Source organism: Condylostylus longicornis, unplaced genomic scaffold (genome assembly GCF_029603195.1).
Source record: "Condylostylus longicornis isolate FDR11 unplaced genomic scaffold, ASM2960319v2 ptg000027l, whole genome shotgun sequence".
Classification (NCBI taxonomy): Eukaryota; Metazoa; Arthropoda; class Insecta; order Diptera; family Dolichopodidae; genus Condylostylus; species Condylostylus longicornis.
Genome location: NW_026577996.1, coordinates 4,560,675 through 4,632,763, shown reverse-complemented (window position 1 = coordinate 4,632,763; position 72,089 = coordinate 4,560,675). Strand labels below are relative to the sequence as shown.

Here is a 72,089-nt window from a genome sequence, read left to right as displayed (position 1 = left end):
TATATGCGTAGCGTCATCTTATTTATTCATCCTCAACCTAATATAAAGTAAGAATTTCAAAAATTTCGAATTATATAAAAATTTACTGCTGAAAACAATAATATTGTAAGTGCGTTTCATTTTTTTTTCGAATAAATTTTATTAGATTTCGCATTTTTTTTGTTTTTTTAATAATAATAATAATACTATATTATAGTTTTTTTTTGTATTTATAAGACACGAATTCTGATTATTTTCCATTAATTACAAAGAAATGCATAATAAAAAAAAAAAATCAAATTTTATTATTTAAAAAAAAGAAACTTATTTAAAATTTAAATTCTCGTATTGTACGTAACTAAGTATAACGTAATAGCAATGAAATATTAAAAAATTAAAAAAGAAAAAACAATAAAAAAACATCAATAATAACCCCAGAGATTTAGATTTATGGTAATTTATACGTATATGTACATAGAAAATCTACTGCATACACATATACTTAGTGATTGAACTGAAAAATTGGAGTTTTTTTTTCTTAAATGAAACTGAGAGATAATGTCACGACTCCTTAATTAATCTTTCGAGTATTTTGGCAGAAAAATTAACCAATTCTTGTTTTCTATGGCAAAATTTCTGTTTTTTATTTTCTTGATTATTTTTTTTTAAGCTAAAATAGACAAAACAGTGAAAAAGTACAGTCTTTAATAAGAAATAATAAAGGTTTCACGATTTAAATCGTGATAAAACTGAAAAAAAAATAATGGAAAAAAATGACAAAAATCAAAACTTTTTTTTTTAATTTTCCTTACTTTGTTTATTACATTATTGTTATTATTCTTTTACTTTTTTTATTTTTATAATGAAAATTTGAATTTTCATTTGGTTCTCTTGTATACAATTGCAAAAAACCATGTAATGGCTATAATATTTAAATTTTTCTTCTTCAAACGAAAAAAAAAAACGAAAATCATATTATTTTTTTTATAATTGATATACAAATTTGAGGTTATATAAATTAAAATAATTAGATTTATATATGTATACAAAAATTATACTTAAGTATTATCGCTAGTGCTATGTAAATTATAAGTACACTTCTTTATATTATGTCATAATTACATTTATGTATTTATTTTTATGTATAATTTTGACAACTACATTAATGATAACGTAGATGTCTATAAACATTTACAAAACCCATTTCTTTATAAAATTTTATATGCATACATGCATATACAAATATTTTAAGTTTTTAAGATCATAAGTCAAAATTCTCTTTTCAAATTGAACACTTTGACATTATTTTTTTTATCGGCATAAAGTTTTGGTCCTCTTGATCGTTATATAAAAAAGACAAAATTGATCTAAGAAGTTTTCACAAATTTTTAAAATCCAACAATAACTATTTACCATTTGCTTTGCTTCTTTAAAAAAAACTTAATTGTCACGGGAATAATTGACCTTTAGTATGTTAATTGACACAAAATATTCATGTACTAGTTGAATAAAATTGATTGAACATTTCAATTAATTGAATCGCTTAAGTAATTTTATTATTTTACTTTTCGGTTTTTGAGTAGTAAGAGTTTCTAAAGTAAAATGAAGCACTTTCGTTTCTTATCAAAAATATTTTAAACCTATTATATATTTTTTTTTGTTTGTTGTCAAATATTCAAAATGTCAAATTCAATAAAATATTTGATTCAATAAATCAAAATTTAAAAATAAGAGTCAAAATAAACTTAATGAATTTTAAATGAATTGAATTTGAAGCTCAAAATTCATTTAGCTATTTAAATTTCGTAAACGTAAACGATTTTTTCTCTTACTTTAAAATATTAATAACGTATGATTGTATTCTTTTAAAATATGTATAGTGTTTCACCTAAATTAGCGTAGAAATTTCCATTTATCAAGATGAGAATCACTTTTTTTTCATATTTTTTTTTTTGTTATTTGGTTTTTGTGTTAAATTTTTAAATTAAAATTCATAATTAAAATGTGGAATTTTTTTCGTTAAACTAAATTTATAGTATTCACAAAAAAAAGTTCAAATTTAAAACAAAACACTATTAAAAAATATTTGGAGCACTACTACTTTACGGCGCACAAAATTTCCAACACTACCATGACTTTTAATTATTGTTATTAAAAATTGTGGTTTGATGTAGTAATTTTTTTTTTATTTTTTTGCAACTTTTTATTAGTTTACACCTATCTCAATATTTGTTACATTGAAAGTTCTTTAAAGTTAATGAAGAAAACAAAAATTCATACTTACCAATGAGTAAGTATGAATATTTACATGAATGTAAAAAAAGAAAAGTGAAATTCATTAGCAATCAAGTTATTGTTATCCGACCGAAAAGAAAATTGTAAGATTCCCTTTTCGATCGGAAAATCGAATACATACCTTTATGGTCATACTATGTTTTTCCTGTATTAGTCATGTATGTTTGCTTTAATTGCTATCGAAAATTTTGAATTTGAAAATTTCCGGTTTGATAATCATGTATGACACACATTCTGTGCACAACATTCTCCTAAATTATATTATAAAAGTCAAAAGTATACTACTCTTTTAAAATACTGTACTCATTTATAATTATAAAAAATTTTTTTTTGGAGAAATCAAGATCCACAAATAAAACGTTTTTTTTTCTTTGGTACTATTTACATATAGGGCCAAATCTAAGGTACTGTTTACATGTTATACGTCAAAATCTAAAATTAAATCTACGATAAGGTCTGACGATTGTTTACACATTAGATTGAATTTATGAACAGACATATGTCAAAATTTGACAATTAGATACGAAAATTATAATCAAAATAGAAATCAGTTGATCACTGCTCATTTTACTTTTAAGATAAGTATATGTAGGTAATTCTTGCGAGAATACAATAGTTTCCAATTTTTGCCGTCAGACAAGACGACGGCATTAAAAGAGAATCACTGTTTTAGTCTTATTTTTTTGAATAATTGGTAAGTTCTACTTAAGTTTTAAATTTAAAAAGTTCCTTAATGTTTTTAAAAGTAGCATTGTACATTATTAAGATATTAGTTACCTGCATTCGCATGTGACTGTGAAATCCATTAAATTTTAAAATCAATTTCAGGAGGATGGATTAAATTAAAATTTTCATGTTAATTTTGTTTTCTTGCTTTTTTCCAATTTGTAACAAATGCTCCTACATACACATTAATAATAATGTATGTACATATGTATAAATCTATATATTCATAGGTTGAATGATAACAGTTCTATTATATTTTGTTCATTCACTGAATTAAATTTATACTCTCAAAACATGTACTTCGTGTTAATTAAATTACAGTCATACACAATATATAGGTTACCGCATAATTATATTATGTAGATTGACGGAGGTATTAATTTAAAAAAAAATGAAACCGGAACAAAAATTTAACCGGAAATCTTTTCAAATTATGCATTTATTTCGGATGTATGTATGTATGTTAATGTTCAAATGTATTTTCAAATGGGTAAGATGAGTAAGGGTGTCTATACAAAATAAAATGGTGTACTCAAGTTGTACGACTCAAAATGGCAAGTAATGCTGCATCCATGAATTACCCATGATTCCCTTTTAAATTTCTTTTATTTATGTAAGAGATTCTATAATAAAAATTGGCTCAAATTTAAATTTCTTTAGTATCTTTGAGTCGCATTAGAACGACATCTACACTAAAAGTTGTTAAATTAATACGCTCAGATATATGTTATATTTTGAGTATATAAGCATACGTACATATGTAAGTATATTTCATGTGTATGAGTACGTATTTTATTATTAATATGTGCTAAAAGCTTTACATTAAAATTAAAGAATGAATTAATAAAATATGAACAAAATTTTAAAGTTATCAAGATTACAAGTTTTACTCCACATATACCAATATATATTGTGTACATGTCCATACAAACATAAATTAAAATATAATATGAACATCGTATAGTACGTGATATTTAATGATGTAAAGGAGTTACCCATATCATAGAGAGGAGTTAATCAGATAAATTGGTAAATTAATAAGTTTTTTTATGTATTATATTTTAGTTATACACTCTTAAAACATTAAAATATCATCATGATCAATGTGAAATTTTAATTGAAAGTAATGAAAAAGTATCGATTTTTAATAGTACACGTACATTATATGTACAATATTTACAAAAATAGTAGAAAAAAGTAACACGTATATTAATTATTTTTTGAATTCTATAAAAAAAAGTATGCAGAAAATATGTGGTGAATAAATTTGATTTGGTACATGTGTTTTAGTATTTAATTTTTTCTTTTTGAAAAAAATATCGAAAAAAGTTTAATTGATATAACAAATTGCATTTTTTTTTTCTCCTTGTTTTAGATCTCTTCAGATAGATCATGGACTCTCAAAATAAGATTAAAATGAAATGATCGTTGTAAATTAATAATATGATATGTATATGTACGTCTATTGGTGATTTTTTATACAATCTTGATGTTTTGATATTCATCTTTGTTCATTAAGTATATTGATTCAGAAAATATTGGAAATGAATCGAAATATCGATATTATTGAACGTCAAAATTTTAAATTGTGGAACGATTTTTCTGTAATAAACAAAATAAATTAACCTGCTCACAATTGTATTACAGTCAGACAGTCTTAAGTGAAAAACAAGTTCATCCCGAAAAATAAATATAAGTATATTCCGATAGATGACTCTAATATTTTAATAATGAAATTAAATATCAAGTCCTTCAACTTAATAGGGTAATTTTTGCTTCTGTATATGTAATAAGTTCAGTTAACAACCACATTATTGGTGTTCGATTTACAAAATAATAAGTTAAATTTGTAACATAATATATAGACTTGACAAAGTAGGAAAGTTCATGAACTTAATGCCTATAACTTGAATATTAAACTGGCGGCATACTTTTAATATTCAATATTGAATTCAATATTAATAATTTTTAAACATTTCTCGTTAATGAGACATGCTAAACTTATGGTCTAAATTATATAAAACCTATTCAATAAATCAGAATACAAATTCGAATCGAAATATAGGAACTCGTTACATTTTTACATTCCACTAACAAAATGTACCTACAACATAATTGAAGTCTAATAGATATAAACTAAAATCTCAATTAGCATATTCACATATTTAATCGACATTTTTGCTGACAAAAAAATTAAGATGAAGAAAATACATTAATGCATAAAAAAAATCATGCATTTGCATTTTATTCAATGCACTCCTGCACAAAAATGTTTTTGAAAACTAAAAAAAACAAAATTTAAAAAAAAAAAATTTAATTTTTTTATATCAAATTTTAAATGCGATTTTTGTAGTTTATAATTTTTTCCGGTTTCGTTAAAATGTCATCAACAGTGAAATAAAAAATTTGTTTTCGATATTTTCAATTCAATACAATTTTTATTGCATGATTTTTGATTAATGATTTTTACATTTTGATTTAATACATTTATTTTGAAAGTTTTTCTCTTTTCTTTTTTTTTAAATCGAATTTTTCAAATTAATTTATATTTTTTTTAATCCATATGAAATAAATTAACATTTTAATGGAATCTCTAAATATGAGAATTAGAGAAAATTTACACATCTAAATGAAAGGGAAAGAAAAAGTGCATATATGCTAACGAAAAATTAGACTCTCATAGGTTTGACATTAAATTGAAATATCATAAAAATATTTAGAAAAAAAGGAGAAAAGAAAAATACCTTTTTTTCATTTTTTTGGAAATAATAAATTTCGATTTATTTATTTATTAAAATATTATTTTATTTCTTTTTTTATAAACTATGTCTGGTGCCATTAAGACGCATAAATAAAATCTATATGTGTGTACGCATGTAAATAGGGTCTGATTTGATTTAATTCAATAAAATATATGGACAAAAAAAAAATTTACAGCAGGAATTTTTGATGTAGGTAGCAGCAGCGTTGTTTCAATTTCCTCAATTGATTTTTATTATTTTTTTGTTTTTATTCTTTTGTGTCATTCGATTGCAAGATTTAAATTTGCACCACTGTCCATTGACAAAAGACAATTTTAATATAATCACACCATGTGATATTGCAAGTGTGTTAATGTAAAATTCATATAAATGTAGTTGAGTAGTGTAAATTTGAAATCGAATATTTTAAAAATTAGCATAATTTGGAACGTGCCTTACAGTATTAAATTCAATTTTATTGTTAATTTATTAAATATTTTGAATAGAAGTATATTTCTTTCTCTTTCTATTATATTCTTTTGATTAATATAGTATGATATTTTAAAAAATTTTATATTCCATATATCATTATGATAACTAGTATAAAATTGAACTATAGAAAATTGTTAGTATAAAAGAAATCTTCCTTTCCTTTTGAATTTTATATGATATTTGTAACTTTTTTTTCCAAAATTTGTTTATTTTAAATTTTTCTATATAGAAGACAGTGAATTAAATTTTTCATTGTATTTTTATACTTTTTGCATATACAATGTAGACATTTCAATGAAAAATTTAATTTGATTCGAATAAAAAATAAATTTTTACTTAAATGTCTAAAATTTTAATTTGGTACTAAGTATATAATTGTATCTCTAAGTTAATAGAAAAAAATATTTATGCTCATATATAAATAAATTTATTCTTGAAATTTGAACAGATAGCAAAAAAGAAAAAAAAAATAAATAAGATTAATATAAATAAAACTAATACCGTAATAAATTAAAAATTATCATAATGGCATGGAGTGGGCAAATTTATTATAAATTATTTGTATAAATATTTAAAGAATTAATTGAGTTGGTGGTAATATTATTGAAATAGGAATCTGTAACAAAATATTATTGGTTTACTATCAGATTAGTTTTTTAAGATAATATTGAATTTATTTGAATAAGAAAATATTAAAAATTTAATTTAATTTTCAAGTTAGGATTTATTTTATTTTTCGTTTTTCAATATATTCGAATTAATTAACATGGAATTAATATTTTAAAATAAAAATAGTAATTAAATTTACTTTAATCGTTCCAATTATGAAAATAAATTAATAAACTGACATTCTTAATGCAATACAACTTTCAAATTATTGTGAATTATTCGATATAAGTTTTTTGACACTTCTCTGTTCGGAGTAGTGTAAGTATTTGCAATGGAATTATGTTTTGAATTAAACACGTAATTTTTTAATAAAATATGATAATTCAACTCGAGTTGACTATAACTTCACGATTTATTAGCTAAAGCATGAAACAGAAATTTTAAAACCATATTTTTTTAAATTTATGTTGAGCAGAATTAGGAAGTTAAAAAAATTTGGAACGGAAATCGAAGCCGAAAACGGAGATTGTAGTTGTAACTGACTTATTCAAATTAATATTGAAGTTACTTATTCAAATTAATATTGAATTTTAGTTTTGTTTGAACAAGCCTTGTTTAATTTCTGTGTTATATCTTCTCCTTCTTGTTCTAAAAAAAAAAAAAATCCAATATTGTTAATGACCTAAATTCAGAAAAAATGTAACCTCAATTTTTTTTGTGAGAAAAAAAAAAATGTTGTCAAATTGAGAAAAAAGTAAAGTAAAAACAACTGATCGTACTTTATCGTGTTTTAAAAGCAATTTTCATAAAACAAAAAATATACTGTAAAATTTTCAAAGTCAATTAACTTAACCAAAGAAAAAAAAAAGGAAAAATAAAAAATTAAGAGAAAAGCGTTGAAATTTACTTATTTTCTTACTTTTTAGCATTTTTCAAACAAACTTTAAAACACAAAATACGATATAAGAATTTCATACGGCACGGCACGACTCTCCAAATACTCGCCAAACTAATCATTAGATCAATCATAAGACAATTGAAAAAACGTGACGATCTCATATAGGTAATTCTAGAGAAAAATAATAATATTAATAGAAAAAATAAGCAACAGATGGCGCAATAGTAAGTTGACTACTATTTTCTTTTTCTTGTTTCTTTATTGTCTTTTTTTTAACTCACTTTTCATATTCTCATTCCTTTTGTTTTTACAATTTTTTTTAATGAAACCAATCTTATATAGGCCAAATGAGATGAGATTTCAATGATGAGATCAATTTTTTTAAAATTCTATAAAATAAAGAATTTCTTAATAATTTCATTACATTTTTGTAATGTAACCTAGACTATTACGAAAACAATGAATTTTTTTTTACTTTTTAAATTTATATATTGTATGTATGTATGTAGGTTTAGACATAGTATAATTTTTGCGCTACATTAATTCAATTTTCCGTATATATTTAGAAATATGATAAATTAATTATCATTATTATTAGACGTGCTGATTATTAAATTATATGTATGTATGTATGTATAATACAAGAGACTGAAAAATTTTCATGAAAGATTAGTAAATATACATATATCTACACATGTATACACATTTATATAAACCGTGAGAAAGCTCTTGAAAAAAAATTAATTTAATCATAAAAAAAATATTCTATTTTATTTTAAGAATTCTTGTTATCGTAATTACAATAGTTTTTATAAAATTAATGTGTTGAAAATTGGAAAATTGAAACTGTCAGAATAGATGTAAATATTATTTGACGTACGATATTTAAGTCACTTAAATAAAATTGACAATCTCGGCATCAATGAAAGAAGCGAATGTGGTATGTTTTGGTGTGACACGCCTTTCATACATATTTCAAGTTTTCATCCCTTTTTATAAGGTCAACAAAAGTACGTTAGCTGGTGATGAATATATGTAGCAGTAATCTTTTAAATTACATCCTTGTATCGAACATCATTTCAATTTATTGTTTATTGAATATTCTTTTAGAAGGTAATTTTATATTTTTTACAAATAATTGTCAATATTTTATTAAATTCATTTTTAAAAACAAAATTCTAAATGTTCGACTGAAATTTGCAAAGAAAATGGTCAAAAGTGAATCATTGAAATGGACTAGATAAAACGTATTCGTAGTGCCAACATTGTGTATGTTCATGTATGCACAAAGAGTAAATAGGAACGATCGATTTATAAATTTTCAAAGCAAAAATTGTACGAAAATTAACAAATCTTAACGTACTTGTTTTTAACGTACAATACAAAGCAAACCCTTAAAAAATCAATTATTATACACAAAACTACATGTATGTATACATGTATAAAGTATTTAATTTCACACTTCAGATATTTTAGATATTATAATTGATTAGTGTTAACTTAACTGTTAATTCAAACGTTAAACCGAGATCTAATTTAAATATTGAACAATCAAATAATATTAAAAAACAAATGGCTATGATTAACGAAACACAAAATGTCAGACATTTCTAATTAATTAATATGTCATTTTCTAATGTAGTTACTGTACTATATTACAATTTCGGTTTACTATTGTTGTAGGCAACATACTTATAAAATGATTTTCAAATATTATATTTAATCGATAAATCGTCATCATCGATAAATTTCTTTAATTTTCCATCCTTTATCATTGATTACTTTTATATTGTGGTAGTTATTCTGGGTCAAAGAAAATCACAATAAACTCAAATAATTCTTTCGATTTTTTTTGTTTGAAAAGTTTTCAAGGTTTTTAAGAAAAATTCTTCGTCATGCTACATATAAGTACGGTACTATGCTTATACATAATATAAACATAGTACATAAGTATAATATGAAAGTAAAAAAATTGCCATTTTTATGAATTTCATTCAATTTAAAATGAACAGAAAAAAATTAACTAACAAAAAGATTTAAAATAAAAATGAATTAATATTGTTGAACTATTTTTAACTTTTAGAATTATCAACAAACTTTATTATATGAGGACATTCAATGTGGTTAGAAACAAAAAAAGAAAATCAAAGAAAACTTTCTTTAAAACCTTCTTTCATTTATAATCATCATTTTAACTGAACATCAAGCGATCAACGCTATCAACATTTGATCACGATGTTGACATTATTACCATTCAAAATGTTGTCTTATATCGAAACTAACACCCATATAACACACATTCTGAATGTGCAGAACACTGAAACAAATTTTTCCTTATTGATATTGCTTTAATTTGTGGTATATTGGACCTCATACAAATGTACCTATGTACATAAGTATATACACGAATAACATTATGTTATGTCTTCATAATTTTCATTTTAATTCAAAGAAATAATGGTGAGAAATTATTTTAGGTGTTAAAATTTTTCCTTTTCATTTAATTTGATATTGATTCGTTATGATTTCTAGGTTTTGCCTTTGGCATTTTCAACAGAATAAAACTAATAAACAAAGAATGCATAAAAAAATAGTTGATGTGCACTCAGTTTAAGAAATTGTGGGAAACTTCATACATATATGTAAATACATTTTATATATGTACATATATTTATATTTCTATGGTGATATAAAATGGCTATACGATTCATAGGTACGTAATCAAATGTAAAATAACTTTATTGCAATTTTGTGTAGTTAAAGAATATTACTTTACTTTTGTAAAGTAAAAATTACATACATACTTAGCTTTTAATGTACAAAATGGAAAAAAATTTGGACAAATTAGCTGATTATGGGCATAAAAATTTATGTTGGAATATTCACATTTAGATTTAATTTTTTTATCATGAAGACCTCTCGGTTTAAATGCCTTTCTTAAATCACAGCACTTTCCCTTGTTAACGCCGAACAAGAGCGAAATGAAAAATCATCTGGTCAGGATTTTGCATATAATGTCAGAAAAAATCGTAATTTAAGTTATTTTAACGCCCGCACAAATTTCGCGGCTTAATTCTAGGTCCCAGCTAAATATGTGTATTATAAATGAATTTTGACATTTCGCCGCGGAAAATCGCCTTTGTTCTGTTTCAACTTTTCCACTTAAATGCTCTTTGAGTCGATTTGACACTTTGTTGCAATTTGTTACTCGTGATGTGTCAAAATGAAAATACGGAAAAGCAAATACTAAAAGAATAACTTGTTCTTTTTTAAAAAATTTGATATTCACAATTTTATATTGATTTTAAATTATTTGTTATAACTACTTAATTTTTCAAATAAGAAAAAAATATAAAAAATTATTGCAAACTAGAACAACATCCAACTAAAGTAATAAAAAGAAAAGTCATTTTCTATTATTTTCGGGTTCCATTAGAACACGAAATATGATTTAACAGTTTCATCTTTCCACAATTATTTTAAATTTGGAAGAGTGGTAAAGAGAGATAATTTATGAAACTGTCCAAATATGTTAACATACATAGTACATATACATATGTATTGAAGAATTTCAATACAAAATTAAAGATTATTGAAAAAAAACACATTCTATTTTTGATTTTGCAACTTTAATTTTATATTTTCTATAATTTACGTAAACATTTATTTGAAATGACGATGATTTTCAAATAAAATACTGAAATAATACAAATTGTTTTTCTTCCCACAATGTTATGCAAATTGTTTTTATCTATTTACCTCATAATATCAGTCAGCAGAGCCATCTGTTTTTAACGATATTTATAAATTATGAGGTAATTTCATTTTATATAAAAACGCTGAGTGCCTCATTTAAAAGATTAAATAAATAAAAATGAAATTTACCTAATGGAAATTCACTCAAAAATTTTATAAACTATTTGCAATTTGTAAATATTTAAAATTACTTGTCCTATAAAATTCTAATTTGTATTTTTCTTGAAATTTGAAAGTTACAATATCGTTCGGTTGCTAAAAAATTGCAACAAGAATTACGTCAATATAAATATTCACAGTACAAAAGGAAGACTTGCACTGCGAATTCAAAATTTTGTATGGTAAAACTATCAACTCTTATCTGCTCTTAAGTCATAAATTTTGCTGCTTTTAAGTTGCACTCTTATCTCGAGCTCTTCCATTTAATTTAATTACATTGAAACGTATTTTTTTTTGCAGCTGTCAAAAAAATCATTGCAAATCATGATTTTGCTTATAGATTTCTTTCATGGTTTTCACATAAAATGAGTTTTTAAAATTAAGAGGCATAGCTTATAAAAGCATATTGTATTCTGAATTTTTGAAAGCTTTCTCTATCTAGCTTACACCTCTACTTGCAATACGGTTTACTCAAAGAGTAATTGAGAGAAATAGTTACTGACAATTATTGCTCCAGATGGCTTCATATTTTCATATGGAACAAGAAAAAACAAAACACAATATTTTATGACAGTTGTAAAATGCTGCTAGCTAGTTTAAATTTTGAAAGTCATGGTGAAATGAAATGTTCTAGAAATAATCTATTTTATTTTACGGTAAAATTTCAAATAAATTGAAAAAAAATTGAAATAATCTGATTGTTTTATAAAATAAATTTACATATAATTTTTTAGAAATAAAACTATGGATTGAACATCTCTTATGAATATAGAAAATTTAATATGGATTATGGAAAAAATAAGAGAACATTTTTATAAGTAACGCCATTTACCGCGGTCAAATTATAAAATAAGTGGAAATTGGTATCGGTATGAGAACTAAAATAGTGAAGTTATTCTAACACAAGATTGAAATATTTTACAAGGATGGAACCTTGACAATTCTTTTGTGCAGGAAGATGATGTAAAAAGCTGTGTACATACATATGTATGTATATGCATATAGGATTTTAGGTAAAAATTTTTTTACATTCTCAGCATAATATTCGATGCTAAACTATTATAGATTAAATAGATTTTGTGCTATTTAATTTTAATTAAGATCGTTGTAAAAATTCTTATAATCTCATTGTTCTTAATTAAATATTCAAATAGAAAAAAAATTTATTAGTTTCTCAAGCACCTAATATACATATATACATATTTTATCTTTTTCATGTCCTTTTATATTTTCTACAACATAGCCTACACTGAAATATTCTATATAAAACATTCATATACCTATCAAACACAATATAATATACATATATATAATGGTGAAGCTGTATGTTATATGTTGCACAATAATTTAAACTTTTACAATGAAAAATCTAATGACAGCTTACCGATGCATAAATAAAGATTTCAAAAAATATTTTTATCACCAATAGTTTCCAACATTATGACCGTATATCCTAATATAGTAATTTTCTCTTTTTTTAAATATTTCAAATGACATTTAGCAGCACAATAATTTTCAATTTAATAACAGTAGCAAAAAGATTTGTTAAGGCTGTAAAATTTTAATTTATTCTTAATTTCTAGAACAGCGTTTTTTTATAAATATATGTATGTATATATATATATATATTTTACAAATGCTAGGTAGTTGCTTTTGCAATCGCATACGTACATTTTCTTGGATAATGATAATTTTTGTTTTTTAGATAGAAAATAAGAAAAATATCATGGGTAATAAATTTTAAGACAGTAATGAATAACTTATAACATTAAATATTGCCACGACAGTTTTATGTGTTTATGTACTTGTATATGCGATGTATAAATTAACTAAACCATATCTATATGAGTAAATTAATGTTGTGGCATAGCTTATCTTTTGGTATAAAAGAAATAGACATTTTTTTACTTTCTTTATATTTTAAATATAAAGAAATTATATTAAAATTCTATAAAATAATTAATGAATAGATGCATGCTAACATTACTAAATGTATGTAATCTGATCTGGAATATAGAAAAAAAAATAATTCCGGTGTTTTGAACATATTATAGTAAAAGTTAATTATTCTAAAGACGAGGTTAAGTATAATGTTAAAAATACTAACAAATTCTTTTGCTGGTCGTATGATCTTGATGTAGGAAAGGCCGTTTACAGCAAAAGCTCTGCTATATCTGCCAAATTTAAAATTCGACTCATCTATTTGAAACTTCTCTTGATCAATATTAAAACGTTTTGCTACCACAATATTGCGATTCACATTTAGGAATTTCTATATTTGGAAATTATCCGTTTTAAAGTGTAAAACAATTAGATCAAGTATTGACGCAAATAGTAGAACAATCAGTTCCTTGTTGTAATACATCACACATTGTATTTATTGAATCCATAAGACCATCTATATAGCAGTTAATTTTCTATTCATAAACTGTTATTTTAAAAAAAATTGTGCCGCCCATATAAATCTTATGTGTATTTTGGTTTTGATTATAGAATTAAGTTAACTACAAAACAAACTGCAACTAAAAATTAAAAAAGTTTTATGTTTAGGAAATCAACTATCAAATTTAACTTGACTATTTAATGTAGACGATGTTTCGATTTCTAGTTTTATTCATATGATTTCAATTTTCCTTTATTTTAATCTTCACTTTTTATATATTCATTTTAAGTGCAATCTGCTAGTTCACCAGTTTTCTGCTTTGTTGCATAAAAGGGTTTTTTTTCTCTGATTTCGAGGTCGCAATCATGTTTATTTTTATTTTTTTTTTTGGAACATCTTGTAGATTCTTATCTATAAAATTTTACTCAAACATACATATATGTATGTAAGTATGCCATTTTAAACTGAAATGAAATAAGAAGAAAAACAATTTAAAGAGCTTTAATAATAATTTTGTTCAAATATTAAAGTCGGAATGTAGCTATGTTATACAATTTGTATCACCAGGATTTTTGTAAATTTAAAAGTATTATATAGAATATAAGAGAAATATAAAAATATGTAAGTATAATTTATAAAAGAAAATAGAACAATTTGCTTTTAATTACCAGTATCAACTGTAAATTAGTTGAATGTCTTTTAAGTTTCTTTTTCAATTTCAATTTATAAAAATTACATTACAATTAAACCATTTAATGATAATCGTATGGTTCTTTGTTATGTTTTCTATATTTTCTAGCTAAATGGTATATAAGATAAATTTATATTAATTTTTTGACATATTTAGGTTAAATTTTTTTTTTAATTTTACAGTTTTAATGGTAAACGATTAAAACGAAAAGAATAAACTTCCGGATTTAAAATACCTATGTGGAAAAAGTATTTTGTGTTACTTTGTGAAAAAAAATTCTGGTCAAGATTTCATAGTAATTAAGAAAATTTAAAGGTTCATTAATGATATTAAGTAAGCAAGTATATCTTTCCGAATCTGAGTCTGAAATTGGCAATAATCTATGAAATATTTTAAAGAATATTTTATATATTTTTAGAGTTCAATTTTGTGGAGGCTGACCGCGTTTTTTTTAGTCCAAAAATTTTGGATTGCACATTTTAAAGATGAATATGAAACCCGTTTATAATAGTCAATTTTTTTTTTTTTTGGAAAAATTTCGGTTGCGCATCTTAAATTTGGTCCTGTAGTCCCATTAAAAAAAGTATCCGTTTTTGGTTAGCATTGTTATTCATATTGTCTCCTCGAGGTCTGTTATGAAGTCTTCAAGTTTTATTATATCAGTTTAAGTTAAAATAAAACTTGGAGCTTTTCCTTACAATCGTTCTTCGAGTTGAAAGACGATCTTCACTCAATTGTAACATTTAAAAACAAAATTTTACCGAATCCTTCGTTTAATGAATGCTCCTAAATGAGTCATGTAAGATCAAAATGCAAACAATTTTGATATTTCTCTAAATTTATTCTTTGCAAAGTAACCGACTGTTATACATTTATATAACAAATTTTGTTAGTGTGTATTTATAAATAAATTATTATGAATAATTTTAATTAAGACAACTTTAAAATTTTCATTTAAGGTTTTTTTTTTTTTGAAAACGCAGCATGCGCATGCATTTCCAAATCAAAATTGGTGTCAGTTTTAGAAAAGCAGCTATTGCAGTTCGACATTTTTAAAAGCTCTGCCTTACTGTTTAAGCAATGATTATTAAACATGCACTCTGCAATCTAATACTACTAAGTTATAATTGCGTTTTCAGGAGAACCTGTATTTCTTATTTGTATAAACGATTACTAAATGTCATTTATTTGTTATACATCTTTTATATTTTCGATTTTCTTTCCTTAATTATTACAAATTATAATTAATAATTAATGTCAGAATAAAATATTATTAATGTAACCCGGTAACGAAAATAATTTTTACTAATTTTGTGTTTTTAAAAATTTTTCATAAATTTTTATAATAAATAAATTAAAGTATGTGTTAAAGGCAAATCTCATAAATTAAATACAGAATTACATTTTATTTGTGTCCCAAATAAACAAATCATCGCCAACAGTAAATTCTTGTTTTTCTTCCCTCTAACTCTATGTTAGTCTACTAATATTTTAGAATATAATTACATTGTTACTATTCAAGCGCGCAACCTGATATTCTATATTTTTTTTATGAAATTACTAAATTATTATGCATTTTATTTTAATATCAGGCTATAACTAGATTTTTATTGTATAAAAAAAATGTTATTAAAAGAATGAAAAGAATAAAATCTTAAATGTAAAGGTGCATAAAAATAATATTTTCTTATAATAATGAGGAAAACGTTTAATATTACAAGAGCTTAAGCTTCATTTTTTCTATTTTAATAATAATAATCATTGCTATTATCACAAATATTCAATTATTCAATCAAACTTCAATCAAAATGCAAAAATACATTCATATATACATTAACAATTTGAGCAATCATTGATTTTAATAAATAAAATCTAAAAAAATTTTATAATCATGTTACTAAATTTTTGTATTTAATTCAAAGATTTCTTCATAATCACTCAAATGAATAAATGCTAAACTTGAAATTTTTTCTTTAATCAATATATTTTTTAATCATGCATTTCATACATGAATTTACAATATTTTATGGCCTCTATCTTATATTAAATGCGCTAGTGTACCATTATACTTGCATTAAAATAATTTTATAAATATAAGATTAAAAAGTTAATCATTATATACTTATTATTTATCTTCTTCATCTTTGATTATTACCAATACAATATATACGAGTATTAATATAGCTACCATAGTACAAAAAAATTAAAATTCCAATCCTTCTTATACCATAAAAATAATAATAATAATAATTTGATTATCAATCATCCATTAAAATTTAAAATTATGCAATAAAAATTATTGTTTATATGCACGTGTATAATCTCAATAATATTGCAAAAAAAAAAAAAAAACAGAAACCTGTTGCATCTTTTATCGTATACGATACAAATAAATAAATAAATAAGTATGTAACATACAAATGTATGAATGTTTATAAAAGTAGAAATGGGTAGCAAAATTATTTTCAATAATATCAATTTCTAATTGAAATCAAAATATTATAAGCCTTCACTGTCAATCACAATGGTAATATTGAAAATTTAAAAATTGAATGAACATAAGATTGACTACGCCTGTAATTATTATAATATGTATACGAGCACAACACAATAATTATGTGCATATTATAAACGTTTGCTTTAGCACGTAATATTTAAATATACGAATATGTCAGTTTGTATAAATATAATTATGTATTTATACGTTATTATTTTGCATAAATGTTACATACATAACAATAATATATACAAGTTTGAAAATAAAACGCATGCCATCTAGTATAATTATTTAAAAACAGCATTTTACAAAAATTTTAGAAATTAACTGAGATCATTAGCGGTGCTGTCCATCCTTCTTATGCATTTAATACTAATCAGTCAATGCTGTGTTTGACTTCTATTATAGAACTGATATCCTCAACCCATTTATTATCGCCGATATGTATGCCCGTTTAATAGATACAAGGTGCTTCGTGCGGCGTAAATCTTGTAATAATTTTCTTAATTTGTGTTTTGTGAAAAGGAGACACAAAGGAGTAAGTTCGGATTGTATCATCATAGAACATAAAAACTGTTTTAAAACACAATTGTATTTTACAGAGAAGATAATATTTCCCCCGCCAGTTTGAGAATCACTGCTTCAAAGATAGAAAATCTTTAAAAAATCTGATGTTCATTGACAGCATAATGACGTATACAGTGTGAGATTATTTGAAATAAAGAAAAGAATTATTAAATCATCATTATACAATTATTTTTTTCATATGTAATATAGAGAGGAACTTTTTCTTAATCAGAAATCAATTTGATATTTTAAAATAGGTTGAACATTGTATGAAAAATTCCTGTTCATATACAATTAAAAAAGAAAATTACAATATAAGTAGATTATAATGTGTGTCGGTATGTCGGTTGCATGTTATGTGAGAAAATTTTATATATGAAAATGAGGCTGCAATAAAATGCTATATGTTACTCAAATTTAATGCTGTTAAAATTTTATAAATTAAATTTAAAAAAAAAAAATAATATACATGATTATCATGTCATTGTTATACAATAATAATATTCTTCTGCAATTTTTTCAAATATCTGACATAATTTATGTAATACGACACTAAAATATGCACTTATATATTTTAAATAGCAAAGTATAACAGTTATCACGAAAGATAATTTATTATGGCAAAGAAGAAATGTTTACTTTTTTTTGCCATTAGCATGAATTATAAATTGGAAAAGTTTCTCGAACAATAGTTCGAGATGGCATTCTAGTGAAAAATTATGAAAAATTAACAAGAAAATATTATAATTTTCATATATTTAGAGATGCTAGAGTTTTTATATAAATCAATTTATTTTTGAATAAATTTATATATTGTAGTTTTAATTTTAATAATTAATTACAAAATGTATTATTTTTGTAGTTATATAAGTGATTAGTTTAATACAAACTAATACAAAAGGAAAACAAACAAATATGCGAGAGAACATTAGAGATGTTCTGTTTTGTACATAAAATTCTTGAATAAATTATTTGGTGCTTATTTTTGTGCTTATACAAGTGAACTGTGTTCTCAGTATTTCAATTAAGCTTTCCCCTCATTCTTTTTCTTCAAAACAATCACATAATATGTACAATAAAGTTATTTTATAATTTATGTGTGTGTGTATTTAGTGAATGATAAAAATTTTAATTATAGTTTTTTAACAATATTGTGAAAATAAAATACTTACACGTATAATAAAAATAAAATTATAATTCTTTTAATAAGAATTTAAAACTTTTTAATTTTAGACATGAATTATCAAAAATTCTACAAGCAGGAATTGAATTCATAGAATTTAACAGAATGTTGCTCTTACTATAAGTCTAAATGTTGTCTAATAAGGATTTTCAAACTACCATCATATTTGATACGAACATCTGTCATTTTAAAGCCAAATAACAGAAGTTTTCATTAATAAAAAATTGTCAATTGAAAAACAGCAAAAACTAATTTATACAAATAAGTTGGAAAAGAAAATTCAAATATTTTACAATGTATCGTATAAAATAAACCAAAAAACCTGCGATTGACATCTAAATTAAAATAGAAATAACAAAATTGACACAACTGAATTGACACAACAAAATTGACTGAAAACTTATTGTCAATTTTATGTTTTCTTTTAAAAATACCCGCTTCTACTTGCGTAGTTTCCACTACCCGCTTCCGACTACGCAAGTGATTAAAAAAGTATTTTAAAATTACAAGAATTTATAGAGTTACACAAACCTACATGAAATGAAAACCTAATTAAAAATTAATTTCAGATTTATAAATTAATTTTTAAATTGTCTATTTAAAAGCGTGACAATAACATACATACATAAATAATATAAATTACGTTCCAGATTTATTCGAATAAAATTTAATTGCATCAATATTATTCTTTAAAAATATGACATATGTACATACCGTGTGTCTGCACTCATCTTATCTTATGTCTGCTCATTTTTGTTGATATAGTAATTACCGTCATCATAACCTACAAATTTAAAGAATTAAATTATTTATACACATACATACTTATATGTATATTTAATTGCGTTTACATCTCTAACTCATAATGGTGGCATCAATTGTTAACATTAATTTCGATATTCTAAAATTATAAAAGCACTCAATTATTACTATGAAAAAGTGTTTAGCCTAAAAGTAAAATGCTTGGCGTGCGTTTGAATAATTTTTTCTCTTTGTTTCATTGTTTTTTTGTAACTCATTTTTCAGTTTTTCTTAAATTTAAAATTCTTTTCTTCAAAAAAAATAATTTTTATAGCCCGTAAGTTGAAAAAAAAAAACAAAAACCAATATTTTTTTTTCTTTTTATTTTTTCATCTTTCATTTTAGCTTTCAATTTAAAAATTAAATAATTTTTTTTTTTCATACAGCTATTTCAACTTTTAAATTAATTTTCTTTTTCTCATTTTTATTCTCTTTTATATATGCGTGTATATAGGATGACAATATGAGTGATCAATGTGGTTTAACTCAAGCCGGTCTTGAAGAATACAACAGTCGTTCCTATTATGATCAGCCAGTATTTCATCATCAAAAGCAATCATCGTATGCGCAATCAGAAGGTTATCACAGTTATGTCTCCAGTTCTGATTCAAGTTCAGCAACACCATTCTTGGACAGGTAACTATAAACATACATACATACATACATATAATTATAATAAAGAATAAAATGTACACTATAAAATCATTTTAATATAAAATATAAAATAATGTTACGCATAAAGAACGTAATTTCGTTATCGTGTAAATCTGAAATTAAAGTAAAAAAAAACAATATCACTTCTTTCTCCATAAAATTGTTTTATGTGGTCGTTTAAAAGAGTTTAGATAGTAATAACAAAAATGCCTAAATGGGTCTCTTCCGAAATGCTTTATAAACTTTCTTAGTACAGCAAAAATACCGTATTCTTTACGTATAAACTACGTAGAGTAAACGTTTTTGAACAAAGTACATAGAGTGTTTAACTGCTTTCATTGAAGCTGTAAAGCTTACGTTTTGAATGTATTTTAATTTTTTTTTTTTTGCAGGGAGTGTGTTGGTCTACTATTTGTCTACTAAAGATTACAATAGATGATTTGGCAATTAAAATTAATTTGAACGGTTAATAATCTTCAATTTTGTTTTGGAAAACTTTTCCAATTATTTGTAATAGTTCATTTTTTTTTACGATTTCGATCATTTACAGTAACAGTTCCACAATACATAATTTTTAAGAATTATAAATTTTCTTACAGACTTTTATCTACGATAGTGCGTTTACATGTCTGCAATGGTAATAAATAAAATTACTTAAGTTAGAAATTAATCATTTTGAGCAAATCAAATTTGACGATTTCGAAAAATTTGAAAAACTCAAATCGGTTTTAGGTTGGTATTTTTATTTAAGAATTTAATTTTTTACTTGATTTAGAAAATCTGCAACTAGCTTAACATTTTTTTAAGCTTAATTAGATTTTCGAATTTTCTGACGGCATTTTGTTAATTTTTATTTGATTTATTTGATTAAAAAACTGCACGAATTGAATAAAATTTTGTTGCATTACTGATTTTAGAACGGAATGTTCAAACATTTTTATATTGTAATCTCCATATAGGTCGACTTAGGCGGTTTTATCTCCTATTGCAAAAATTACGCACACACACAAAAAAAAATATTATCTGTTTGGGACCACTCTTTTTTCTATAATTTTGATTTTGTTGTGAATTCTTTTAATTTTCATTTTATTGTTTTCATTTTATTTGATGTTTTCTTTTTGTAATAATCGCGTGAGTTTTATATTGAATGAATTTTGTAAAATACAGTAAAATCCATTTAAAATTTTTAAAAAATAAAAATTTATTCATGTGCTTTAAGAGCTTTCATTGCAAAGTAAATTAAATAAATTTTACAAAAATATATTTTAATAGATTTGCATGTGAATAAACTAAATTTCATTTTATAGTCCATCTGTCTAGATGTTTATAGACAAAGAACTAAACTGTCGCATATATACATAAGCTGTAATATGCATTTCACAAAAAATGAAATATGTGTTGTCAAAAACACATGACAATTTAATTACTTTTCACATTTCGCCTCAATGATGGTGTGTTTTTGATATTAACAACATTGCTTTTGACATAGGGGTTTTGGTTTATGCACACTGCGCTGAAAGTTCTACATTAGAACTAAAATTTCTAAATCGCAGCGTTAAACAGTATGAAACTTCTAAATAATTAATTGTTCGAAACTTTCAGCACTTTTCGCCTTCCAATTGCAAAAAAAGGGAATTTTAACAAGATTTCAAGACTTAAAGAAAACTTACTTTAATAATCCTTCAATATCTGAATCTGCCATTTCGAAATTTAAATTTTTTTTTGATTTTTAAATAAAAAAAAAAAATCCATGAGCAGCGAACAAAATTTATACTAGAGGTCTGCGCTACATTTCTAACATTTCTTTATTGCAGACTGAATTTACGAACGCACTTTATTGCAGCCAGTAATTTTCGAACGATCAATATTTTCAGGTTATGTAGCGTGAATTTTCGAAAGTACTACAAGGTAGAACTATTCTAGAACTGAATAAACGAAAAGCCCCATACTATACTGTATGATTTACAAAAAATAAAATGTTAAAATAAATAATTATGTAAAAAACATAAAAACGCAGTCAAAAAAGAAGAAAATCAAATAAAATATTTAATAATAAAACAAAATTCTAAATTCCATTTGTAATTTATTAAATTGACTTTTTATGCCACAAATATTTGAAATAATTCATGACAGCAAGCTGCTTCAGACATTTCTATACATACAAAATATACAAAGTAAATAACATTAATAATAATAGGAACAAACGACGTCAATAACAACATTAAAAAAAAAACAAAAAAATTTCTCAACTAAAAAGTTGTACAATTGATACAAAAAGAAAAAGAGGAAATATAAGAAAAAGAAGTTGTTACATTCTCCTATATCTGCACGGTAACGTTGACAGCAACACAAGTATGTAGGTATACTAAAGCGCATACAATAACCAAGTAAACGATTAAATAGATTCAAAGAATAAAAATGTTTGTGATGTGTGTGTTTTTTTTTTGTATATTATTGGTTTGAAATTGTGTTGTTCCTATTGTACATACAATATTTGTGTTAGCACAGCCTTTTCATATTCTGAAAATAAAATTTCTTGTTCCGATTTAAAATCAGAATTTTTTTTTTCCGTCTATATTTTCTTTGCTTTTCATTTTCGTCTCATTTATGCACTTTTGTTTTATTTTAAAAAATTTTTTTATTTTTTGATTTTTATTATTTTTTTAATTAATAGCAAACCCATTGCAGAATATTATAGCCTCATTGTAAAAAATGAGAAAGAGTTTATTTTTTTTGTTGTTGTATGGTCAATTATAACAGGTTTTTTTAATTTTGTTATTTATGTATTTATTGCATGGGTGAAGAAATGTTGATGATGAGGTTTGTTTTTTGTTTTGTTTTATTCTGGCTGCCTTACATTCATGTTATTGTTGAATGGTGGTGGGTTTGAATTGCAAAAAGAAAATTAAGGCAATGAAAGTGCAATTCTTAAATTTTTTGATATTCCGTTCTAATTTAATTAATTAAATTTAAAAAAGTTTAATTTTGAAATTCTAACAAAATTGACTTGTTCAAATGCATGAGGGTTTTGTCTGTTGTCTGGAAATTTTTGATAACATTTTGATTGTGCGTTCCTGTTCTTATTATAGGCCAACAATTTCTGCTACTTAGCGCAGGTTTTAAAGGTAGAAAGTTCTCTGTTACTTATCCGGTGGAGTTTGCTTCAGTGCCAGTAAACATTATGGAGGATTTCGTTTTCACATTCGCATTCGATATTTCTTTGAAATTAACTTCATGTCTAATTTTTTTGTAAAATTAATGTAAATTTCATTAATTAATTTTATATTTTATTTTCTTTGTTTTTTTTGTATTGTATAGATTGCGCCAAGAAAGTGATTTATTATCACGACAATCATCACACCGTTGGTCACAAAGTGATTTATCAGCTAGTAGTAATGCATTATCAACATTGAATATTGGTAACAATAATAATAACAATCATAATAATATTAATAATATAAATAACAGCAATATTGAGAATAATAGTTCTGAGAGTACATCATCAACAGAAACCTTAAAATGGTTAGGTTCAATGAGTGATGTATCAGTTGTTAGCCATTCCACAAGTACATCTGGAATATCTAGTTCTGGTAAGTTTATTAAATTTTCCATATTATGATTATGATTAATGTAGTTGTGATTGCGTTCCAATAATATTTCACATATTATTTACCATTTCAAACCATATTGTTTTTAAAATTTTAGATTTTACTTTGAGTTCCGATAAACTTATATATACATACTTAATACACAAGCCTATATAAAGGAAAAAATCAGCATTCATTTTGGAAATTACTCTCAACTTTTACATTCTTTAATGAATAAATGAAATTTTGCTCCTTATGTAACGAATAACACGAACATCATTACCTGTTATAGTGTCAAGTATGCCCGTTGTGGTTCAATTAATATATTTGGACAATTTGATATCGGTTTTCAAATGTAAGTCCTGGTGATTTTCAAAAGACAGGATGACAATCCATTCAATACCTCAATACCTCCATAGGTTCTATCTACACAAAAAAAAAACGCCACATACTTATGTATGCACGAATGTACTGCATGCTAAACTATTTCATTGCCTTTTAACATCATAACCGGAACACATGGTGTCTCTGATTGTTGAATATCATAAAGTGTTTAACCTAAAAGAAAAAGAAATAAAGTGGAATGCTGTGGCTAACTGTCATCATACGCTAAAGTTGATTTTTCCACCCATGCTTAAAATGTGACCAATTTATTTGTTCTTACACTTTATTTAATTATTTTTTTTCTACTTTTTTGTCTCATTTTCAATTAGGAATATGTATTTTCTTTCACTTGTATCACACATGCATACTCACAAATACAATCACTTTTACATTATAAGTAGAGTAGAGTGATGCTAAGGCGTTTTTTAGTATGACTTTTAAATCAGTTTATTTATCAATGATTTTTTTTCCTTTTAATTTTGTTCTGTTTGAAATTTTTCTGATTGCTTTGTTTCAAATTTTTTATTTTATACATACGAGTATAGATTTGCTAGCTTGACTTCTATATAAAAATTGTGACATAATGAATGTGCGATTCAAATTAGTAGCGATACACTTAAATTTATTGGTTATATGGGCTGCTGAGACCTGTAACATAACAACTTTTATTAAAAATAATGTTTTTTTCTTCTTTTTTAAATTGGAAACTATTTTAATATTCGAACAACAGCGGGAATCTATACATACTTACCCATATTTTACTTATATAGCAAAAAAATATTAAAATTCATATGTGCATATGAATTGCGTTGCTTTGTTTTAGAAGTATGAAAAAACAACTTTTTGCTTTTGTGCGTGCATGTATGCTTACATATGTACGTATATTATATATTTATAGTTATAAATACTTAGATTTACTGAATACAATTTACATAACTATAAAATGGAATTTTTGTACACTTATATGTTGCAAGCATAAATTGTATTTGGATTGATTTTATAAAAATTACAGAAAAAAAAATTATGAAATATAACACTCGTTTAATAATGATTAAATATTTTCATACGCGGATAACACGGATACTTCAATTTTAATGTCAATATTGGCCGACCGCATTGTATACAATAAGAGAAATTATGTAATGGCACCAAATTTTACATAGTATCGAATTTTCGGTGGAAACATATTTCTCCATGATATCTAAAAAACTGACTAAAAATAATAATCGTCGGACCTTCAATTCTACAAGTTCATGTTATATAAAAGTTTTATATCATATACCCTTTCAAGTGGCAGCATTTCTTCGACTTTATTTCAAACCATGAAGAAAACAAAAAGAACGCGCATTAAAATCGAGATTCAAAAATTTTACATTATTCTAAAACAATTGATAGGATGTATCTTTTGGCTAATGACACCTCTATTTGTCTATTTGGCCATTGTCAATTTTATGCCCCTTGGAATGGTTGTTGACTTTCGTAACGTTTCATCTAGTGCTATGTTGAACAGCAGCGGAAAGAGGCATCACTGTTTTACACCAAACTCGATGCTATTGACTCATTCAGCTTTACTGTGTCGAACGTTCTTTCAAAGTGGATGAATACTATGTACAATTGGGATTTCCATTTAATCGACTGCTTCACAATTAGTTTTAGGGTTTTTGAGTGGTCTACGCATCTTCTTTATTTACTGAATGCGGCTTGTTCTTCTGTCATAGTTACTTCTATTTTCATTTCAATTTTTTATTGGATTATAGGTGTCACAACCTTGTTGACTATGTTCTCGCTGTATTGTAGGGTCTGTGTTTATTCCGAGATGTTGAATTTGCGGAGCTCGAGCGTATGTGTTTGCTGTGAGCTTAATTCTGCGGGAGACCCAACTTCTTCAAAGTGTTCTTCCATTATTGTGGTTGTTCTGGAATGTAGGTCAATAGGTTACTATTTTTGTCTTTGATTAGCCGGTTATTTTTTATGTTGATCTCGGCGTGTGCTTTTATTTTATTGTACAGAGTGCTCATTTTATTTTTTTTGGCTGTGGCTTGGGCTTCAGAAGCAATATTGTTGTAGCATTTGCGTTCATAATTCCTGACGAACTTCTGCCAATTTTAGTTTATCTTTTTTTATTTTTTATAATTTTCGTTATACTTTATATTTAATATCACATTTTGTTTCAAAAATTTAATATCAAACAAAATTCAAATAAATTATTATTATTAATATTATTAGATATTTCATTATGTTAAATGTCATCTTAAATGCATATTGTTCTGACAACAAATTTTACTGTTATTGTCATTTTTAAATTAAGTGTATAAATGGCAACATTATGATGTTTTAGACCAATTTGGAAATTTTGTTTTTGGTTTATTATATATTTTATTCCGTTAAATACCAAAATAGAGAAAAAAAAATAACTTCCGATAAACAATAATAATCAATTAAACCTGAAATTTTCTATTTTTACATACACACATACACAATAATTTCTATTGTATTTTGCTTGTTTACACAAACATGTATGCATGTTTTTCATACGTACCTATATGTGCTGTTCATAATCTGATATGCCAATTTTACGATATAAATTTATAATGTTAAAAAACAAATAAAACGAATATTGCTGATTTAAAAAGTTCAAAAATATTTCAATATTCATATGGTATGGTGAGAAAAAAAAATTACATTAAAATTGTGTATTGCAAATACAATTTTTTAAAATCATTATAAATTCTTCATAAGGACTCTTAGACGAAGCGTAGGAGTTAAAATGTATTTTTGTATACATTCCATTTCATTAAAAAAAAAATAGATTTCTCATAGGTTTTCTCTTTCAATTCCACCATTCAACTTCATTATATACATAAAGAATATAGTCAATCACGATTTTATTATTACAAACTATAAAAATTTTGCATTTGGAATAAGTGAAAGACAACGAAAATGAATTTACCAAATATTATTAAATTTCAATAATAACGGAAATTACAAAAGAATAAAATAAAAAAAAAGTATAATCACTTTCAATCATAACCACCCAATCAGTAAAACATTAGTTTACTCTAAAATTTGACGCGAAATGTTTCAATTTTTCATAATATAAATGAAGCGTCAATCTAAATATACGATGTTCCGGAATTATGATGAAGAGTTTTGTACGATAAAAAGATAAAAGTAAAATTATTGAATTCGGTAACATTTTTTTAATTTCTTTTAATTTAAAAGTTATCTGGAACTGCTCCAAAAACTTAACCACGCCGAGTTCTAACAATAGACATAGTCACCTTCATATTCCGAAATATGGTGAAGTACAAGACCAGGATTAATATCCTTTTACAAGACTTCTATACTGAATATCGGCTTTGGCTGTGGCATTCAAATGACATATTTGATTAGCAAATCACGGGCAAGACAATGTCGCTCATAGTTTACAAAAAATTGACTGATCAGATAAACGACATCGAAGATTTCATAATTTACAATGTGCTGCATTTGTCATAATCGGTAGACGTATACCCGAACCTTTGATCCTAGAATAAATACGCCACTGTTTTCACTTATGCATAGTTTATTTTGAAAATTCATTCAAATTTTAAAGCCTTTAACATTATTTACATAAGGGACCCCCTTAAGGAATAAATAAAATAAATAATAATGATCCCAATTAGTTGCACATGAAATATTTACCAATCTTATTAAAAAACAAACAAAAATTTTTTGAACACAACAACTATTTTGATAAAACTTTTATCGAATATAGAAAAAATATGCATGTAAGTATGTATGTACTGTAATAGTCTATTATATGCACTTTTAAGTATAAAGTAGCTAAAAGAAATCGTGGTTATTAAATTAAAAAAAATTTCATTATGTTTAATTTAATTATTTAAATTGTAAATTTTTTTCTTTAATTTAAAAATTTTATTTAATTAAATAATAAAATTTACAAAAAATGTTAATAATAGAAGTATAATTTACTTTGATCCTTTAACTTTATCAAAGAAAATGGTGATTTTCATGAAATATTTTACCGTAAATAACAAGATTTCAATTTTAATTTCTCAAAGAAGATCTGGCAATGTTCAATCACAAGTTTTTTTATTTTTTAAACTTTTCAAATTCAAGGTTATTTCAAGGTTGCCATCCAAAAATACAATTCGGAATCATTCTATCTCTTTTAGTTTGACAGAAAAATTATTGAGAGCTTCCCAAAACCTGTTGCTAAAATATTTCCGCAAAATATAGTTTTCATAAAAAAACTGAGACTTATAAAGGCGAAAGCAGAACAAGAACGATTTTCCAAGGCGAAATGTCAAAATTCATATTGAGTGCACATAATATATAAAAATGGTACCGCCTAGAATGAAGCGAAATTAAATCCTATTCTATCGTTGGTGATTTTTTTTGACATCATTGGTTTCCATGTGTGTGTGGCATCATATGCAAAATAATGAACAGCTGTTTTTGCCGTTTTGCAAAACAGCTGAGTTTGCCGTTTTGCCAAACAGCTGAGTTTGCCGTCTTTGTTATCCGCTTTAATTTTGTTTTTACGCTAACGTCGAATTATATAGACGGTTTATTCTCCCAAAATACGTTCAAGAATCTAATTTAAACAGATTAAGATTATAATTAATTTTCTTTGGAGTAAAATAACCATCAAATGAACGAACCTAAAAAAAAAAATTCTACTTTAAAATTTATTTTCGATTTTAAATTTTCATATTAGAAAAATTTTTTTTTTATAGTTGATGCAAATTATGTACATGCTTAACCAGGAAGTCTATATGAACAATAATGCTAATCAGCAAAGTTATTCAAAATATATTTTATTACTTTTTTCCTTTTTCCGTTTTTGTATTTTCATGGCAAGATTATACAAAATATTCTATATAACAAAGATTTACACAAATTGCATATTCAATTTTTAAGTATAATCCAAAAAGATCTTATGACCCTGGTAGGACTTCTAAAATTCTTCAAAATATAATCTTTAACAAATTCACGTATAAGGTAAAAATAACGTCCATTTTTCATTTGAACATCTAATATATCATCATTTATCCAAAATATTTATTCTAGGTCAAATAATAAATTCAACCAATGTTTCAATAAAATTCATGATTTAAACATTTTTCTTGATTTTTTGTTTTTCCTTCCAATTGGCAATTACTTTGAACATTTGATGTTTTTTTTATTTTTTTTGTATTCACAAATTGTTAAGTTTAAAGGAAAATAAGCAAAATAAAAAAAAAATTGCAAGATCGTGAGCTTTTCCAATAAAAAAAAAAACAAATATCCGAAAATACACAATAAATAAGAGAAAGAAATAAAATAATATAATTAAGTGAATGATAGAATGGAAGAGAAAATTAAACAAAAGAAATATGAACCCACAGCTTGTATGTACTTATTTATGTTTGTTATGTATGAGTGTGTGTATAGAAAAAAGTATGAGCAATTCGCTTTTCCTTCACATTTTTTTTTTTGCTGATTTCTGTTGTTTTTTTCTTACTGCTTTTTTGGTTTATAGTTCATTAAATTGAAGTCATGAAGAAATATACATTTTGTTGTTGACCTAATTTTTTAACTTCTGGCTGACTGCATAATTTGATTATTAATATATGGACAAAGTATGTACAATTCTAGTGTAAGACATAAAGAATAAAGGTATACAATGATGAATGTATACCTTTATTAAAAATGTGCATAATAAGTAATTTGCAATGATTGGCGCCAAAAATAGATGACCCTTGTATCTTAGTTTCTTGATTTTAATTTTTTTTTTCTTAATTTTTTGAATATTTATTTGGCCCATTTTTTTATAGTTTATATTAAGTATAATGTAAATTGAACATTTTCAATACAGATGTATAATAACAATTCTGAATTTTTACAGTCTACTCTAAAAAATTTGGATTAGGTACGCAGCTACACCTTAGGCAAATATTTCCTTCCCGAAGTTAGACATGAGCAAAACAAATGAGCCACTATTTTCTTACCGTCTTCTTTTCCGCTGAGATTGTTAGCGGCTCGTCCCATACTCATGTGGCATGTGGACTAATCAGACGATGTCTCGTTATAGTCCCTATCACAGCTCCGATATCGTGATCCACCGTTCAGCGCACAGTAATTTAGACCGCAGTTATCTGATCACATTTTATGTTATTTCATTTTTTCATCTGCTACTAGTTTATTATATTTTTTCATTGTTTAAAATAGCTTACATATATTTAGAAGCATCCCGAAGTCCTTTTGAGATAATTTGCCCTGCAGTTTCTGCTATAACTCAGAACATAAATCAGGTCAATTCCGAACAGTGGTCCTGCTATTTCATTGGCACATCACTTGCAATTCCGCATTGTTCTAGAAGTAGTAGACGTCTTTGCTTTCAACACCTTTATTGTAAGCAATTTTAACATTTTTGACATTGTTTCTAAAATTTTTTAAAATTTTAATTAATATTAAAAGTGTTTTACTGTAAAATACAAACAGAAATTTTATTGATTGAAATTTAAAAACATAAATAAAAAAAAAACTTAAAAGTTTCAAATTTCGTAAAATTTTTGATTTCCTTAAATTGCTGCTACAAGCCATTGTTAAAATAACTCAAGTCAAGAATTTATTTAAAGACAAAAAAAAATTGCTTGTCACTGACAATTTGAATGCAAAATCAATATTTTCTTTATTTTATTTTTCTTTTTTCATTCTTTAATTTGCAATTTAACGAATTGTTACAATTTTTTTTCCCCATATTTAAAACTTTTGTCTATTGTTTTAAAAATGAAATATTTGAAAGTAGAAAATAAAAATTTTAAATTATGATTTATTATTTTTTTTTTTTTGTAATAAAATTATTTAAAAATATTTATTACTTAATTGCAAAAGAATACTTTGTAAAAAATGTTACAAACTGAAATTGCCAAACATCATGATTAAAAAATTTAAAATTGTAACTTTTACTATGAGTGTAATTATGAAAGAAATTTTTAATTCAAAAATTTTCTATATAAAACTCCATGTAAATTTACACATATAACACGTCAACTCTGTTATTTTTTTACCCTTTATAAGTTAGAATTTTCGCTAATGTGAACAACGTTCCCGCATGCATCGAAATTTTTGTTTCGATAATTATTTGCAACTATTAATTTTTTTAAAATCAAAGCCATCTGTACCTAAATTTGTAAATAAATATTGTGCAAGCAGAGCCGCCTATACTCAGATTTATACATTACATTAATATTGTTTGTTTACGTTGTGTGCCAAAGTGATCAATAATTCTAAAGTATACCTACTTTAATATATTAAAAGAATAATAATATTTTTAGCTTAACACAAAAAAAAAAATAATTCCAAAAATAATAAAAACCAATCGCTAATATAACATAATTTATTCAAAGAAATAAACTCTTATTATTAATTTATTCCATATTGTAATCATACAATAATTTAGATATTTTATTTGTTAAAAAAAAAACAACAACAATAATCATATTTTTCATTATTGTACAGTTAAACCTTAAATAAATAACACTATCTATAAAAATTTCCAATAAAAATAAATCAACCGCAATTAACCACAATTTAAATAGAAACATTATAAAAATATCGTCCATATAATAAACTACTTAAAAACGATTGAATTGCGATTGAAAAAACCTTAAATTACCACCTCACCTCAATTGACGAAAAACTCGTTAACAAAATAATATAATTTCAAATTTGTATAAATATACATACATACATATAATATTTAATGTTATTCATGTTAGTAGTATAAAATTTACAAATTTTTATACAAAAAAAAAATAGTAACAATAAAAAACCTCAAACATAACACTTTCATATAAGTGTATAAAAAAATTAATGTTCAAAGGAAGAGAAAATGTGTTGACGTTTCAGTTTGAATAATAAATTTTAAAAAATATTAAAGAGAAAATAATTAACAAATAAATTTTTCGAGTTGACACGTAATTTTGACATCTGGATTCAATATCTTCACTACATTCTACTCATATCTCTACCACATTCTGCTCATGTCTCTACTATATTCTACAGTTTTCATAGCGTTAAAGGGTATGAAACAGCTATTTAACGACAAGCGAATGATTTTTGTTCCAATTTTGGCGCTCGTTATTCCTGATGTTCCTTATTCATCTGCGTTAAATTTACGTAACACATCATCCTAGAATCTTTTCATCAAGCATAATTGTACCGTTTCATATTGCCTAAATCTTAAATACAAGTCAAATTAAAAATTTTATAATCTTTTTAGAATTTCAAACGGTAACACTGACAACAATATAATTTGCTAAAATATATTTGTTAAATTAAAATATAAAAATTTATTATTAAATTTTCAATATTGGAAGGTGCCTTCAAACTTTTCTTATTCTTATATTATTGTTAAAATAATCACTAAAGTGATATTGTTAATATTTATGTAAGTAACAAATTTTATTTTCGTTTATTTCTTATTATTGATACATAACTGATATTTGACAGAGCAATCAAATTAATCGTGATCTGTTCTACTGTATAAAATTTATGCAAATGGTAAATTGAAAATAAAAGAGTGTAGGTAAGAAAAATTGTAATGAAAGCCAATTTTTTTTTGTTTTTGTTACTTAAACGAATTTACATGTAATTCAGATGTTTTAGTTTGATAGCATAGTGAACAAAATGATAATATGACGTTTAATTTCTGTAATATGCGATTGTATTTTGCATTTAATGTTATAGTGTTGTACTTATGTTAATGTTACATAAATATTCTTCAATCAAATGAAAAATACAAAAGAAAAGACAGAAACAAAATTACAATTTACAATCATAAATTTTCAAAAAAAACTTTTATACAATAAAATATTTATTAGATTATCTTTTAACAACCATATTAGGGTTTTCAAAAATACAAATTTAAAATTTCGTTTAGTTTTAGTGAGATTTTTTTTTTTTTTTTACTTTTTCGGTGTATCTGTCCATGGCCCCAAAAAATAAATTGAAAATTAAAAACAATTGAAATGAATGACAAAAAATTTTTATTTTTTAAATTTTCTATTCCTATTTTTTTTTTGGTTAATAAAGTCATTTTTAAAATTAAATAAAAAACCCATAATGTACAGAAGGACTTAAACGGTGCTGTAGTAAAAGATGAAAACGGTAAGTCACTTAATATTGTCATTGTAATAAAAGAAAATCTAATGACATCATCACATATCCGGCTACGCAGCGCCGGATCTAACATATATGCAAAGTAAGCATGCGCAATAAGCAATAATGATTGCATATTTTTCCTGCGACTACGTTACAAACTCTAATAAACCTATTTCAAACGTTTAAAAATATGTAGCATTATGAATTATTTCAAATTTTATGAATTATTGTGAATGAATTTTAAAAAAATTGGAGTAGTTGTAATCTCAATATAACTCCAAAAATATAATTTTGGTTCCTAGTAATTTTTATGAAAATCTACTTAGATATGCGTACAAAAATAGTAACAGTCGCTAGTAGATATCTAATTACCGACTCATTATTTCGCTCTTTTTACACTTATAGTCCAATTAGAAGACAATACTTTCCCTTTTGAACACTAACTTTTAGATTATATTTATAAATTGCATATAAATGCCAATTGCATACTAGATAATCTTAAATTTTTTTTTCATTATCGTAAAAATTTAAGTGAATCTGAATCGCATATATGCTTTCAATTGACAATATTTATGTTTGGTTTAGCAATATGTTATTTAGATCTGTCACTTATTAAAGCCCATACTATAATATTATATAGAAATGGACCTATAATTTTCCAATATTTAAGATAAAAAATAAACTTTCCTTTTATGATGGGTATTAGATTTTATAACAATATTGCTATTTTCTTAAGCAACATTACAGAAACCAATAAGTTTCGAATATAACATGTGGTCACATAATTTGTGACTGTATTACAATTACAAAACCAATCAACATTTCAAAAAAAAAAAATAAGAAAATAATAAATAATATATTTAAACTACTAATTAAGAAACTATATACTAATCGATCTCAATATACAACAATTGATTAATGTAAAAATTAATATAATTTAAATTTCAAATAAGGTATTCAAATAATTAATCAAACAATTTTAATTTATTCTTAAAATTAATAGGGTTACCATATGTATATTAAGTGTTTAGTAATTTATAAATATTATGTTAAAAATATTGTGTTTTCTCATTTATTATTCAAAATAAAAATTATTCTTTTCGACTTAACTTTTGTTCAAAATTTTATTACGTTAAACTATGAGGTAAATCAATGTCAATTAATTATTTTATATAGAATAATTATTTACATCATTCGATATGTTCATTTGTATGCGATTTAAATTTATTGACATAAGCCCTTTGACAAATAATTTGTGAAAACTAAAAAATCAATTAGTTTATATCATACTCTTGAAATTTTTAAAATTGCGTTCCTTTTAAGGGTATATAACAGTTTAAAAAATGTATAACATCATTAACCATACTAAGCCTCTTTGAAAGGGGTGTAGTTACACATTTAAAGCGGAAGATGAGTTTGACATTTCAATTTTTCGAAAACAGTGTCAAATCATTTATATTTAAATTTACAGGTTAATTTTTATTTCTTTCTAAGAAGATTTTTTATACGAAACAGGATTGGCAAACTGTTCCCAATAATTACGGTAGTAATTGGGAATGTTCATTTCTATTAAAAAATAGATGAAATTCGACAGAATAAGAGAAAAAGAGAGTAAAAATTTCTAAGCTATTTTTTTTGTTTCAACAAAGTACATGCTTTTTTAACAAAACCTTGCAAATCTTTTACAAAATTTGAAGAATAAAACGAACAGAAAATTAATATTAAAACATTTGAATAATTATACGAATAGACCATTATCCAAGGCTACAGTAGTGATCTATAATCTACAAGAGTAATCAAGTAAAAATAGCAATTTTACTTAAAAAAAATAATAATTGATTCCTAAATATCTTAGGAATTTCGCCTCTATTTAAATTTATTTCATTTTATTTAGACTATTATGAAAATACACATTATTACGTAAATATATATATATACATATACAATTCGCCACATTATATGAAATCTATGTTAAAATAATTTTGTATCCATATTTAAATCAATGCCGGCCAAAAAAAATAACCAACTATAAAATGACAAAATATAAAAAAAATTAGCAAACAAGTAGAAAAATATATCGTACGCCATCTCCCACATATCCACTTACGAATATGTAAATATGTACGGTTATACAAATATAGACACATGAATATTTTATCATTTTGCGTTTTTTTTCAATAATAAATTGTTATTATTGAAAACAATCTGAAAAAAGAAAAATGCAAACCAATTATTCGCTCTTACTAATAAAAAATAAATAAAAATAAATTATCATAAATAAACTTTTGAATTGGAATTGATTTTAACAAATGCTCATTTTTAATTATACATTTTTCTACACAATGTCGACACACTTATGTAGTTATCTATACTAAACGTACATACAACCTTATATGTATGTTTCTCAATTGACATACGTAATAACGTGTACACAATTATATATGGTGACATTAATCTAAAAAGGCGCCATTTAAAGCTTGATTAAAGCGCAAAAAAAAAAAAAATATGCAAAAAATAAAAAGGCATCAGAAAACAAAAGCATGTATGTATGTATGTACAAACAAATTCAGCATAATTTATAATATACAAGATCTTATGCGTTTTTATATTCGTGTAGGTTGAATTCAAATAAATTTCATATTCAGATGTTGAACCCTCCAAAAAAAAAAAACCATTCCAAAAACAAAAGAATAAGAAAAAAAATTAACCAACAAATGAAAATTAACACTTGGAATGAAATGTTAAAAAAAATGGAATTTTTTTTAACATTTTCATTTTCAAAAATGACATTTATTGCATCGAAATGTCTAGTAGTGCATATTTTTCGTTCCTTTTTTCTTTCCAAGAAAAATCTTTTTTAATAGTCCAAATTCACATTCAGTGAATGTATGTATGTATGTGTCTACAAAAATGTAATAAATGTCAATTTCAATTAACTGTGGCATAAATTAAAAAGAAAGTATGCAGTTACAAACAACAATAACAAAAAAAAAACAAGGAATAACATTCCCAGTTGAAGTAATAAATATTATTGGAACGCCTAAAAGCATTTAAATTTTCCACTTTATTATTATTTTAAATTTATTATTTCACTACTATTTTTTTGAAATTTATATAAACATTACTTTTCTTATAAAAACTGTATTTATATATGTATATGTATTTATTTTGCAGTATCAACATCTCAATTAATAGTACATAGTTCAAGAGTACGTACACCAAAACGACATCACAGTGAGAGTGTACTATATATGCATGATGAAAATCAACAATTACAACAATCAAATTTACAACAACATCAACACCTTCAATTAGATCAAACGGCTGTGAATAGTATTAGTAATAATAATATAAGTTCAAATGATTATAATCAATTATCAAATACAAAATTTATTTGTTCATCAACAAATTTAAATAATAAAATAAATTCAAATGCAAAAATAAATAATTCATCGCAATTATTAATAAATAGCAATAATTGTGGATTACCATCCGTAACACAACAATCACAACATAATAATCAATATATTAGTAATCATCAACTACATTCATATTTGAATCAAAGTCAATCGATGACGGTTATGCAACATAAACAACAACAACAACAGCAACAACAACAACAACAACAATTACAACAACATCAAATAAAATTGATGCAAACAAGTGGTATACCGCAAGTATCACCAACATCAATGCTTAAAGGTATTGTTACAACTGCAGCAACAGCAACAACATCATCTTCATTAATTTCAAATAATCAAATGACAATTTCACAACATGGAAACAATCAAAATAATGATAGCAATAGTAGTGGAAGTAGCATTAGTAGCAATTGTAGTAGTAATCAAACATTAAATAATATTACTACAAGTACAGCAATATCACAAACTCTACACTCACCCGTATCTTCAGGAAAAATAATAGATTCCTTAACTACATCACCAGTTTCATTATCAATAAATATTCCGTCAGTGTCATCCTCAGTTACATCAATTTTAAATGGTAATAATTCGTTAGGTTCTCCTGTATCATGTGTGTCAACAGCAGAAGTTTTAGCATCCTTATCATCCGTTGTAGGAAAACAGCATTCTGAAGATCTTAATAATTCTTTAATATCGTCATCATCTCTAATACCGCCGTCATCTCCTTCACCTATATCATCAACATTAATTATAAGTGTTACAACAACTACCACAACAACATCTTCATCATCTTCTACAATTTCTTCTTTGTCATCGGCTTCATCATCATCATCTTCTACTTCATACCGAAATAATCATAGACTTTTTCCAGTAAGCACTTATGTGGAAAATGAACAAGTTCAAAATGCCTTAAGAAATGGTCAACAAAATCAACTTAATCAGCAACAACAGCATCATCACCATCACCACCATCATCACGGTCAGCAGGCAACTTTGAATCCAAGCCAACTTAAGTAAGTATATCTTCACATTTCCAATTTAAATTTTCTTATATGTGCATCATTTCAGCCATCATTAAAAATTTCATTCAAATAAGTTCATTTACTTGATAACATTAATATTGAAATTTATTATATCACTTACAGACATCTTTCGTCATTAAAGTCGAATAATTATTGGCAATCGGTAGCAGATCGTATTAATAGTTATGAACAACAGCAAACTTATCTACCAAATTCTTCAATAACTGTTGCATCAGCGCATCATCATCATTATCATGGACTAACAAACACAACTGAAGTAAATCCTACAAATAATTGTGTAACAACAAATACACAACAACCACTTCATCAGCAATCATCACCATCACCAGTACCATCGCAAATAATTCCTTCATCATCGCCATCACAAAATCTATCAACAACATTAACAGCATCGACAGCGCAATCACTGATATCTATAAGCCAACAACAACAACAACAAAAATTTACATATATTGATCCGAATAAAATTCATCGTGTGCCAAACCCACAATTAAAAGCATTACAAAAAAATGCTGTGCAATCTTACTTTGAGCGACAGCAATTAAATTCATCAAAAGAATCATTTAAAAATTATTTACCAGCAACAAATTTATTACGACCTCATTCATTGCAACCGCAAAATTCACCAAAAGAAGTGATTGCAACCCACGTAAGAAATTCACTACCTAACACTTTTACAATTTCAAGTAGTGTAACATCACAATCACAACAACAAAATACTCAAAGAGGCCTTAATTCAACAAATATGATAATTAGTCAACATCAACAAGCTCAAAGTTGCCAACGTTTAGTTCCTCAACAATTAGTAACATCAATTGATAATGAATTTCAATCGAGTGCAGAAATAACAAATGGTAATAATGTTCCTCCACCGCCTCCACCCCGTTCAAGATCTTATATGCCAGTTAGAAGATCATCATCTGCCTCAGATTATGGAGACCTTCGTGATAATTATTTACGCTCAAAAGAAAATCAAATACCAGCAATTACGACTGTTAAAAACCTTGCAAAACTAGATAAATCATCATTTAATGATTGTGGAGTACCACCACCACCTCCTCCTCCTAGAGGTAAAACTTCAATGCCTGTCAGACGTACATCTTCAGCTTCTGAGCATGCAGCAATTCGTGATAAAAATTTGAAAACTAAACAAAATTTCTCAAAAGATCTTTTAGGTCCAATGATAATGGGACCAATTATTTCAGTTGATGATTGGGTTCCAGAACGTCCACCAAAGAACCCTCAACTACGAATTCCAAGTCCAGATTTACCACCTCCGCCTGTTGCAAATATAGAAACTGATAACAGTTTATTAAATTTAGATGAGCCGTTACCACCACCACCTCCAGAAATTTTACGTCATCTTAGACAAGCATCAAATGATGAAACAAAAACACCAAGTAGACGAAATAGTTTTGCTGGTTCCTGTAATGGTAAAAAATCATATAAACCAGCTCCGATTTCATTAGAGCCTGGAACAAATGAAACACCACCGTCAGTACCTCAAAAACAGCAATCTCCTACAGTTACTGGTGCTCCAGCTAATGCTGAGATTGTTCGTAGTAGACCTCCATCTAGTTTATCACAACAACAAATGCTTGTTAGCAGTACTCATAAAGTTATTCTTAATGGAAAACTTGAACATTCTCAACCTTTAAATCAACAAACAATTCCAAACTATGCTTTTCCATCATCATCATCACAATCAACACTATTAGATTTCAGTGGAGGTTTAAGTGCTTTACAAAAGAATATTGATGTAAGAATGTCATTACGAAAAAGACCACATCCAACTCCAAATATTCCACTTAAACCAATTGAATTAAATTATCAAAATGATAGTAATTCACAATCACGTTCACATTTATCTGGAAATAATGTAAAATCACCTCCACCACTTAAACCAAGAATGCCAATTGGTGGAACTGACATTACATCATCTGGTGCTAATAATAAATTAAGGTAAGTAAATATTATTAACATTTTAATTGGTTTATTTAATTAAATTTGCATTTTAATATTTTAAATATTTTCATGATAATTGATATCGTAAATGAAAATGTAAGATTATAATTAATTTGTCAAGTAAGTTAAATGTACCTCTAAATCATTTCAAAAATTATTTTAGTTACAACTAGATTTTGAACTTGTTAACCTGAACTTACGTCTGGATATTTTTATTTTTTTAAGATTCTTTCCGGCAGATTAACATATTTCTATTTTTATTTTAAGATTAATTATTAACCTACATAAATATCTGTTTAATTAAAAATATGAAAATAAAATCAAAATTAACAAAATATTAAAAAAAAATCAAAATGATAACAGATTCTAGTTCCATGATGATACACCAAATTGCTTTTAATATTTTAATTAAGCAAATGACAGATGTATCGTTTTCCGGTTAAAGAAAAATAACAAAATTGAAAAGATTATGCAGCAACTTCTTATCAAATAATCCGACCAAACGTTGAATACGGATATACTTACATATATTTTCCATAAAAAAACTATACCAATTAAATATTCGAGAATTAATATTTTTTACAAATAAAAATAAGATAAAATGCTAATTTAGAAGAAAATGTTAAAAATTCTGTCATATTGCAATTTTTTTCCAAAAAGCGCGTTATTTTCACATCAGTGATTTTTTTTATCTAAAATTTTTGTACCGAACGCAATCATTGAAAACCACCATCTTTATTGAAATGGATATTATGGCCTTGGTTTTTTATAAGAAGATATTAAATCTTGATAATGATGGATGGAAAGAAAATAATAATTGAAACCAATGTACCAATGTATTATTAGATAAAATTATTTGAAACGAATCTCACAATAGATTTATATAAAAAAAACAAGAACTTAAAAAAGTAGGTTCGATTTTCTTAATACTTTAATGACTTATTTATTGATTTGTACACATTTAATGCATAATAAGTGAATTCTTTCATTCGATTTGATTATGATTATTATTTGGTGAATAAAAATTTTTAAATTTAGGACCATGATGTTCAAATGGTATTTTACCCGTAATATTAATATTTAAATAACACCATAAAATTTATCAACTTAAAATTTATACTTGTTTTTTCTGAATTTTTACTTTTCGAAATCAATTATGTTAATCATCAGCTCTCATCTTTTATCAATACCCCTTATTATTACAATAATAGCTAATTATTTACGCTTTTGTTTTTGGAAGAACGTCACACGTTTTCACACAACAGGTTTCTGACATCTCATTTTGTTTAGTGTTACAGGAACATTACCTGAGATAAATTCTAAATACAAGTGAACTTTAATTAATTTAATTTTTTATCATTTTTTTTTAGCAAAAACCCGCACAAGTTTAATATCCAACAACATATTTACGTATTATAAGTGCATGTTTGTGCATATCTAAAAGTTATTTTAAAAAATTTAATTAAGTGCAACATGAGCGTACTTACACAAAATCTGAAAGTCTGTGATAGTAAATTTTGTAACTGAATAGGAATACAGCTCAAAAATTACAAAAAAAAAAAACTTCATCATACCTTTAAATAACCTGTCCAATCAATCATCCAATTTTAACTATGGTAACTTTTTTGTTTCATGTTTGTACTTTTTTTTTTCTTTCTTTATCTTTAAATCAGGTTTTCTTTGTTTCTAAACCAATTTAGTTATTTATTTTGCTATCATCTATGAATTTTGTGGGAGAAATACAGTGCAGTTCAATAATGAGCAAAAAAAAAACAAAATGTAAAAAATAAAAAAAAAACCCATAATTTTTAATCGATTTGCTTTCTTAATAGGTTTTTGTTTTTTTTTTTCTTTAACTTGTTTTGTGTTTCCAAAAATTGTTTACCTTTAATTTTCTTTTTTTGCTAATATTTTTTGTATGCTCTAAATTGCGGTTTTTAACTCATCATTGCACAATATGCTGAAAAATCAATCAAATATGAGCGATAACAAAAAAACACCACACAAAGCATGTTAAAAATTTAATGCGGCGCGCCGATGCTAAATAGGATTTTACATACAAATATACAAACATATAAGACTTAGTATGTGCTCAATATGTTTTTTTTTGTTAAAATTAAAAAAAAATTATTTACAAAGATAGTTCAAATCCCATTTAGTATTTCATTTAATTACTTACATGGACATACTTACACATATATAATGTATAAGACGTCATATTAAAAATTACAAAAAAAAACAAGCGCAACATATAAGCTTTTGCTCTAGCATTATTAGTAAGTGAAAAGAATGTTGCAATAATGATGTAATAAATTTTTTTAACAGCAGCAGCATTCAAAAATAAAAAAATAAAAAAAAATTATGAATTTTTCACGCCATCACATTTTTCTTGAAATGTTGGTTATCCTACATTTTTTTATTTAATTTTATTTTTTGTCTTTTAACTTTTTTTTTAAATGCGAATGCAAAACAAAAAAAAATATTATTTTTGTTTTTAAAGTTGTACTGACAATTCGTAAGGCTATGTCAATATTTTTGAGTACATTCACTTGAATTCCATAATAAATTTCAGTGCAATGAATTTTTGATTTTAAAAACATTAAGTGAAATTTCGTATCGCATCATTCTCTTCGGGTTTATCTGTCAGATTCATCGTTCATACTTTCTTATGAGTAAAGTTATTTTCATATTGAAAATTATATAACAGGAACACAATCCAGTCCAGTGAGAACGTACAAATAATTTTAATAAATAAATTTTAATAAAAGTAAAATTTTAAATATTAAAATTTAAGAAAAATAACTCACTTAATTTTATTACTAATTCTATTTTAATTACTCATTCACAGATAGAAATTTAAAGCACAATAAGATGGAGTACGCGAGATGAAGATCGTATTGTTGATAGAAGATCTTCGCGAGTTTTCGAATTTGTCAATTTTGTGTACTAGGCTACTTAATATTAGAAGTTTTTGCTTTCGTGTTAATTTATCCTTATAACCAAAAAGACAATATACAACATGATCTTATTTACCGCACTATCGAATTTCAGCTCAAACCATGTTTTGATATACACTTGTTTGATTGTGTTTAATTTTCGGCAAAATAACATATTAATGCGGCAACATAAACGAATTTTGAATATTACAACGTTAAGATATCTGTTAATATCTTTATAGATCAATCTTATTATATAGGTATGCATTGCACACACTTAATTTGAATTACAGACTTTATTATAAAGAAACAAATAAATTTAGCTTAATTTTTTCGTTATACAAAGAAATCAATCAATTTCTCACCTTTTTTTTTGCAAAAACCTTTTTATATCTATAAAACATAATACATATACTTGTATTATGAATGTTAATTTTTATATAACAAAAAAACAAAAAACAATTCCCATACGAGTATCGTTATCAAATAAAAAAATTTGGTCTAAAAAAAACCTCTTAAAATTCGATTAATTCGTTTTAAATATAATAATATCATTTGGATTTTTGTTTAATGGAAGATCAAAATTACAATATTTTTAAAGAAGAGCCCGGTATGTACTACTGTAATTTATTAAATATTAACATTGTACTTCAAAATTATCAACTGTGTGGCAACTCGAACTCAATTGAACTGTAGATTTGTAGTTGTCAAATATTTTACTTTATTATCTCAAGCATTCAAAATTTAGAAAATGTCAATTTTTCGTCATCTCTTCGGAAACTACAAGCTTCATTAAACTTTTTTTGATAGCGAGTATATAACAGTTTTAATTTTGTTATACAAAAAAATACTTTTGTCCTGTTACTAAATTAATTAGAAGTCTAATTCAATTTTTATGCCACTATTTTTTCAAAATCATCAAGATTCCTACTGAAAGTGTGCTAATTTACAGAAAGAAAATTATTTTAATTGGCGGTCGAGGCGTTGTTTGTGTAATAGTTATGCAGTCCTAATAAAGATCTAAATTGAACATGGGCTATTTTTTCAAACTAAGGGTTTAATCGACTGTACTTTAAAATTTTTGATGTATTAAGCGAAAATCACTGTGACAATTTATGTCATTTTTTTTAGTAGTCATGTATTTTGTGTTTTTTAAATTAAAAATAAAAATAATTTGAAAGCCAAAACCGTAAACGAAATAAGAGAACAGCTGATTGATGGTGATTTTTTTTACAAATAATAACTGTAATTTTTTTTTTTGTTTTTACCACCGCTTCTCTTTCCATACACTCTCTTTCTGTCCCTTTCCTTTTATCTACGGGTATTCCTGTTAACGGTTGTATTTTTAAAAAATTTTAACATTCAACTTTAAAATTTTTTTTTTTTTTTTAAATTATGCGGTCGATTAAGTTTACCTGCACATTTGATGTTTTAATGCAAGGTCAAATAATTAACTGTTTATTACTGTGTTTATTTTCATGTCAATTTTTATTTTATTATTGTTTTTATTATTTTGTTTTTATAACTGTTTCTCCATTTTTAATCATTATTACTTTAATGGTGCAAAGTTAATTGTTTATGGTTAATAGAATTTATTTTTTTTTTATTACTTGTTTTTTTGGTTTTCATTATTAAGTTTTAAATGTAAAAATTTATTTGTATGAAATAAAGCAAAGAAATGTTTTTTTTTTTTATTAAAAGAAAATAACAAAAATTGTAATTGAAATGTTGTTGATAGTGGAAATTTTTATGTAGGTAACCGCCGCCGCCGCCATGATGTTGTTAATAACATTGCTCTGCGGTACTGCGCTGTTATATGTTGCTCTCTATTATTATAGCTATAATATCGCTCTTGCTATATGTGTTCAAAATGATATACCGGGGTTATTAAATGAATTCTAAAACAGGTTTTTAATATTTTATTCATTCATTTCTGTTTTTGTTTTTCTAATTTCTAGTTTTATGTAGAGTTGATAAATTCGATTACATGTTTTAGATATTTTTTTTCCACTTTTCAATTAGAATTTTGTTGATTTTACTTTGATAAGTGCAAAAAATAAATTCTACACTTACTCGATATTTTGTTTACTTTGTATTAAGTATGGTGTTTTTCTTTCTTTACAAAAATTTATTGAAAAGTTCCTATGAGTGGGTGTGGGCAAGGGTTTTTAATAACTGGTTAAAATTATAAAAAAAAAATTAATGTCAAATATTGGTTAGTACAATAATGTTTGACATTTAGTATACAAAAAAAATAAATTATATTTGAATTTAATAAAATTATTAAAAAATAATTTTCATTTCATTTTTATTTGATTAAGAAATAAATTATTTGAACTTTGACAATTTTGAGCTTTTTTTTTCTCTTTTGCTAATGTGCTCTTTCAATTAATTGTGAATGTACAATATTGCAAAATTTATTTGACATTTAATTGACACCGCTTTACAAAAATTGCCTTTTTTAAAAAAAATTTAAAAATTTTAATAAACTGATGACTCTCAGGCCATCTCGGTGCAAAATGAAAATGGGAAGCAATTAATAAGTGGAATTTTCGCAAGCTTTAGAATAGATTTCGCAACCCTCTATGTTTTTTATTGTTCATTTTTATCAGCCCATCGATTTATTCTTATATCGTAAATAATTAAGCTCAGTTCGATTATGATTTTGAGTTATTGCTGAAATTAATATCACTAGAATTTTTTATTTTGAAATATGACTGTACTAATGCACTATTCTCTAAAATTCTCTAATATCATTTTATATTTTATTTGCTACAACGGTAAATTGCATTATATGCAACAATTTTATATTGCGTGGTTTTGCGATTACGAGCAAATTTGTACTTTGCAAACGTTTTTGCAACTGAACGTATTAAGACTGAAACTAGGTTTATTATAAACGATTATTATAAATTCTTAATTCCAAATATAGACCTTATATTGTCAAAATTATAAACAATAATAATATAATTTAAAAATTTTGATTCTAAGTAAGAGATAAGCTAAATGTTGTTATTCTTTATGAATTAAGTATGTGTGTGCATTTTTATTATTTCAAATGATATTTTTTTTTTAATAAGCAAGACAATTTAAACAAAATGAAGTATCTGACCATTTTTAAATATTGTTTGTATATATTTATATATGTATTTTTTTTTCTTTTGACTCGTATTTATTAAAACGTGTCCGCACCCTGAATTCATTTCAATTGATATTTGGTGTAAAAAAGAAATCTAAAACAAAGAAACAAGGTGCTCAATCAATTTAATTATTTTTTAAATTCTGTTCTTTTCTTTTTTTTTTAAATATAATAAATATTTTTTTTATGATTTTTTTTTTATATTTATTTTATAACCAAATTTGGGCTAGGTTAAATTTTTATACTCAAAAATAAGACAAATGACATCCAAAATCTTATAAACTTATGCTCTAAAATGTTAAAAAGATCAAATCGCCTTAAGAAATCTATTAGAAAAAATAAGATGTGCTTCGTTTTTTTTTTTGCCAATTACCTACATTTCAAAAGACAAGAATTTTAAAAAACAAAACGGAAAACAATTAGAGAATCTCAATCATCTTGTTATCTTTAAAGAATATAAGAACATTCAGTTCTGTAAAATGCGAGCAACACTAACCACCTAGAATTTATGAATTTTTGTTTGTTGCTTATATGAAAAAAAAGTTTATTTTTATGGCATTGCAAGTTTAAATAAAATAAAATTTTAGTATTATTGAACTGGAATTAAGATCTAAAATAATAATTAATTGTATTAAAGTTTATTTTCGCTAAAATTTTAATAATTTTAAAATAATTAACAAAAGTTTTTTTACAAAATTCATAATTCTACTCGCATATTTTGTGAATTCATAAATAAACAGAAATTTAATAGTGATGTACTTAAATGTCAAATATATGATGAATTCATACTGTACCCAAAATTATTTTTCAACTCGACCACACTTATTTTTATATAAAGGAGATAACGTCATACAATGAAATTAAAACTGACAAATTGTCATAAATTTTGCTAAATTTTTAAACCTTTCAATTGATGATAAATAGATAAATATTTTCGTTATAGCTTTAAATTGTCGGAGGTTATAAATTCAAACGCATTACTTAAAAAAATCTTTATAATAAACAGCGAATTTTTTAAAACGTTAGTCAATAATTTTGACAGAACTATAGCTTTTGTAAAATTTTAAATTTAAATTCCTGGATATCTAAAGTTCTAGTCACATTTTTTCAAAAAACAATTTTAAATAAAATAAAAAGAAAAGGAAAGAACAATATCATTCCCTCCCTTTTTTGGCACACTTCATTTCGAAATCCTAGTCTATTATATAATATCAATTTTGGGTATATTTTTATGGTACAATTACATGCAATGAATCAATTTTTCAAAGTAAAACATATAAAAAATGACAATATTGATATTAAGAAGCAAAAAAACAATTTATAAAAATGATCAGAAAAAATGCAACGCTTGCGACAGGAGCGAGAGCAAAAAGAAAGAAACAGAAACAAAAATGTTAAAGCAAACTAACGGTTCTTTTTAATTTTTTCGGTATTTTTTTTCTCTTCCCATATTGCAAATAACTTCATATTATTGAGAATTTATACAAATTTTGCAATTTTATTTTCGAAAAAAAAATTAGTGTACACAATATAAGACTAAGTGTCAAAAAAATGTCAAACTTTAAAAAAATTTTAAATAAATCTTACATCAAATAAAAATTAAATTAAATTTTACGAAAGTTCTAACAGTATATGGGTAAATAGTTTTTATAGTGAAAGGGACAACAATAAAATTTTGATATTAATGTATTAAATTGTCATTACCCTTGAAGTATGACAAGCTGAATTAAAAATTCTCTTTTTTTTTTATATAATGGCAGTTTTCTTAGTTTTCTAAGCTTTTTTGGTTTTAATTTTCTTATATTCGTGTTTATTTTCTCTTTTTCTTAAACTCTGAACCAAATTAAAGTTCAGATTTCAGAATTGTAAAAACATCAAAATTGCATAGTTAAGGGATTTCGTTTTATGAAAATCAGATGTCGCTATATTTTTTTTATTAGATAAAATCGAGGAATGAAATTTGTCAAAGTTTAACAAAATCTTCTCAAATCAAACAAAATTCGTAGACAGATAAGTTTACACTTTTACTTATCTTAGTGTAAATATGTCCAAATACTTAAGAGTTAATAAATTTTTTTAAGATTACTTAAAAATTTTTAATCAAAATTAGTTTTAAATTCAATTTTGATTTTAAAGGACCCCTTAAGCTTATATAATTAAAAGCAATAAGCAATTCTTATAGAACTTTCGTAATTTTCTTAAATTTTCAAACTGAAAGCCCCCTAATGCGTTATGAATGAAAAATCTATTATTTAATTTGAAATTTTTAAAATATTTTTCATATAATATTTTTACATCAAAAAATTTTTTCCGCTTTTATTTTGCAACTATGGAAAAAATTATTTAAAAGTGCAGTTCAGATTTGTGTTATGTGACATACTGTAAAATAAATAAAAAGCAAACCCCTCTGAATAAAACAATAAAAACTACTAAAAACAATTCCAAGTGTCTTGCATTCAACTCAACTTCATTTAAAACCGAGTTCAGTACAGAATCAAAGAAGAAAAAAAAATGAAAAATTAAAAGGAACAAAATTGTGCAATAATTCGTGAGTTTTTGTTCATTTTTTAAATTTTTCTATTTTTTTTATAATTCTTTTGAAAAATTGTCAATTTACTAGGTGGAAATTAAAAAAAAAAATTTTTTATTTTTATTTTCTATAATTTTTTTCCCTTTTTTTTTTTTAGGGTACCAAAAAAGGAGCTAGAAAATTGATTGCCAATGTGATTTTTTTTATACCTCTAAAAAAAATAACCAAAATATTATTACCGTTATTATAAATTTTCTAAATTGATTTCAATTGATTTTGAAATATGAACATGGAAAATTGGTGACAAAAAAAAAAACGGGAAAACAAAAACCATTTTTAGCAATAAAAAAAAGCTTTGATGACAAAAAAAAAAAAACAAGTCGCTTACGCTACCCAAAATATTTGCACAAAAACCAAAAAAAAAATAAAGTTGAGATGATTAATGATCCTTTTGTCCTCCAATCATGCCAATTCCAATCCTTTTAAAAATTTAGGAAGTGAATTTTTTTTTTCCACTCTTATATAAAATTTGTCAACCATTTTCAATAAATTTTTATTATGGTATTTATAGTCTTTCATGAAATTCAAGAGATTATCATGAATATTGTGAATTAATTGCAACAGCTTCACAGTTTTAGTTATATACGACACAATATTTAAGTAGAATTATAGCATAACTTACTTTTTTATGACATCAAAGATATCCTGTTAAAAAAACAAAAAAAAAAATTTGGTGTTACATTAATAAAATAAGTTAATCTTAATTGAAATTATCGGGAAATATTGAAATTTAATTTTAAACTTTCAACTTTAAATTAATTGTGTGTCATATAAGAAAAATGATTTATTGTATAAGGGAAGACATTTTTGTCATATATAATTCACGCAAAATATACTAAATTGTGAATAATATTGTTAAATATAATTGTTGATTTTGATAAGGGGATTGTATTTTCTAAGTTACTCTTTTAAATTTTATTGTGAATTATCATTAGATTTTTAAGTTTTAATAAGTTCTTTTCGTCCGATAACTTATGATATCTGTATTTCGAACATATTAATTGTTAGTTTCTTAATTGTAAATAACACGAAATTTAGCTTATATCAGTGTTACTATTGTGAATCATGATTTTGACAAGTAATTGAGCTTATTGGCTGATTGTTGAATATAAAAGGGCTAAATCAAATGAATCAATAATGTAAAAATTTTTAATCTTAATGTTACTGTTCTAATGCTATAATTGCATTTTAGAATTATTTTATTGGTTCATTACTTTATTGTAATTTCACTTATTTTACTGCTCTGTTTGTCGTTAATATCGTATAATATTCATGATTTTTTCTCTCAATAATTGTGTTGTCACATTGTGATTTTCTGAAATTCAGTGTTTTACTGGGTGTTCCTGTTTATATGAATTTGAAAATTACTTGCGAGCAAATTTTAATTTAAACTTTTATTTAAGATTTATTTTAAATTTTGTAGTTTTTTAATTTCAGCTCAGGAATTGAAATCGGATAAAATTTACGATTAAACCTTCAATTCAAAAACTATTCACAATGATCTTCCAACATCTACTCCACTCTCCTGTCAAAGTAATTGTATATACATATATCTTACGATTTCACCCATTTTATATACTTTTAATTCAATATTAATGATTTCACTCAACAGTTTTCATGTCACAATAATAATATAATTTCCAACATCAGAGAAAGATTCATAATTTTTTCTCTGTCACATAATTTTCAAAAGACATACTGATAAAAGAATCAACAACACCCGGAAAAAAAAAAATCAAAAATTTTAAAACTAAAAAGTAAGGTAAAAAAACTTTTGTTTTGTTCCTTTTGTTGTTTTGTTTTCAAAGTGTTAAGTGTTAAAAAACAAAAATAAAATCACAAGAAATTTTTTAATTTAGATAAGGTCTACACATCATTAGTCTTGAAGTATCCAAATTTGCTTTCTACAAGAAAAAAAAAATAAACAAAAATTAAAACTTGTAATCAAACGTAAAGATTCACTTTTAAAAGAACAAAACAAACAAAAATAAAAGTGGGCCACTAAAATTGAAATTTTACAGCTTTTTCATGTTGTACAGTTGTGTGCTTTGTGTGTTAATTGTGACAATTTTGAATGCGATTTTGACTTCTCTACGTTTTCTGTCATCATCATCATAATTTTGCTCATTTTTCTGATTTTTTTGTATGATTTTTTCTCTTTTTTTTCTTATTTAAATTGTAAAAATAAAAATGAATGTGTAAAATATTTTGTTGCAACTTTATGGTATGTTACATAAAAGCTTTTTAATATATTAAATGACAAAATATTGACATGACATGCTATGCACCGTTATTATATACATGACAGTGCCGAGACTGTGTCATACATTTTCAATTACAAATTTGAAGTTTACTTAAAAAAGAATACAATTATTGTTGTTTTATGTAACGAGTAATATATTTATGACAGCAAAATGTCAAACTGCAAAATATTTCATATTTTATTTAATAATTTTGTTGGGGAAGCTCATATTCAAAAAATTTTATGATCTAGTAGTCTGTATAAATGCACAATATTCTGTATTTCTTATTTATTTAATTTTCAATTGAGTTTATTTCTTAATTTGGAACTTTTAATGTGTAATTTAAATTAATTTATTTAAAAATTGCTATATTAAAGCTGAAGCCAGGAGAAATTGAATAAATGAATTCGATGAAGAAAAGTAAGTGAATTATTTTCTATTCTATGTAAAATACTGCAATAAAAAATCAAGATACGCTACTGTTGCTCTTGAATACCGAATTTTGTTCTGAACCTGATATTCTGATTCATTTTACAATAGCTACGGTCAAATACGCTTTTAAATTTGTTCAAATGTTTCACTGAACAAAATCCTTTACCATTTATTGAATATTTCAAAACTTCCAATTTCTCATTTCTCATTTAGCAGACAACTAAATTCTTAATGTTAAAAATTTGTTACAAAATTTATTACACATCTTTGAACATTTCAACAGTAGGTAAAATTTGGCTCTTGTTTTTCACAGAACGGTGGTGGACGTCTTCTCGATTTTGGTATTTGCGCGAAAACAATTTGTTTTGTACCTACATGCATTTTTTAAAAAAGGAAACGCAATGAATTGTTGCAGAGGAAAATTGATTCATAAAAATGAGTCAAAATTTTTCTGTTGCTTTGTTGGCTTTTTTTTTGTTTTTTAAATCGAATGACCTTAATTTGCATGTTATTTGAAGTTCCTGTGAAAATATAGTTAAGTTTTGTTTTTGTTATTTTTTTTATAAATTTACGATGACTGTTTTTTGGATATTTTCAATGATTTTGTATATTCATATTAATTCTTTAATTGTCGATATTATTTAGATTTTTTTGTGTTCGATGAACAATTAGGTATTGCTCTGAAATAGTTCTTTATTCTAGAAAATTTCTTGATTTTGTAATCATTATTTAGATTTTTTAAATAATGATTACAAAATCATAAAAATATAAATTTTATATTGTAAGGCCTAAAGATTTTAATCCTGGTCATTAAATAACGTATCTTTTGCAGATAATCCGATATTAATGATGAAACTGGAGTAAAATTATTAATTTTATGAAATTGTGTGCAATGTAGTTACCTTAAAACTTCACCAGACTAAGAAAATTTATAGAATTTAGGCATGGAAACATAATTTATAAAGTTTTTATTATATTATATTCAAATTCTCTTGAAGCTGCTATCCAAAATACAAAAGTATGTAGATATTGAAATCTTTATATAGAAATCTTAAGACAAATCAAAATTTGAAATAAGTTTTTGAGAAAGTAGATCAGTTACAATGCTCGATATAATTAAAATTGGTTAGAAAATTTTGATATACATATAAGGTGGAATTATGCTATATTAAGATGTTGGAAATTTTAATTTTTAGTTTGATTTCTTTTAAAAATTTCTAAACCTCGATAATTTAAAATTTTTTTAACTTGTATTGTGAAGGTTTATTTACATCTAAGGTACAAAATTTTGTGTACTGATTAATACTTACATTTGATGGTACAATCTTCATTATACTCTAGTTTAATTATACTTAAATTCTTTCATCCAATTTTTTACAGCCATTCATCGTTAAACCGAAAAAATTTATGTTTAGGTATTTTCAATTTATTCCAAACAGAAACGAAAATCACTCAATTTTCCCACTCAAATTTTATTTAATAAAATTTTTCTACATCCTAAATGTATGCAATATTTTTGCAACAAGTTATTTCAACACAATTTCTTACTGTTACTCAAATTAAAATACTTTTTCGTTTCTTTGTGTTACTAAAAAAATAAAAAAAAAAAATAATTTCCTCAAATTTATTTTATCTTTGTTTAGCTACATTCTTTTAATAATTTAAGAAACTTAAAGCGGAAACATTTCTTATTTCTGTTTAAAATTAAAGATAATTTTGAATTTTCCAAAGAATGAACAAAAATATTTTTGAATTATAAAAATAAAATTGCATATATTTAGGATAATGCAAAAAAAAAAAAACCTCATTCAATAATGTATTTTGTGAGTTGTTATCAATCACTTTCTCAATTAATTTGAATTTTTGGTTTTTTTTATTAATTTGAATTTTTGGTTTTCAATTTAAAATACGAAATATAAATAAAAAATTATTACTTTTAATAAAAAACAAAAAAAAAAATCAATTTTTTTTTGAATATTTTATTAACTTTTCCTATTAAATTTAATAGGAAAATTTCACTTTATATTCGATTAAGAAACCAAAAAAAAAATTAATGAAAAAATTTTCTATTTAAAAAAACAAGTCATAAATAATATGACAGATTCTTAGATTATTGTTTAAGAAGAAAAGAGACAAAAAAATATCCTTTAAAAATTTCATTTTTCAATTACCAATTTTTTATATCGTAAAATTATTGTTGCATTGTAATTGAAAATTTATGATTACAATTTTATTTTTTAATCTATTCCCATATTTTTATAACTATGTATATATATATTTAGAAAAAGACAAAAAATTGAACCACCTTCATTGTACTTTTCATTGGAAAAAAAAAATTTTTTTGTCAACAAACAGAAAGCAAAAATTTATTATGAATTTTCTATTACGTTCATAACTTAAATTTGACATCATAATAAGGATAAATTTTATTAATTCAATAAATTTTTCAAAAAATTTGTAGTAGTGACACCTGTTTAACTGAGTCAGAAATCTTGCCAGCTTTTAACTCTATTTTAATTTCAAAAGTTGAAGAGTTGAACTTGCCTTTCTTTCTAAAGAGTTGACAACAAATCCTAATTAGACTTGGTAATGGCAAAAGATTAAAAAAAAAAAATTTCAATTTTTTGAGTTGCAGCATTTTATACAACAATCTAGCTAGGAGCCACATGTCGCATAAAACGTTAAGAATTTTTATTTTCTAGTTAAAATTTAATTTCTCACTGTCTATGTACGCACACTGACTATATACACAATGTCTTTGTTTTTATAATATTCACAATATTTGTCAAGTTTTTTAAGTGAGCAACTATCTAGCTTCTCACGCCTTCAATTCTAGTTTTTTTTTTAGATAATACTTTCTTAAATATCCTAGAGTGGATAAATTTTGCAATTACAATTTCATTTTATATTTTAAACAAGAAAAATAACAAATTGTTTAAAAAAAAAAGAGATTAAAGATAACATTTTAATGTCAGCACTGTTTTTGTTTTTATACAAAGGTAATATAAAATCATCTTAATCTTATTTTCATTCATATAAAAATTATACAATGGGTAATAAAGAGATTGACAGAAATGTAATCATAGTAACTAAAAGACCAACTACATATAAAATAAGTGTATTCAACAAAATAAGTAGAAAATTCGGAATTAGTCAACTTTTATTGCCAATTATCCGAACGTTTAAGGAAAATTTAACAGTAAAAAAACCACAAAACTCTATTTTATGTTCACAAAATTGAATTTAATTGTAAAAAGGATTTTTGTTTTTTTTCAAATTTTCATTGATTTTAAAATTTTAAAGTAAAAGTTTTACACACCATTCTAGATGAGATTAAATATATTTTCTCAACAACTAAAAAATATAACAAGTTTTTTTTTTTTTTCTTCATCTTCATTTGTTTTCTCAATTTTAACCCAAATATGGTAATGATGGCGTTTACAATTTGATTTTGTTTTTAACTGATTTTATTAAGTTGTCTTTTTTCAAAATAAAAATACACTTAAATTGATTGGTGACTGATTTAAAGGATTCCATCAATATTTTATTTGTTCCAATGAAGTCACATAATATCTTCAGCGATTAATATCGTATTTGAATGCTATAAAATGGTAAATTTTGAATTTGAACCAGGTTTAACTAAAAAACCAGAAAAGTAAAAATTATTTTATTTGAATTTTTTTTTTGAAGTAAATTTATAGGTAATTGTTTTCTTTTTATTTAATATTTTAAAACTTTTACTTACTAGCGATATTTTTAAATCTTATTTGATTTGATTTTAATGTTAATTAATTTGAATTTTGAACTTTCTAATAGGATATGTCTGTAAGGTCAACAAATAAAATAATAGAGAAAAAATCAAATTGATTCGAAATTTCTTAAATCACTCAATTATAAAATTAAATTCGAAAATTTTTTTTATTTGTGTTTTTTGAATTGTAGGAGAGTTAACCCATACTATGGTAATGTTAAGTTTATGTGAAATTATTATGTGAGGGGTTCGATTGAATAAATTGAATAAATTTGGAAGATTAATGAATACATCAAGTTTTATTAAGCTGTTCAATAATGTATGTTAAGAAAAATTTTTAAGAATTTACATTTTTTGTTTATTTCAGATCTGATTCCACTTTCGAGTGCGAGCTCGCCTGTTTATTATTGTCTTAGAACATTTTTTGTACACAATTTGCAAAGGTCATGAATTTCAATAATTTTTCACGCTATCGTCATGAATTTCAGTATTTGTTGCTAACGCAAGTGCTTTATTTATATATAAATGTTATATTTGCAAATGAAAACGATTGACGTGATTGATGTGATTTTTTTAAATAAATTTAATTAATTTCAAAATTTAGTGATTTAAATCAAAGATAATAGAAACTTATTCTCATAAGCAAATAACATATATGAATATTGTATATAAAAATCTTCCAATATCTCAGCCATATTTCTATAAATTGTTAAAAATTTCTATAATTAATTCTTATTTATTTTCATATCAAATTAAACAATAATAAATAATAAAGAAAAAAAATTGGGTTAAGACCATATTAACGTTACGTTCTAAAAACAACAAATACCAATATTTCTTAAATTAAATTTCAATTGTATTTCGGATATACCCCCCCAATTCATATTTTCATATACATGTGTCCATTATGACAGACCATTTCACCTTAAACAAAAAACCAGACCAAAAAGAATAATTTTTATTAATCAACATTAAGAACAAATACAATAAAAACTTTCCATTTCAAATGCTTTCACATAAAAATATTTTATAAAAAAAAAAAAAAATTTAAACCAAAATTCACGAAATCACACACATCAAATAAACACCAAAAGTATAACAATTGGTGATTAAAAACGCTTCAAATGAAATATGGTTAAATACAAAATTTAAAATTTTTATATCGCACAACAAATCATTGATCTGAATTCTCATATATAAGGCCGTTTAGTTTTGTATCCAAGGAAATTTTTTTAATTCCATTTTCAAGAAAACGACCTAAAATAACATAGAGCTTAACATCTTACCGATTATAATATTAAAAAAAAAATTTCCTTTCTGGTCCAAAAAATTTCTATATGTGCGCAGAAAACAAGAATGAATTTTTGATTCCCACAATTCAAAAGTTAAATGCCCCGCACATTGAAAATTGAAAATTGAAAAAGTGAAAAGTTTTTGTATATAAATTTTATTTTTATTTTTATTTTTTTTTCAAAGACTTGTTAAATATAACAATCTCGCACCATTAACGTAAATTTTTTATGGACAAAACAATTGAATAACACTATAAATTTAAAGTTCTGAACATTAATCGGAACATTTTATTAATGATAGAGCATTGTTCAAGAAAAAAAAATTTTTTGCTTTTCATAGTGCGTTTTTTTTCTTCTTAAAAAATATTGAAATTTTTTGTATAAATTTTGCAAATTTAATCCGATTTAGTTTTTTTAAGTGTTTTCTAAACAGTGAACTGGAGGGCTAAGAGAATTGTTCTTTTGAAAAAAAAAATTTATCATCAACCTCAACTCACCTCACCGCCTGGAATTCGTAAAAATTTGAATTTTCAACATCTTATAATTCCGAAACTGCAAATGTAAGATTAAAATTGATTGAATTTATTTTTTCAGTCAAAATATTAAATTGGAATTAAATTGAAAAATATTTAGTATTTTTGAAAATGTAATGTGAAAAATTTTATGATTTTTACTTAGTTTATACAAAAAAAACAAAAAAATGTTCGCCTAAACATATGCAATGCTCAAAACTTGATCTTGTTAATGAATATTAAATCATTAACGCACATGTCTGGTATTTTTAAGAATATAAAATGTTGAAAAGAAAAAATTATTCTTCAAAAATTATTGAAGAAAAACTAGGATTCAAAATTACTAATTTAAAATTTTAGAAGACAGACAAAATTTTGTAATCGAGAACAAATGATTGCGATTTGCTGTTGAACGAAACAAATTTTTATTTAATTTTGATTCGTAAGTGTGTCAGACTAGAAAATTACTCATGTTAGATTGTTGATTGAAATTTTGACTGTCATGAAAATTTTTATATATTCTTGTATTAACTCTTTATTACTTTTACAAACACATACCGCATATTTCTTAAATATTCTTTTAATTTCAAATATTAATTATTATTCAATTCAGAATTCCAAATGTCAATTCCAAATGGTTAATTACACAATCACAAAGGATATGAGTGCTAGTTTATGACCGCTCTAGTTATCATTGTATATAGTATCATCTATAAGACCGGATTATGAACCAAATTCCATTAAAAATTGTCAAAAATATTTTAACTCTTTTGCCGCATCATAGTAAGCCCAATATATTCCGATTCGTTTGGTATCTTAGTTTTTGCTCCTCTATATTTTATAACACATATTTCCATATAAAGCCGTCTTCTCCGGAAATATTTTCGAGTGTTACCCTTAAAAGAAATTCAAAAGAAAAATAAATATAATGATTATTTAATTATTCTATATTTTTTTGCTTTTGTCAAAATTTCAATAGAAAAAAAAACAAAAGAATATTTAAGATGCAAAAGCGTGTAATTCAAATGACTCTTTTATTTTAAAGATTTATTATTATATTTTCATTTAATTTATTATTTAATTTTGTTCTTCTAATTTTTTTTTTGTGTATAATCAAAATGTCACATTGTTATTATGTTCGATTGCACTCTATTATGTTATGCATGCAAGTATACATGCAATAGAATTTTGTGTAATCCAACAGCTTTGTATTATGGTAAAAAAAAAAATTGACATTAAATCATTAAACATAACATCAATATCTGTTATACGAGTATACTGCCATCTAAAGTTAAAATTGTGTCTTATTGTTTTTATTTTCTTTTTTTATCTTACTGCGTAGTTATTATTTTCAATTCAATTTATTGAAGGAGTTTTTACAATCATTGATTGAATTTTTTTTTTGCTTCTGTTTTTGCTGCGTGTTGCTTTTTCAAGTCAACACTACATTTGACTTGTTTCATGTTATATAAAATTTTTCGTTTTTTTTTTCTTGTTCTTCCTTCAATCTTTAACCAATTGCATTTATCTATCGCAATATTGAATGAGTGAATTTACGATGATAGGATGTTAATTTTTTTTGAAAAAAAAAAAGTTGTCTGTCACTTGTATAAGATTTCAGAATGCTATTATTAACAATATAAATAAATTTTTTGAATATAAAATAAGTTTGTTAATATAAAAGTGTACAATGAATATGTAAAATGATATTAAATTTCAATTAAAGTTGAATATTGTACAGTAAAATTGAAAGTACTCGTACTTGTGTTTGACAAGTAAATTTGACATTTCGAATCGTGAATGATCAAATGAAAGTCAAATTTTGAATTAATTGGGAATAAGCTCTAATCGTTTGTATTAAGTTCTAAGGAAGCCCTCCATACTGAAGCCAACTTTTATAGCAAATAAAATTCATTTTTATATATGTCATATGTATGAGCCTTCCAAACTCCAAATATTTTTAATTACACAAAATAAGTTCGTTCTTCTTCCTTTAATTTTTTATTTCTTGTCAGAACATTTGATTAAATTCAATTACCATTGTTTAAAAATTTTATAACTCACACCATTGAAATTTTATAAAAATTAACCTTACATCTACATTTAGAAATTTATTATACAAGATCTCCATGTACGGATCATGTATTTTTGCAACAATAGCATAATATGAGAATATCGAATATAAAATTATAAGGAAACGATTAAGACAAAAGTTCTCATGTATGCAGCATACCTCACATAATTAAAACATTGTAGCTGTACGGTAATTTCAAATTTGATCAAATGTCATACAAATGTCAGAGACTATAGTATGTATATATGTATATGTGCCTATTTAGATTTTTATTAAAAGATAAAAATAATTGTTGATACTTACGATACTACATTTGTACTTTTACTAATAATTGTTAAAAAAATATGTAAAAAAAATCCAGTTTTCATTTCAAAAAAAATTACGATATTTTAAATTGACGGAATCTTTTGAATTTGTTTCTTTTAATGTTAATTAAAAAGATAAAAGAAATAAAAGTTGTCAATTGTTAAATTAAAAAAAAAATTAATTTTTAAAATTTGAAAATTTTAATTTAATGTTGTCTAGATAGTAGAATTTCCATTCAAATATGCCTGAAAAATTTATTTTGAATTTTCACCATTTTCAATTTTGTAATTTTAAATTTTAAAATTAAATTGATAAAATCATGCAATTAGAAATTTCAAATTTATTTAAAAACACACAATTTTTACAAATTATAGTATCAAGAATTTTTTAGTTCCAGATTGTATGGACTAGGCAGAATCTTTTCTTAATATAAGGCAAATTTCAATGCAACCGCGAGTTGGCGGTTGTCTGCGTGTTACACCTTTTTCAATCTCGGACCATCAAAATATAGTGGGAAATGAACAGGCGAATAAGCTGGCTAAAACTGACTCAGTCATTTACATTTCCGTGTGAGAACGAATTTTTCTTCCCATTAGTCTGTCTACATGTAGAATGGCTCATGGCGATGTCTCAGGGGAGCATTGCCAGTCTAGCATCAGTCTACACAGGACATTGAACGCTAGAATTCCCTTTAAATATAGCGTGTCGTAACTGTCTGTGTCGCAAAATTAATTGATCTATTTAAAATTTTAAAATTAAAAGTCCAAAAACAGTTTAATTGCTCAATATTTTTTCTATTTATCTCATCTAAAACAATAATTAATCTTTGCTCCTTTTATAATTTTTTCAATATTTTTCAAATATTTAAAAGTAGTTCTTTATACAATTATAAAAATTACATAATTAAATCAATATCGTAGAAATAATTGCACCAATCAATATAAATTTAAAGAATTACACATTGCCAAAGACCTAACTCTAAAAAATAAAATGAGAAAAAAAAAAATCAAAATGGTAATAATTTTTTTCCCTCCAAAATAATAATTTTTTTTTTAGTAAAATTGAAATTGATAATTTTTTACTAAATAATTCAGATTAATATTTTCATATTAGTCACTTAATAAACAACGAATAAATCCCGAAAAACATTTAATATTTTTCAATTTATTTTTAGAATGTTTTAAAACTTAAGGTGTGAAATAAATTTTACAAGTTCCCTGCTCATATTTCCAATGAAATAAAAATCCCTTTTCAAGTTTCTTAATTTATTTGAAAATCTACTAAGATTAGTAATTTATTAGTGTTAATCGCAACTGATATTCGCTTTAATTATAAATTATTATATAATCGCCACTGAAATAGTAAAATTGAAAATTAATAAAAAAAAATTTATTCATTTATCACGCAAATTAATATTTCGTATATGTACGAGTACATAACTTACTAATTTATTATAGGTCTAGTGTGCAAAAAACAATGCTTATAACCTAATAATTTACAATTGGAGTAAAAATACAATATAGAATTTGAATTTGTAATAAATTTTAAAGCTTTCATAATTACTTACTTAAACTTACCCTTTTTTTTCTTTTCTTTAGTATATTATATTTTAATTAAGTCCTTTTTATAATGGCAGGCGCAGGCAAAATTAAAAATCGTGACTAATTAATTACTCTAAATATGCCAAAGCTCATATATAGAAAATGTATGCGCTATTCTACATATAAATTACATTTTTATCTTGATCTTGCCTTTACTAGCACATTAATAAATATTGAGTTTAAAGAAAAAGAGACAATGAACATACTGAACAATATCAAATTAACAATTAACCATATATATAGATAAAATGAGAATAAAAATTTGATCTAAACTTATTCGCAAATCAGTTTTTGTTCCTCTATACAATATCGCGCATAAATAAGCAAAAAGTTTAATGAAACGAAAAATAAAAGAAATCTCAAATTTTTTTTTTTTTTTTCGAAAAAGAAAACGTGAACCATACTAGATCTGTCAATAAAAAATTATTTGCATAAACGTTATATTGTAAATAAATTACAACAAAAAAAATTTAACTCATATTTTTTTGTTTTAGGTTTAAGTAATGAAAATTAACAGCTATAAATAAAATCAATTGAAACAAAAATGGCGCGAATTACAACCGTACTACAATTTAAGTTTTTTCTCAAGTTTAGTTAAATTTTTTGGCGCCAATGTAATGACGAAATAATATGTGCTGCCCTCTCTATCAATATATGTATTTCATTTATGTCAATTTTTCAAAAGGGTATACTCAAAAGTAATAAAGAGAAAAAAAAAAAATACCGGTGTGTTAAAACGATCGTGACTTAAGGTTATTCTTTAATTTTTCTTCCATAATTTATAAAATAGTTTTTGAGTATGATAGAAAATTTTTTATTATTTGAATAAAAAATAAATTCTAATAAAAATTAAATTAGTTTAGAATTTTCAAGTTAAGAGAAAATAAAGCGCTAGAAATTTTTCGAAGCTTTTTAGAACAAACAAAATAACGCTCAATGCCTAAAATATGCGCTGACTTAGCATTAATAAACTACAATGACAGCAATATAAATTTCAATTTTAGCGTAGTACAAAGCTGTACTTTGACTTATATTTTGACAGATATCTACTCATATTAAATAGCTTTGACTGACATCTGTCATTGTCAAAATTTTAACAAATTATAAAAAAAAAACAAATTCTCTAATTGGAAAAAATTGCACTTCCATAATTTTTTTTTTTTAATTTTTCTTTTTTATACAAAAAATTTAATAACAAAAATTAAATAATTTATTTTAATTATAAGCAATTAATTTTATAGCGCACAAAAAGCTTTGCATAATTTTAATAAACAATGAAAGATTCTTCACTAGGGTTACAACGTTCTTTTGCCGCCAACAAACGTACAAACACACACACACGATTAAATTATACACTATTAAAATTTTCAATTATCACGACATTCAATACTCTCCGTCTTTTGTTATTTTGCATGACCATTTATTACAATTTTTTCAATTTTTAAGTTTTTTAATAAAAAAAAAAAATTGAAGTTATTGTGAGCTTTTTTCATAATTTTTTAATATTTATTTCTATCCTAACTTCCATTTAATAAAAAAAAATGTACTCATTTTAACCTAAAAAGAACCAAAAGAGGTGAATTTATAATGACAACATTATAAATTTTATTTTTAGAAGAAAAAAAATGGTTTAAAATAAGTTATGACTTTGGCGAACTTTAATAACAATATAAAAAAATATAAAAATTTCAAATTAAATACACTTAAATATTTTGAATTGGTTGTCTCTCTTGTTTTTTATATCACCAGTGAACCTATCATAAGTTCAGAACACAGAAAATAGAAAAAAAATTAATAAATATACAAGAAAAAAATTAATAGATTGGCGCGCGACTTTTGTATTTACGTAACCGAATTTATATAAAAAAAATATAAAATATATTTTTTTTTATTCTTTTTATTTTTATTTAACCAAAACCTTATAATACAATATTTTATTAATAATTTATTAGAACACAATTTATTTTATATTCAATTTTTATTTATTATTATTATTTTCTTTATTAACAATATTATAGTATTCTTTTATACAAGAACTGAATTTGAGAAATTACACGTTATGTTTATAACAAGGAATTAAAGATTATTACTCTATTGAATTGAAGACTATTACTCTATTGAATTGAAGACTATTACTCTATTGAATTGAAGACTATTACTCTATTGAATTGAAGACTATTACTCTATTGAATTGAAGACTATTACTAAATTAAAAACTATTTTTCTTCTCTATTTATACTATTTTAATTTCATGATCTTGTTTATTATTATTAATAGACAATCTTTTGTTTTCAAGATCATTTACAAAATTGTTATTTTATCTATCAGGAATAACATGGAATATTTTTATATTGTCATATTTATTTAAGTATATTTTATTCTTTATCATTTTCTTAAATTTAATATTTTTCAATATCAAGAATAAACATGTTTTTATTACTTTGTTTATTTACTTTTTCTAATACTTTATCATATTTGTTTTGACAACATGTTGATTCTTGATTTTGTTTATTAACATTGTTTTCAGTAGGTTATCCTTATCTTTATTCTTAACTTCTTTACATTTTAAAATACTAATATTATTGTCAATCTTTATTATGATGGTCTTTTTATTATTCTTTGTTTCAATCATCAATAACGGTCTACCTAGATAATGTTATTATCTTTCTTTGTTCTTTTTACTTGTCAAGACATGTTTCGTTTTGTTTACTTAAAATATCTGTTACTTTATTATAAGTAGGTACAATATTATTTAATGTGTTAGTGTTAGGTAAGGATGTAACTTCTCCCCCCCTTAGTCTGGAATTCTCCTGAATTCCATTTTTAGAACAGAAAAATTTCTTTGTACAATACATGATAAGAATCGTTAATGGGACTGACATTATTTTCAAAATTGTTAACATTATTATATTTTGCCCTATTGACATAGTTTTAGAATTATTTGTTGATTCCTTTATTTCTTTAATATTATTTTCAAATTTTAAAATTATATCTTGAAATGTAATTTTGTCTGTAAAATTTATATTATTAATCGTGTTTGGGTAATAAAACCTTTCTTTTACAATATCTCTGGTATTAGAAAATTCGTTATCTAATATTTTTAAAGTACAGTTGTTGTAATGAATTAATACATTACCATTAAGAATTATTTTTCTACCATCACAATTTTGTTGAATTGGTAAATCATGTGCATTTTTTACAATTATTGTTTCCTCGTCAATTTCTATTGTTTCTAATAATACGTTTTTTACTAATTTGCAATTATTTTGAAAAATACAATGTTTAGATTGACTTAATTCATTTAATGTTTTTAATGGTTCATATTTGTAAGTTTTATTATAAAATTCTATAATTTTCTCTGATACATAATCAATTTCCTTATTTATTTTATTCGGAACAGGTATTATTATTTTTGCCTGGACTTCCGTAAAAGTTTTAGGTATTTTAATTGCAAAAATTATATAATTGTTTTTAAATTTAGTGACTCCTAATTTAATATATTGCATTTTCTCAAAATCTATTTTGTATTCTTCTATTTCCGAATTAGTCAGTATGCTGGGATGTAAAATTCCATGCCTAGCAGACGCTAAATTCTCTTGTATAATTTCTACTTTATTTTTTAAAACTTGAATCTTTAAAAGTTGGTCATTAAATAAACTGTCTTTAATATTTATATTAATTTTATCAAGTTCTCCTAGTATTAATTTCCTGTCATCTAATATAACTTTTTCTAATTGTTTCAAAGTTTCGTTAAATTGACTATTTATTTTTATTTGGCTATTTATATTGTTTATTAAATTATGGTTATTAATATCTATATTATTTAAGTGTCGTTCAATATTACATCTGTCTTCTTCGTCCATAGTACCAAACAACCATTTTGATGTACTGCCAATAACGTTCAAAAGTCCTCGTCTTCTTCTATTATGTCTGGGTATTAGTGTGTGTATTCTGTGTGTCAAGTCTTTAAGTTCTGTTAGTAATAGGTCTTTGTTTCTTATGTCTCTATTTTCTATATTTATTTCCATGTTATTTATTATTTTTAAAATTTCTGTTGGATTTATTAAGTGTAAAATAATATTTGTCTTTGTTACTAGTTTTACCGTATCAACTCTTATAGTCGTAAATCCTACTTCGTTATTTATTTCCTGTACTAGTAGTCGTCCGTTGATTGGTATTATTGTCAGAAAGCATATCAATATCCCTATCAGTATCTGTGAATTTAAGTGGTCTCTTAATGTTACATTCATGAATATTTTTTAATTTAAATTTTCGAAATTTTGGTAAGTGTTTGTGTCGAAGAGCTTTGTAATTTTTAATGAAACCTTCAAGTCGTTTTTCTTTATATATTTCCCTACCTTTATTTATTTTTTTTATTCTTCCTGTTTTTATTTTAAGCATTCTATTAAAAATCTTTGTTTTGTCTACCCTACCTTCTTGTATTTCTAAAGGTGAAGTTCCAATCGTAGAATGGTAGTTCCTATTATAATATTCTACTGCTTTAACCATTTGTTCTCTTATAGGCAATTTGTTATCAATATTTAAAATCCTTATTTTCTCCGTAATGGTGTTATTTATGCGTTCTACATCTGAATTCCCTGTGTGGCTATTGGGTTTAACATAATGAATTTCTATACCCTCATTTTTGCAAAAATCTTGAATATTAATACTCTTAAATTCGTTGTCGCATATTATTTTTTTCATTTTCCCTTTTATTGATATGAAAAGTCTAATTTTTTCTATCATTGTTTGGTAATTCCTATCTTCTAAATATAAACTTACAACATGTTTTGAGAATTTATCGATGAAATTTAAAAATGAATTCCTTTGATTTACATATACATCTATGTGAATTATTTGATTTATATCATTTGGGGTTTCTGTTAATTCGAATTTCTTTTTAATGGGTTTTCTATCGTATTTACCTGCTGTACAAGTATCACAATTATTTATAACTTTATTAATTAGTACCCTTAAATTTGGCCTATATATTTTAGATTTCAAACTTTCATAATTTTCAATTATACCTGAATGTCCTGATTCTTTGGTGTGATATAATGAGACCTGTTTAAGACAGTCCTCCTCATTTTCAATATCTTTTGCATAAAAACTACATTTGACAAATTTTAAAGTTGTGTCGTTTGAATATAATTCCCTAATTTTTTGTTGTAATATATTGTATTCGTGATCAGAAAGTTCAGAATAAATTGCTATTCTACCCTTTGAAATATACTTTCTTAATAAATCAGGTAAGTTGTTAGTTAAATCATTTCTATCAATAAAAATTCTCCTGTTACCAAAAATTTTCCTAAATTCTATTTCTTTTGTTTCTAATAGTATTATTTGAGTTTTAAATCTATTAACGGTTGTTTCCAATATAGGAATGTGGTCATTTAACTCTTCTTCAGCGGAATGTATTGTTTGCATATCGACAGAACCATTTTCTTCCCTTTCTAAATTTAATTGTTCGTCTATTTCCATATTTTCGAATGTTATTGATTCTCTTGGTGTAGATGTAAGTTCTTTTAACGATTCAGAAATTGTTTTATTATTACCTTCTATCATATTTATTTCATTTGTATCTGTATTGATTCTACTAAGAAAATCCGCGGCAACATTTTCTTTCCCTTTTATATATTCCATCCTAATCTTATACTCTCCTAATTTTAACAACCACCTTTGGTGCCTAGAGCTGAAATCCTGTCCTCTATATTTAACGTACATATACTTTAATGGTTGATGATCAGTAAAAACATCAAATTCTTTTCCATACAAATAAGGCCTGAAATAATTTGTTGCCCAAACTATTGCCAATAACTCTTTATCTGTAGCAGAGTAGTTCCTTTCATGGTCATTTAATGTCCTGGATGCGTAGCATATAGGATGTCCCTCCTGAGAGAGAACAGCCCCGACAGCAAAATTGCTGGCGTCAGTTGTTAGAGTAAAATTTCTTTCAAAATTTGGATATTTAAGAACGGGATGATTGGTTATTAAATTCTTAAGTTTTTCAAATGCATTTATGTAGTTTGGATCGTTTATATTTACTTTACAATTTTTTTTCAAATATTTTGTTATCGGATGTGCTATTTTCGCGTAGTCTCTTATAAATTTCCTATAATATCCTGTAATGCCTAAGAATGATTTGATCTGTTTTTGTGTAGTTGGTAATTTGAGCTGTTCTATTACTTTAATTTTATTTGGATTTGGTTTTATTCCTTCTGCTGTTAAAATGTGTCCTAAAAATTCCGTTTCCTTTCGCATAAAATTGCATTTATCTATTTGTACTTTAAGCCCTTTCTGTCTAAGTCTATTAAATATTTTCCTAATGTTTTCTATGTGTTCCTTTAATGTGGTACTAAAAATTAAAATATCATCTAAATACACAACGCATATTTTGTTTATGTACTCCCTAAGGACCGAATTCATAAGTCTCTGAAAGGTAGCCGGTGCGTTCTTTAGACCGAACGGCATTCTTACGAATTCATAAAACCCTAATGGTGTTTGAAAAGCTGTCTTTTTTCTATCCTCGGGACTAATTAAAATTTGATGGAACCCTTTTGCAAGGTCCAGAGTGGTAAAATATTGTGACCTACCTAGTTTGTCTAAAATTCCATCAATATTAGGTATCGGAAATTTATCGTCTATTGTTATTTCATTTAATTTCCTATAATCTATTACTATTCTCCATTTCTTTTCACCTGAATTGTCTAATTTTTTTGGAACTATCCATAAAGGACTATTATATTTTGAATTACTTTTCACTATTATATTCTGATCTTCCATTTCTAATAATTGTTTATTTATCTCCTCCTCATGAATTTTAGGGAACCTATAAGATTTAGTATTGACTTGTTGATTTGTCGTGGTTATTATTTCATGTACTACCTCGCTAGTGGCAGTCAATCTGTCTCCCTCTTTAAAAAATACATCCGAATATGTTTTTACAATATTTTCTATTTCTAACTTCTCTTCGTCGTTTAAATGATCTAAACTAATTTTTTCGAGTATGGGTTGACAAGGTCTATTAATTTCTATATTGAATATTTTTTCTATCTCGTGTGGATAGCCGCTATCTATAAATCGAATTTTATTTTCATTTATCTCAACAAATTTTTTTTCTAAATTTATCTTTGCTCTTAATTTATTAAGGACGTTTTGTCCGATTATTCCATCATATGACCTACTAGATAAATCCACTACTTTCCAATGAATATTACCGACTTGTTTCATTTCTTTAGGAATAGGAGTAATTATTTTATGAGAAATTGTATTTGTTCCGCTAATTGTTGAATATACTAGAGGGTTTTCGAGTTTTATTTTTGGGTATTTTAAAATATCATGACGTATTATACTAGTTGTTGATCCCGTATCAACCAAACACTTAATTTCCTTATTTTCTATGTTTAATTTTATTATGGGTAATCTATTGTCTGAGGCTTCACCCGAAAATTTTGTGAACTACCTTCAATATTTTCTATTTCCATGGGTTCGACACCCTCATGGTCCCGACTGGTGGGATTATTTCTAAATTGACCCGAATTCGTTCTTTGTCTATACTGACCTGAATTGTCTTTGAACTGTCCAAACCTATTATTATCTTGTTGTCTAAAATGTCCAGAGTAATGTCCAGTTTGATAGTTATTATTTCTGTTAAAATTTTTATTTTGAAAATGGTTGTTTTGTCGGTTTGTATAGTCTAAGTTTCGTCCTTGGTAGTTATTTGTATGATATCTATTTACGTTATTATAGCCATTGTTTTGTGGGGAATCAAATTGATTATTGGAACTATTATTTCCGTGATTTATTCCCACACTTTTATTATTGTATCTACTATTAAAATTATTGCTTTGTTGATTATTATAATTTCTAAAGTTTTTATTTTGTTTATTAAAAGTTTTTCTAAACTCCCCCTTAATTATTTCATTACAGTCTGACATTTTTAAAAGTTCGTCTTTTAAGTCTTGATAATTATTTATTTCGCTAATGAATCTTTGACCTAACCCGCCTATCATTCTTTTTATAGCTAAAATTAACATGTGGTCTATAACTTGTGGACTTGCTTCCACATTCGATTTTTCGGAGAAATGATATAACTCATGTGCTTGACTTCTTAAACTATCGAAATTATAAATTAAATCTTCAATATCACATACCTTCATATTAAAAGCTTTTGCTGATATCTCTGTAAGTTGAGTTGTGGGTTTAAACTCCTTTTTGAGTCGATCTTTGATTTGTTTCCAATCGCACCTATCTTCGATGTCAAGAATTCTCCGTTTTGCTATCCCTGTTATTTTCTCGTTGTAAATGGTTTTTATAAATTGCCTGTAAGTTGCTGAGTCTGAGCTGATGTTGATAGTATCTTCGATGGAGTTGATAAAAGATGTAATTGAGTAATTGTCCTCACCACTGAATGGTCTCAAGTATTGTATTTCCTTTCTGGTATGGTCTGTTGAAGTTGTATATCTTAATATTGTGAGTTCTCGTTCTTGTTGTTCTAGTCGAATAGCCATTTGTTGATATTGTTGCATAAATTGTTGTTCACTTATATGTTGTTGTTGTTGTTGTGCAGAACCTTGTTCTTCTTGTTGAAGATCAATTTGTTGCCCTTCTTTTTGGGTCAACTTTGGTTTTGTATCACTGTTTTGCGAAAACATATTTAGAATATTGTCACTTAAGTGTTTTATGTAAGGTTGGTTATTTTTATTGTTTTTTTTATTTTTTGGCATAAAATAATTAATTTCACTACTTCGTTTCTGCGTAAAAAAAAATTTTTAATGATTTTACTTTGTGTCCGTAAATGTTTTTATTTTAATTAAATATGCAAATCGGTTCGATCACTAGATCCTTTTACTTCGGTAGAGGATCCTACCGACTGCGCCACTTTTGTATTTACGTAACCGAATTTATATAAAAAAAATATAAAATATATTTTTTTTTATTCTTTTTATTTTTATTTAACCAAAACCTTATAATACAATATTTTATTAATAATTTATTAGAACACAATTTATTTTATATTCAATTTTTATTTATTATTATTATTTTCTTTATTAACAATATTATAGTATTCTTTTATACAAGAACTGAATTTGAGAAATTACACGTTATGTTTATAACAAGGAATTAAAGATTATTACTCTATTGAATTGAAGACTATTACTCTATTGAATTGAAGACTATTACTCTATTGAATTGAAGACTATTACTCTATTGAATTGAAGACTATTACTCTATTGAATTGAAGACTATTACTAAATTAAAAACTATTTTTCTTCTCTATTTATACTATTTTAATTTCATGATCTTGTTTATTATTATTAATAGACAATCTTTTGTTTTCAAGATCATTTACAAAATTGTTATTTTATCTATCAGGAATAACATGGAATATTTTTATATTGTCATATTTATTTAAGTATATTTTATTCTTTATCATTTTCTTAAATTTAATATTTTTCAATATCAAGAATAAACATGTTTTTATTACTTTGTTTATTTACTTTTTCTAATACTTTATCATATTTGTTTTGACAACATGTTGATTCTTGATTTTGTTTATTAACATTGTTTTCAGTAGGTTATCCTTATCTTTATTCTTAACTTCTTTACATTTTAAAATACTAATATTATTGTCAATCTTTATTATGATGGTCTTTTTATTATTCTTTGTTTCAATCATCAATAACGGTCTACCTAGATAATGTTATTATCTTTCTTTGTTCTTTTTACTTGTCAAGACATGTTTCGTTTTGTTTACTTAAAATATCTGTTACTTTATTATAAGTAGGTACAATATTATTTAATGTGTTAGTGTTAGGTAAGGATGTAACTCGCGCTCTATTGTCAAATAACAAAATATATGAACAAACGTCAACAAAAACAACAACAAAAAAAAGAGCAAAAATTTTACCGTTTCTTTTAATTTTAATATTATTTTTTTAAGTTTTTGTATGGAAGGTACTTGGTTAAACCTTCATACTTCAACATTGTTTTTACTACAATGTAAAAGAGTAGATTCTAAAAGAAAAAATTTCAATCTGCTATAATGTCAAATTTATTACTGTATTTTATTAGGTAAACAATAAATATGTCCACATTAATTTGGAAGAAAAATTATGCGACATTATAAAATATTTGATTACCTTTGTGTTGAAAATTAAAAAGCATCAACTTACTAAAATGAATAAAACAATTTGTTTTATTTTTATATTTGAATAAAATTCTAAGAAAATTGTCATTAAATTTAAGAAAAAAAAATATTATTGTAGTCACCTTGGCCATTTTTATGTAATTTCCGATTAAGGTAAACAAATCATTTTAAAATGTTTTATATAGGAAATTTGTAAATTTGAGAAGTTGATCCGATCTGCTCATTATTTAGTATCGTATAGTGCTATTAAACTCCTTAAGAAATATTTTCTTTCAACTATTTATTTTTGAAATTTTGTTTGAATGAACTGTTAGCTATTTTTTACAATGAACTGATAAGACGTTTTGTTTTTCTTGTTATTTTTTTCTTTTGTTGATATGTTCAAATTGAATACCTTGAGTCCAAAATTAAATACTAAGATTAATTACATTGCACGCTGACGGAATTTTCACCCTTTCACTTTCAATGTAAAAAAAATATATTGATTTGTTGTGTGGAGGGTTAAAGAAAATGCACTTTGAAACGAGGGAGAATTTTTGATTCAATTTACTTATATACCTTTACATTTTCAGTTATAAATTATTTTCCTCAACTCACTTGAAATTGATTTTTTTTTCAGTTAATTCATTTTCGTCGCTGTCGTGTTTGTTTTTATTGTAAAATTTAAAGTATCCAATAATATTTTAATGTTCTACAGGAATTTCATGACAGCAAATATAGAAAAGTTCGAAAATGAAAAAACTAAATGCAAATCGTGCTTTTCCACTTTGTTTGTAGCATCAATTTTTATGTTTTTTTTTTTGTCCCTTAATTCGTTTATTTGCTCTCTCTCTCCCTGTTTCTTTTTAGCTTTTTTCCACAGATTTCTGCTAAAAAAAAAAAACATTTTAAAGCAAAATAAGAAAAGCGAACTATTAAAGCGCATAAACGAAAAAAAAACAACAAACCGACAATAAAATGCTCAAATATAACTGTAACAAATAAAACAGATCTCATTTATTTGTCATAAAAATGTGACATAAAATTATTTTTAATAAAAGAAATCCAGTTACAAAATGACGTAATGTTATTTTGTACT

General features: G+C 24.6%; 1 protein-coding gene across 1 annotated transcript; it reads left to right on the top strand.

Moving 5' to 3' along the window:
• The first annotated feature begins 20,230 nt into the window (after positions 1–20,230).
• Positions 20,231–55,492, top strand: LOC129607500 (protein Shroom-like). The gene is made up of 5 exons (XM_055518529.1): positions 20,231–20,413; positions 23,750–24,021; positions 36,730–37,990; positions 38,123–39,982; positions 55,444–55,492. Exons 1-5 carry the CDS (start codon positions 20,241–20,243, stop codon positions 55,490–55,492), a joined length of 3,615 nt encoding a protein of 1,204 aa, XP_055374504.1. The 5' UTR covers positions 20,231–20,240.
• The last annotated feature ends 16,597 nt before the right edge of the window (positions 55,493–72,089 follow it).

Excerpts from the sequence above, each read along its gene's own strand:
- LOC129607500 (XM_055518529.1), top strand. The coding sequence starts at position 20,241 with ATGAGTGATCAATGTGGTTTAACTCAAGCCGGTCTTGAAGAATACAAC. Across the intron at positions 37,991-38,122 it reads TTGAATCCAAGCCAACTTAA|ACATCTTTCGTCATTAAAGT; the intron begins GTAAGTATATCT and ends TATCACTTACAG. Across the intron at positions 39,983-55,443 it reads GGTGCTAATAATAAATTAAG|ATCTGATTCCACTTTCGAGT; the intron begins GTAAGTAAATAT and ends TGTTTATTTCAG.